Below are 60,948 nucleotides of genomic sequence, written 5' to 3' on the forward strand. Positions count from 1 at the left end.
ATGTGCAAGCTTCAATCCAAACTCTTAGCACATATGTAGGGGGAGCAATTGCTACCATTTGGGGTTCATGAAACTTGTCCATATCCTTTTACACATGGTAAATACGCTTGGGCAAGCAACATGGATCCAATTGAATTTTAATTCATATCTTTGTGAAAGGGTTATCATCAATTACCAAAAAGGGGGAGATTGAAAGCTCTAGTTTGGTTTTGGTGAATTGATGAAACCCTAAGTGCTAACCTAGTTTATCAAGTGATCATGAGATAGGTAGCACATTCCAAGTGATGAAGCAAATGAAGACCATGACATGATGATGGTGATGCCATGATGATCAAGCGCTTGGACTTGAAAAGAAGAAAGAGAAAAACAAAAGGCTCAAGGCAAAGGTATAAATAATAGGAGCTATTTTATTTTGGTGATCAAGACACTTAGAGAGTGTGATCATATTTAGGTTTGATAGCCATACTATTAAGAGACGTGAAACTCGTATCGAAATGCGGTTATCAAAGTGCCACTATGATGAGGACATGACACCATCGGATACGACCATTGTTTATAAGGTGAGCTCGTTTCTACATTTGCATAGTGATTTTTGGTACAATTCACTTGGTTCCACATGTACATGTCGTTATTTGAATGTAGGTACAAATATGTCTCAACGTGCAAGTTCATCAAAGTTGAATTTTTGGTTCATCGGCAGCTCGACAGTGCATCATTGGGAAGGCCATTACTCAGCCATCTGGAGTGCGATCGAGGTCAATGAGCACTTGATGGAAAGCTTGTTTGATAAGATTTCAAATGGATCTGGTCTCATCTCAATATCACATCAGCAAGGCCTCCAAACCATCAAGATATTTTGTCGTTGTTTCTGCTGGGAGTTACACTGTCGTTATGGGCTTGTTATTCATCCTTGGGACCCTGGCCCAAGTGAGAGCACACCCCAAGGACTTGGACAGCCCGCCAAGAAAGCCCTTGGACGTCCTCCTCCTTGGCCACCACCTTAGGAGGCCAGCAAGGATGTCCAAGTCAAGCCGGAGACCCAGTCCAACTTGAGTTCGAGTCCATCTCGGGCTCCAGGACCAGCGTGTAGTAAAACAGACGTCCAGGTCGCATATGAACTCTATTTTTTATGATCCACATATGGATGGAAAGATAATTTCATAAGGAAACCAATGGAAGTGGTCCCACATCAAAATTCCATCAGAATCAATGGAAATCGTCAAAACAAGTTGACGTCCAGAATCTGTCACGGCGCCACGTCGTCGTCTTTTGGGCCGTTGGGCCTTGTAACGTGTTGGGACACCTTTAGGACGTGAAGATGGATCCTTGGACGTCCCTTAGGCTATATAATCAGTAGCCACCACCTACATTAGGTTTTGGGGGGTTTTGTTTTAGATCAATCTATCATTGAACAGTCGCCGTTATCGGTTTGCAAGACCCCAACTTCGAGTGCTTAATCATTCATCTGCAATTGTCACTTTAATTGAGTTGCTTTTTATCTTGTTCTTGCCTGTGTTCTTCGATTCACAATAGGGATTAGCCTTCTTGGCGAGGTCAACCGGATTGTGACACGGTTGATAACCAGAGGAGACGTGGTGCTAAGGTTGCAGGGTTTTGGTCTTTGTGATCAGAAGCCGGATCGGTTTGTCGCTCTCTGAACAAATCGTTGTTTATCTTGAACTTGACGGAAGATCGGGATCCCTGTTCGCATTAAGTGGTAATCAGAGCTTCAGGTATACCGTCAAGTTCGCATCTTACCCTTAGTTCGAGTGTTTTTTCTTTTATCCCATAGTCCAATGCCATATTTGTTTCCTGTCCTATAACCATCCGCGCCACAGCCTTTGCATGATTCAGTTTCAGAGTCCACTTTATTGAGTTTATGTCCTAGGTCAAAGTCTTATTGCTGGTTTAGATTGTGTTCTTTTCTAGTTTGTGTTGATCCCTTCACCCGCCGCTATTCCGTATCACCATCGGTTTGCATCTTGTGTCCACTAAAACTCTGATTCGAGCAGCTTCCTTAAAATAGTCATAACTTTTGCATCTGAACTCGAAACGGGGAAAATTTTATATCTACGGAGAATGCCAGAAAATTTTAGATCTATTTCATCCCAGCAATGCTGGGTTTGCAAAAATTAGATTTGTGAAATTCGATTAGGAAAATTGAGTTTCTAAGCCCACAAGTTTTGGTATGCTTTTTAGAGCACAGTCCTAATTTTCTATAGGCCACATCTTTTATTCAATTGAGCTCAATTTTTTTTGGTTTATTCTTGTGTGCTCCTTGCTGAGAAAAAAATATCAAAAGAGCAAAAGCAAAAAAAAAGATTGGACAAAAAAATAAAAGAAAAAAATAGTAAAAGAGAATAGAAGATATCGAAAAGGAGCACATAAGGAACACTCAATAGCTCTATTGTTTGTGGTATCTTTTGCCTTATTCATATCCATTGCTACCTTTAATACTTGTTTCCTTTCATCCTTGTTTCCTCTCTTGTTTATCACAACTGGTGATAGAAACACGTATATGCTAGCAACTAGGACAAGTGCTCTGGATATTTATTCAATATTACTATCTGTCACTAACTTGTGTGCCACATATATATATATATATATATTTTTTTTTTTTGTGCCTCACAAGCTCCACATATACTTCAGATCGGTACAGAAAAAGACCCTTGCAATCTTGGTGTCACACCCTCACAGGTATCACGAACCAGCCACTGGTTGTACCGTCTACTGCTTTGCGTTGGTAAGAACCTTATAAGAACTTGGTAAGACGTGTGAGAGTGTGATTCCACTTACCCATAAATAGTTGATAGGGGATTTATATTAATTTCTAACAATATCAAACAACGATTTTCTGTTTAAGAGTGAATTGCAGGAAATCATGGACCAGAAGTTTGCAAGGATGAACCGAATAAAGAACAATGAGCCCTCACATATAGACTATAATCATCAAGGTATGAGAGGTAAATTGACCATACCATCCTTTTTGGGTCATTATGATGCTGAAGGATACCTTAATTGGGAGATAATGGTAGAACAAAAGTTTAGTGCCCACCTTGTACCTGAGCAATATAGAGTTCGACAAGCTACTAGTGAGTTTAAGGACTTTGCCATTATTTGGTGGTATGGGCTAGTTGTAGAGGATGTTTTACCTGGTACATGGGAAGAACTTAAGATAGCTATGCGTGATCGTTTTATTCCTCCTTCTTATAAACATGAATGGCATAACAAATTGCAGTGCTTAGAGCAGGGCAATATGTCTGTCCAAGAATATTATACACAGTTTCAAAAGTGTGCAATACGTTGTGGGATAGTAGAGGACATGGAAGATACCATTGTTTGTTTTTTTGGTGGTTTGAGGCATGAAATACAAGATATTGTTTTCCATATAGAATTTTATACTCTCAAACGTTTGTTCTAGCTTGCTATGCTTGCAGAAAAAGAATTGCAGGAATGTCAGCAAAAGAACCATACCAACATTGGTGACAACCTCAACCAGATTTTAGCAAGGGTGGAGCAACCATTTGCAAAGGTTGAGACTGCGATAAAAAGGCGAGTGGTTACTTTCGCCACTACAACAACATCTTCACCACCACCACCTCCCACACATACTTTGGAGTCTGGTAAAACTTTAAACCATGCTGAAAATGCACAAACTAATAGAGATAGAGCTGCTAATGAAAGGAAAGAATTGGATGTTAAATCTAAATTGCCTTTGTCAAAAAATAATTATTCTAATAATGCTAGTGATAAAGAAGAGCTGTGTGAAAATGCTTTTATTATACGTATGCCACAACTAGTGAATGAGTATGATGCTTTGGCTTTGGAACCAATTACTTATGCTGAACATAAAAATTTGCTTCCCATTGCTACCGAAAAAGATGAAAAGAAATTATTGTATTCTTCAAATACTTTGGGTTATATTGAGTTTGATACTTTATATGCTCTTAGTAGTTTAGAAGTGAAACTTAAATGTGTTGAATTGTCATGGTTGTCTACTTGTACATATCATTCTATTAGAAAATATAATTGTAAAGGAGAGTATATGGTGCATCGTGTTTATATTTGTTCAAATCTGAAATCTCCTTATATTGTGCAAAAGTATGATCAACCAAAGGATTGCAATTGCTATAATCTTGTCATGTCGAGTTCCCCTAGTTTTGTTATAAAGAAATATGTTAAATTTCAAGAAGGGGAGCAATGTTGGCTACTGCCAACAACGTTTTCTTCAGCTAATTCCAAACCGAGGATGGTTTATTGTCAAGAAGGGGAGGATGATGAGGACATGACACCATCGGATACGACCATTGTTTATAAGGTGAGCTCGTTCCTACATTTGCATAGTGATTTTTGGTACAATTCACTTGGTTCCACATGTGCATGTCGTTATTTGAATGTAGGTACAAATATGTCTCAACGTGCAAGTTCATCAAAGTTGAATTTTTGGTTCATCGGTAGCTCGACAGTGCATCATTGGGAAGGCCATAACTCAGCCATCTGGAGTGCGATCGAGGTCAATGAGCACTTGATGGAAAGCTTGTTTGATAAGATTTCAAATGGATCTGGTCTCATCTCACTATCACATCAGCAAGGCATCCAAACCATCAAGATATTCTGTCGTTGTTTCTGCTGGGAGCTACACTGTCGTTATGGGCTTATTATTCATCCTTAGGACCCTGGCCCAAGTGGGAGCACACCCCAAGGACTTGGAGAGCCCACCAAGAAAGCCCTTGGACGTCCTCCTCCTTGGCCACCACCTTAGGAGGCTAGCAAGGACGTCCAAGTCAAGCCGGAGACCCAGTCCAACTTGAGTTCGAGTCCATCTCGGGCTCCAGGACCAGCGTGTAGTAAAACGGACGTCCAGGTCACATACGAACTCTATTTTTTATGATCCATATATGGATGGAAAGATAATTTCATAAGGAAACCAATGGAAGTGGTCCCACATCAAAATTCCATCAGAATCAATGGGAATCGTCAAAACAAGTTGATGTCCAGAATCTATCACGGCGCTGCGTCGTCGTCTTTTGGGCCGTTGGGCCTTGTAACGTGTTGAGACACCTTTAGGACGTGAAGACGGATCCTTGGACGTCCCTTAGGCTATATAATCAGTAGCCACCACCTACATTAGGTTTTGGGGGGTTTTGTTTTAGATCAATCTATCATTGAATAGTCGTCGTTATCGGTTTACAAGACCCCAACTTCGAGTGCTTAATCATTCATCTGCAATTGTCACTTTAATTTAGTTGCTTTTTATCTTGTTCTTGCTTGTGTTCTTCGATTCGCAGCAGGGATTAGCCTTCTTGGCGAGGTCAACCGGATTGTGACATGGTTGATAACCAGAGGAGACGTGGTGCTAAGGTTGCAGGGTTTGGGTCTTTGTGATCTGAAGCCGGATCTGTTTGTCGCTCTCCGAACAAATCGTTGTTTATCTTGAACCTGACGGAAGATCGGGATCCCCGTTCACATTACACTAGATGATCTAACTCATTGCATATGCATTTAGGATCTAGTGGAGTGCTAACACCCTTGAAAATGTTTGTGAAAATATGCTAACACATATGCACAAGGTGATACACTTGGTGGTTGGCACATTTAAGAAGGGTGAAGAAGATAGAGGTGAAAAGGAGTTAGTCACTAGTCACGCAGTGACCGGACGCTGGGTCACAAACTGACCGGACGCTGGAAGGCTGTGTCCGGTCCTGCTGATGTGGCAACACACAATGTTGAGGGTGACTAACCAGACGCTGGCTAAGTTTGGTCAAGCATGACCGGATGCATTCGGTCGTGAAAAGTCGTCTTTGGATGCTTACTGGAAATGACCGGACGTTGGGGTTCAGCGTTCGGTCACTTTGCGCTGCTGCGTCCGGTCATCACTTGACTGTTGAGATTGGGCGATCAACATTTGAAGATAGGGGACACATGGCATGCATCGTGTGACCAGACGTTGAGGTCCAGCATCCGGTCAATATGACCAGAGCGTCCAGTCACCCCGTGTTGTGCCTAGTGAAGGGGTACAACGGCTCTATTTTGTGGGGACTTCTATTTAAGCCCCATGGCCGGCTCAACCTCGCTCTCTTTGGCCATTTGCATTGACATAGCAACCTTGTGAGCTCAGCCAAAGCCCTCCCACTCGTCTCCATCATTGATTCATCATCTTTGTGAGATTGGGAGAGAATCCAAGTGCATTTCTTGAGTGTTTGCATCTAGAGGCACTTGGTGTTCGTGTTTTGCTACGGGATTCGCTTGTTACTCTTGGTGGTTGCCGCCACCTAGACAACTTGGAGCAGCGAGGATCATTGAGCGGAGGTTGGTGATTGTCTCTGGCTCCAATCGTGGTGATTATGAGGGGTTCTTGACCTTTCCCCGGTGGAGAGCCAAAAGGTACTCTAGTGGATTGCTCGTGGCTTGCGTGATCCTCGTCTTGTGTTGGTTGTGTGGCACCCTATTGAGGGTTTGGCATGTGATGCCAATTAGCGCGTGAACCTCCAAGTGAGTGAATCGCCACAACGAGGAGTAGCTTGCCGGTAAGCAAGTGAACCTCGGTAAAAAATCATTGTGTTCATCATTTGATTCCGAGGTGATTGGTCTTCATTGATATTGATTCTTGTGATTGATTGGTTCATTCCTCGACACGGCGGTATAAACAAATTGCTCACTCTCTTTACATTACTACAAACTAGTTGTCAAGCTCTTTAGTGTAGCTAGTTGTGAGAGCTTGTTAGTTTGGTTAGTGTGGCTCTTTAGTTAGCTTTTGAGAGCACACTAACTTAGTGTAGTGTCATAGCTATTGTGTGGATAGAAACTATATAAACTAGAATTGTGGTAGGTGGCTTGCATTTTTAGTAGGCTAGCGCAACACTTGCTTCACCTCATAATTGTCTAACAGGTTTGTTAAGTGTTGTTATAGAAATTTTTAATAGGCTATTCACCCCCCTCTAGCCATTAGGACCTTTCACTAGCACAGAGACATTGCGGACATATTCTATCCCAGAGTCCCTGCTGATGGAGTTGGAGGTGGAGAGCGATCGGTGACAATGACGGGCGAGTCGATAGAGACGCCAGGAGCAACGGCGAGAGTGGGAGTGGGAGCTACCGACGATGTGCAGAATCAGGGGCTCGGAGGCTAGCAGCATTAGAGGAGCAAGCGGTGCGCCCTGAGATGCCGCAGGGCATGGTCGGTCGCTCTGTGCAGCCACCGAGCCCCAGGGAGCGCCACTAGCTGTGGAGGAAGAGGACGAGGTCGAGGAGATTGAGCATGAAGGATCACGATATCAAACCATCTGCATCTTCTGCAAGCAAGGGGAGGAAGTTGTGGTCGTGGAAGAGGAGGACACCACCAGGGAGGTGAAGAGGCTACGGTCCACCCTTTCCATAGCTATGAAGCAAATTGAGGTTAGTATTGTGTCAGTGGTGTCCGTCTTTGGCGTTGGAGACTATGGTCCTTTATAATCTTGGTGCTTTGTAGGGCATAGCGTGGACTACCGTACAACAGCAGTAGTTGATCAGGAGGATGGAGCCGCTTTCTGAGGAGAACGAGAAGCTGAAGGAGGTGATGAAACTAATGGAGAAGAACGTCCAGAGGGCCCAACACGAAAGGGATCTTGCTGAATCAAACACCAAGGACCTAGAGTACCAAAAGGGCATCTTATCCGAGTAGTTGAAGACCGTCTCCGGGCAGCTAGAGCACACCTCCGAGCAGCTAAAAAGCATCTCCAAACAGAAGAAAGGTACTACAGATTGGGGAATTTGTTCTGCATTGCCAAACAGTTTTGATGTTGCTGTCGACCGTTATGTTTGTAGAGCAAGATGCGAAGCTCGGCCGGTTGCGTCAAGTTGTCGGTCAACTCCAAGAGGAGAAGGAGAAAGCATCTAGGCGAGTGGAGAAACTGGCTAAGGATTTGGAAGGTGAGTAGTTCATGGTCGGAGATGTTGCTGATATGGTTCCTCTGTTTGACGAGTCCCTTTGGTGTCTACAGAATATCATCGAAGAACCAAGGCATAGTTCGACGTGCTGGAGCTAGAGGCAAAAATCCAGAGGGGAAAACTTGACGCCATGGTGGCCGGAGTCTAGCTGATGCTTGACTATATCGACATGGAGGTAGCTCCTTAGCCCGATGATAGGCCGCCCCATCCGGATGCCATCATTGACAGGTGCAAGGCCATGTGGAAGAACTTCAAAGGCTTCAACTAAGGCGCCGCTGTCTCCATCATGACATATGCCCTAGTTGTGGTCTGGTGTCACTACCCTACAATCAATCTTCGAGCGATAGGGGTCAGATTCGCTAGAGGGACGGGTGCGACGAAGGAGGAGCAGCTGAAAGATGAGGTGGAGGACGCGGCGAAGAGGCTAGGCAGCGATGTCGATTTGTTCGATGAGGTAGACGGTGAGGGCCAAGCTCAATAACCTAAGTGGAGAGGAACCTATATGGGACAACTGGAAAGGGGAGTTAAATGCACGAGGGCCTAAGCAAACATTTGTGTATTTGTATAAATGTTGTAAGTAGACGACATGTGCGTGTTCAAGCGGCTTGCTAGCGCTTCTGGTGAAAAAGAGACATGTTGTTAACCCTAACACATTTATACATGGTATAAGTAGCATTCAAGCAATTAGTTCGTTACTAGGCTCTTGGCCTTGGCTAGCCCATATTCCATAACGTCGAGCGCTAGAGCCCTTGCACATGTAGGAGGAACAGACGTGACTGAGGAACCATAGCCAACCACCCATAACACAGAGCGCTAGAGCCCGTAGCATGTGTAGGGAGAGATCGGAGATAGGGTTTTCTCCAAAGAACACAGAGCAGAACATGTGTTGCTCGATGGTTGGCAAAATATCTTAAAGATATTTTAGTATGGAGAAACGGGGCGGAGCATTTATGGAGATCATGTATAACTGTTAGAGTTTGTTAAGGAGTAGCTTGGAGCTAGTAATCGTAAATGGAGATTAAATAGGAGTGGAGAAATAATGAAAACAAATTATGGCGACAATAACTTCATTCATTATGGAGTGAAGAGTACATATCTAGAGCATTTCAAGGATAGAAATGTATAAGTTGCTCGATGTGCCACAAATTGGGGATATTGATTCCCTCCATGTCACATAACCGGTAAGACCCTGGTCGGGTAACCTCTTTGACCATGTACGGCCCTTCCCAGTGGGAGGAGAGCTTGTGCATCCCTTCAATTTTCTGCTTTCTACGGAGAACGAGGTCGCCGACCACAAATGAATGACCTTTGATATTGCGATTGTAGTATCTTCGTAGGCCTTCTAGGTATTTGGCTGTGCGGATGCAAGTGATAATGCATTCTTCTTTGGCTCTATCGACGTCCTCTGTTCGAATAGCTGTGGCTTGCTCTTCATTATAATGTTCCACCCTAGGTGCTCAGAAGGCAATGTCCGTAGGAAGTATGGCTTCTGAGCCATAGACCAAAAAATATGGAGATACACTAGTGTTGTGACTAGCTTGAGTGCGCAGTCCCCAGACCACAGCTGGGAGCTCTTTGAGCCATCTGCACGGATGCTTTTCTTCTTCTGGTATAGTCGCTTTTTGAGGGCATCGAGGATCATGACATTCGCCCATTTAACCTGGCCATTGGCTCTGGGATGGGTAATAGAGACATATTTGATGGAGATGCATCGGTCTTCGTAGAAGTCCCAAAAATGGTGACTAGTGAATGTAGTTCTGAGGTCAGTGATAATGCTATTCGGGAGACCGAATCTATGGAGGATATCTTCAAAGAGCCCGACTGCCTTCTTTGCAGTAGCCAAAACAAGTGGCTTGTATTTGATCCACTTGGAGAACTTGTCGATGGTGATGTATACGTACCGAAAAATGCCTAGCGTAGGCTTGAAAGGCCCGATCAAGTCAAGTCCCTAGCATACAAAAGGCCAAGAAGCTGGGATGGTCTGCAATTCCTGCGCCGGCACGTGTACTTGCTTGGCGAAAAACTAACACCCTTCACAATGTTGGATGAGGTCTTCCACGTCAGAGATGGCCGTGGGCCAGTAAAAGCTAGCTCAAAAAGCTTTGATGACCAGGTTTCTGGAGGCTGCATGATTGCCACAGGAACTAGAGTGAATTTCAAGGAGTAATTTTGCACCCTTTTCTCGGGTGATGTATTTCTGTAGTATTCCTTCCTTAGCACTTTTCCTCATCAACTTCCCGTCTACCAGCATGTAATGCTTGCTGCGATGGATAAGGCGTTCAGTTTTAGTCTTATCGGCGGGTACGTCGATGCTGGTTAGGTACTTGATAAACCATTCCCTCCAATCCACGGCCGGCGAAGGTAATACAAGTACTAGCTGCTCGGCGAGGGGGATTTCTTGAACTTCCTTCTCTTCCTTAATGGACGACGCAAAGAGGTCTTGAACCAATACCCCAGGTGAAATCATGACATGAGAAGAACCTATCTTAGATAGGTGGTCGGCAAGCTAATTTTGGTCTCGTACCACGTGGTGGTATTCGATACCGTAGAACTTTCCTTCGAGTTTTCTGATCTCGGCGTAGTATGCGTCCATCTTCTCACTAGAATAGGACCAATCTTTGTTGACTTGGTTGATGACCAGCATGGACTCTCCATATACCATGAGGCATTTGATGCCAAGCTCGATGGCTATACGAAGTCCATGGAGACATGCTTCGTACTCCATGGCGTTGTTGGAAACTGGAAAATGAATTCGGAGGATGTATCGGAGCTTGTCCTTAGTTGGAGTGATGAATAAAATGCTAGCACTAGCACCGTTGATGTTGAGGGCACTATTGAAATACATTATCCAGTGCTCGGGGCAAGTAGCGGAGATGGGCTCTTAGATCTTGGTCGACTCAGCGACGAAGTCAGCCAGCGCCTGTGACTTAATGGTCGGCCTACTTCTAAATTCTATGGAATAAGAGCTGAGCTCGACTACCCACTTGATGATGCAGCCATTGGCCTCTTTGTTATAGAGGATGTCCCCTAGAGGGAACTCGGTGACCATGATGATCTTGTAGTACTTGAAGTAATGGTGGAGCTTGCATGATGTGACTAGAATGGCATATAACAGCTTCTGAACCTGAGGGTAACAAGTTTTCGACTCATTAAGAACCTCACTGATGAAGTAGACCAGACGTTGCACCTTATAGGCGAGTCTAACCTCCTCGCGCTCAATGACGATAGCTATGCTGACGATGCGAGAGGTAGCGGCGATGTAGATCAATAGGGTTTCATCTGGTTGAGGCGCCTTCATGATCGGGGGATTCGTTAAAAACAACTTGAGCTGCTTGAAGGCTGTATCAGCCTCTTCTAACTAGGAGAAGCGCTTGGAGGCCTTGAGTTGTTTGAAGAATGGTAGTCCCTTTAAGCCAAGGCATGATATAAAGCAGCTGAGAGCAGCCATGCACCCTGTGAGCTTTTGTACATCCTTTATGTAGGTCGGCCATTTCATGTTGGTAATGGTGGAGATCTTGTCAGGGTTGGGTTCGATGCCTCAGGCACTAACGATGTAGCCTAGGAGTATGCCGGATGAAACTCCAAAGATGCACTTTGAAGGGTTCCACTTCCATCTGTATCTTTTCAGGTAGGCGAATGTTTCTTCGAGGTCGGCGATGAGATTGTCGGTGGTTTTAGATTTGACGACCACGTCGTCGATGTAAGCTTCGATGTTGCGGCCTATCTATTGGTCAAGGCACATCTGGATGGCCCTTTGGTAGGTCGCCCTAGTGTTTTTGAGTTTGAAAGACATGGTGGTATAGCAATATGCATTGAAAGGCGTGATGAATGATGTTTTGATCTGGTTATCCTCTTTGAGCGATATCTGGTGATAACCGGAGTAACAGTCGAGGAAGGAGAGGAGTTCATAGCTGGTGGTGGAGTCTACAACCTCATCTATCAAGGGTAGACCGAAGGGGTCTTTAGGGCAGTGTTTGTTGAGATCAGTGTAATCAACGCACATTCTTCATTCTTTATTCTTTTTTTGAACAAGAATTGGGTTTGCCAACCACTCAAGATGATACACTTCCTTAATAAATCTGGCTGCTTAGGAGCCATTTTATTTCTACCCTAATAGTCTCCTTCTTGTCTGGCATGAATCATCGGAGCTTCTGCTTGATCGGTTTGGCGGTCGGCGAGACATTCAAGGAGTGCTCGATCTTCTCCCGTGGTACCCCTGGCATGTCTGTAGGTTTCCAAGCAAACATGTCAGAGTTGGCACGTAGGAAGGAGAAGAGCGCGCTTTCCTATTTGGGGTAGAGATGAGCCCCAATCTTGATGGTCTTGGTAGGGTCATCGAGGCCGAGGCCGACCTCCTTTGTTTCCTTAGACTTGGTGGAGGCACAAGGAGGCTCCAGCGCTAGGATCTCCAAGTCGTTGACCATTCTGGCCATCTGGATGGAGAGGTCGGTGGCTTTGGTGAGGAAGAGACTCTCTATTTCATAGGCATAGGCGATGGAGAGGTTGGCCCACAGGGCCAGAACTCCTACAGGCGAGGGCATCTTCAATACCAGATAGGCATAGTGCGGTATGGCCATGAACTTGGACAGAGCTAGCTAGCCAAGTATGGCGTGGAAGGCGGTGTTGAAGTCAGCGACGTAGAAGTTGATGTGCTCGACACAGAAGTTGCTAGCCATGCCGAATTATACCGGGAGGGTGATCTCTCCAAGCGGTTTGGATGCCCTGCCAGGTACCACACCCTAGAAGGAGGAGTTGGAGGGAGTGAGGCCATCTACTCCAAGGCCTGGCTCCTTTAGGGCTCCAGCAAAGAAGAGGTTTAGGGCACTTCCACCGTCGATGAGTACTTTCCTAAAGAGTACTTTCTTGATGGTTGCATCGAGAACAAGGGGAAAATGCCCTGCGTAAGGGATGTCTACCCACTAGTTGACCCTGCTGAAGGTGATGGGGACTTCAGACCAGGGGCTGTAGCTAGGGTCGACGATAGCATCTTCTGTGTTGACGGAGAGCACCCGGCGGGCGATGAGTTTTTATCTCTTCTGCTCTCAGCGGCGGCGAGGCCCCTAAAGATAGTGGCGACCACTTTGTCATGATCCTAGAAGGTGTTATTGTTGTCCCTAGGTGGTCGGCGACCTCTAGCTCTATCAGCATTGTCATCGTCCTTCTTTTTGGCCTAGAACTCCTTAGCCAAGCCAAGGCAGTCCTTCATCTTGTGCTTGCTATTCTTGTGGAGGGGGCATGGGCCTTCGAGGATTTTCTTGTACTACTCATCATAGTTACGCTTGGTGCGAGGTTCGTCAATGGTGGTGACGATGTTGTCTGGCCGGCGACGGCGATATTGGCTAGCTTTAGAACCTTCCAGCCAATCATGGCCACTGTCATGATGGTGGCCGCGGTCGTCGTAGCGGCGGTCATTGTGGCATCGTTCATCGGGGTGATCGTCGCTGCGGCGAGTTGGGCGGTGAGTGCCCGCATCCTCGTTGAAGCGAACTTCAGCCTCTTCAACGTCGGCGTATTGATCGACGGGCGTGATCATCTCACCAATCCCCTTTGGTGGCTTATGATTGAATTTAGAGCTAAGGTCACGGTGATGGAGTCCTCTGACGAAGGCGGTGATGACTTCTAGTTTTGTGATGTTGGGAATAGAATTCCTCATCTTGAAAAATCATCTGATGTAACTACAGAGGAGCTCAGATGGCTTGTAATAAATGTGATTCAGATCATGCTTGGTGCCCGGCCTAGTACACATAGCCATGTAGTTATCGATGAAGACCTTCTTCAACTGTTCCCAAGATCTGATGGAATCCAGGGCGAGGCTCGTGAGCCAGTTCATTGCGATAGGCATGAGCATGATGGAAAGATAGTTCGCCATGACACTGGTATCTCCCCCAATGGCACACACGGTGGTGGCATAAGCTTGTAGCCACTGTGTGGGGTTCATCCATCCTTCATAGGGCTTGACCCCAATGATTTTGAAACCATGGGGCCACTAGAGTGTTTGGAGTGCTCTTGTGAATGCTTGGGGGCCTTCAAGATCATCACCATCAGGATCTGCAGCGTTGTCGGTGTTAAGTGGCTATAGGGCTGCATCTAGATTACCGAATTCTTGCTCGTATTCTTGAAGCCAGCATACTTCCTGTTCATGGCGAGAGAAACAACGCCCATTGATATGACATCGTGCATCCTGAAGATTATTGATGTGCACTCGGACATCTTGATCGACTTCTTGGTCGTATTGGCGAGGGTAGTTGATACGATTCCCCCTAGCTCCCCCTAGAAGGGTTGTCCATCATCATGATGTTGGTCGGTGAAACGGCTTCTACTGAGGTGGTGATTGGATCTTGGCATGGCAGATCAATGATTCGAGCTTGTCGAGTAGGAAGGTCCCTGATCCTGGCGGATCTCATTGACCTGGTAGTGCGCAGCTTTAAGCATTGCGACGACCTTGGTGACTTCTAGCATTTGCTTGAGCGGAGTGAGCTCATTAGCGGCCACGGCCAAGTTGGTGCTTGGGGTCTTGTAGACATCGTGGCCATCGACATGGACAAATTCGTCATCGAGGTTGCGGCGAAGTGGGCGTGGCCTCCCTTGCGAGTCAAGCAGTTCTCCATTGAGAGCAGCCTCGGCTAGCACAATGGTGGCCTCATTCGCTCGGCGCTGCGCACGGTTGGTGTTTCTGTTGACATGAGCTACGCGGTCCTTGTTAGTTTCCCCATCCTATGGAGGGCTGTTGATGCTGACATTAAAAATCCCACCTCCACGGAAGGGTAGGAAAGGAGGTTGGACGGTGGTGGTTTCGACGACGGTCTCCGTAGAGCCCTAGGACTCAGAGTCTAGATTTTTCTCTAGGATGGTGTGGAGGGATGCTTCGGGACATCGGCCGATTTGCAGCATATTGACACTTGGCGAGAGCTGGTCGGCGATCGGGTCGGCGAGAGGATAGATGTCTCCTACCTGGTCAGCAAATTTGCCCCTTAGGGCATCTTGATGGATGGCGGCCATAACCCCTGGAGTTTACTGATTAGCCTTTGATAGATCGGAATCGGAGGGTGGTCGGCACTGAACTAGAGTGGTCAGAGCCAATTCCACAAGGGAGAGGTAGTCGGCAAGCTTCTGGCTGACCTGATCGATGGATGCGATCAAATCATCGTTGTCGATATGCTTCCACGGATAGCGGGGGAGCCAGCAGTTGTTGGTGAAGATGACCTCGGAGGTGGTTCCGAGATTGGATCTGCTGTTGCAGGTGTTGGTGTGGTTGGCATAGAATCGATCTGCACTGGCTCAATGATCTCTCCGTCTCCATTAGCATTGATGACCTAGGAGATCGATCTGACCATAAAGATCCGGCCGGGCTTTAGAGAGGACGAAGAGCCTGCAAAACATACCATCTTGTTCATCATAGAAACAGCATGCACACCCCTACCTAGCGTGCCAACTTTTGATAGTTTATCATTGGTAGTCCTCCAAGGGGTATCCCACGAAGGTAGATTGATCGGCAGTGGTGCGTGTAATCAAGAATAAGAAAGCAACAGAGACACAAGAGTTAGACAAGTTTGGGTCGTCTACATGACGTAATACCCTACTCCTGTGGTCTGTTGGTTTGTATTGGCTATTGCAAGATATTGCATCTGTTTTGAGGGGGTCCCCTACCCACCTTATATAGCTGAGGGGTAGGGTTATAAGTTGGTTAGATCTAGGAGATAACTGGTAAGTAATAACAGATTATAGGAATCATGGGATTGAGCATATCCTAATAGATCTCATAGCATCTTTAGGATATCGCCCTTGATGTCCTACGGTACACGTCGAGCAGTATCGTGCACCGTAAGTCTTCGTCTTGTGGGTTGGACCGCCCCTAGTGGCACGGCCCATGTAGTCTACCATGGGTATCCGAGGTCGTACCCCCCATAGCGTGATAGATGCCTCTAGTGTCGAGTCGCCGCCCCTCCTTCGCTGGAGTCCTTCCACCCTCGAAGAAGCAGTCGCCCGGTGGACAACACCAAGCTCACTCGGAGGAAAGCGTCGCACTTCATCGCCATCGCCACCAAAGATGATGGATCTAAGGAAGAAGAGAGAAGACTGGAGGAAGGGATTAGAATCCTTGAGAGTAGATCTATGTACTAGAGTCATGTTATGACATGTGTTAGTAGAAGGTTTTGTTGTTTTTATTTGTCTATGTTAATTAGGGTTTTCTAAAAATAAATTCATATCTAAAGTTCTGTTGCTCCAATTGCTATGAAATTTTTATGGTAGGCTACTGATTCGATGTGTGTGCTTTGGTAAAAATTTCATGCTCATTGGAAGTAGTATGAGTGAGTTATTGATTTAACTTGTTTGGTGCTTGATAAATTATTTTGAACGGTTTATAAATAATTTATATATGCAAAAATATGAAATGTGGTTCCCTTGCCTTGGCATGGTGATATTGTGTCCTAAGAAACCCTAACATGGCTCTGTGTTTATGGAAAATGTTGATCTTTAGATTTATCCTGCCCTCACTTATTTTTCTTGCAATAACAATGTCTTTTTCATAGTAATTAATATATAAAACCTGAGCATATGAAATTTGTACAATAGCCATGTTTTGATAGAACCTACCACTCATAAAAATCTTAGCCCTAAACTAGTTTTTCTCATATATCACTAAAATAATATATATATATTTATTAGGAGAAAGGGTTAGTAGAAGCGTATTTATAGATAAAGCTAGTAAATGTATTTTGGTGATGCTTGAGTGCTGGGTGTTTCAATAAAGTGTTGTTAAGTATATTAGTGGTGGTAGAAGTTCTTTGAATGGCTCATGTGGGTATGCCCTTCGTTAGCAAAACCAGTGAAATCTCAAAGTGTTATATTCTGAAATGGCTGCATGTGCAATTTCTGTTGTGATGCTAACTTCGTGAATCAAATGATGTGAAGACATGGTAAATACCAAAGTTATAGATAATCTCCTTATCTTGCTTGTGTTAAAAATTTCTTGACCATAGGCCTAATAGTTTCGGAGCTACGCTCCTGACAAGCCCATTGTTAGATTTTGCTTATGCTCTGTACAGATTTGAATGATTGCTTTGGTTGACTTATTTAAACATGGAATCATGTATTGGTGATAATAGGAGAGTTGTAGTACTTTTCATAAGATTTCTAAAATGTCTAAGATCATTGCTTTTGGTGGTCTAGAACTCTAGTTATTGCTATTCAAAGTAGAATGACAGATTCTATCCAAATCTACACAGAGATGTCTTCTTTATGTTGTTGACCTTGTTGGCTGTGAAATCATCTTAATATGATAATAATAAAGTTATAGATAACTTAATAAGCTTTCTAGAAAGCTAAAGATTATGTTTGTTGGATGGATAGAACTCTAGATATGCATCACTAAAGTTACTGTCAGGTTTCGGTCCTTGTCTGTGTAGACTGGAAATATTGGCATGTTTGATCATGTTAACCTATGAATTAGCTTTTGGTATGAATAACAAAGTTGTATACAATTTTATTAGCTTTCTAGAAAGTTGAAGATCACATTTATTGAATGTTCGTAACTCTAGTTATGGTTAAAACAAGTGACTGTTGTGCTGTTGTCTAGATTTCTGTACATGTGTACTCTTGTTTGGCTAAACTTGTTAGTTCTTGATTGATAAATGCTTGCAATAGCTGAACTTAAGTTAATAGGTATATCATGCTCGATATGCTTGCCATATCCACCTGTTGTGCTTGAATAGTGTTTAGTTAAATCACTCTAGGTGCCTAGGTCGTGCATAATCTTGTGCTTGTCTTGAACGCTTTTATGTGATGCATTCGTATTACCATTCTTCGTATTCATGCACTTGTATTTTGTATCTCATCTAGGTATGCTAGATGCACCACGTGAAGGACATGATGTTGGAGCCTAACCCAAAGATGGTGTATGGTGGACCTATCTTGAAGATAGAAGGACTAAGCAAGTGCTAGGATCGGAGATGTCACTAAGACAGTGCGAGCTAACTGAACTAACTTGTGTCGGATCCCAGGCAAGCCCCGGAGCATTCTAAGTCTCCTACCCTCTCTTTTATAAATGCACATGAGTATAACTTTTATATGATGCATTAGGTGATAGGAGTTGGATCAAACCATTGGTGCATATTCCCTACCTTGTCCAATATACATCAATACATGTACTCTTACTAGATGAATAGGCCGATCTATGCTTAGCCATGCTTACACCGATAGAAGTCGGGTGATTTCCTGTCGCCTGTGAGATATAGGTGGATACTTGAGCACGGTGGGCTATAATTGCTATCATGAAAAATAACCATGTGATGATGAATAAATGGAGACCGGGCAGAATCTTATATGTTGGTGGTGTGATGACTTATAGTGATTCTATCTGTGTCGATTAAGGATCGGATCATTGAGGCCCTCTTGTCATGTTGAATGCATGCCTATCACTTAGCTGGCCGGATAAGTCGTTTCGACCACGAAGCTGAGTAGCGCAACTCAGGCCGGGAATCGTTCTATCAAAGTGCGCACACTAGAGGTAGTAAGGATGTGCGGAGAGCTGGTGTGAGGCCAAGGGTAGGTTAGAGTCCTGATCGACCTAGCATCTGATAGTGTCCCTGATTGTGCAGCGCTGATCGAACCCATGAATTGGACCTGAGTTGTACCAAAGGTGACCTAAGACTACCTTGGCGCAGGTATGTCTGAGTTTGTGTTAGGAATAAATTTTTAGCTGGTTGAAATTGATTCGAATCACCGTCTCTCCCGAATAGTGAGAACTTGACAGAGCTTCTTTCCTTGTAGTAATGGATGGAACATGATGGTTATGATAATGATATGATAAAGCAGATATGGTTACTATTGTGATGCTTATTAATTAAGTGATTGCTCTAGAATAGGTGCAAAGTTAGTCATGATAAGCTTCACTGAACTTGATGCTAAAACTTGAATAAAAGATTGAAAGTAAGGACTCATGATAATAATACTCTTTTTGCAAAGTTATGTTATCCAACCAGCTCCACTAAATAAGCCTTGCATATCCTTGAGAGTCTTTTTATTTCTCTCCTGTCGGGTAAGTCTTGTTGAGTACATTTGAGTACTCAGGGTTTATCCCACCATATTGCAGGTGAAGTTCTTGGCCTGCGGAGGAGGGTGGCTAACCACCGATGGGTTCAGTGACTCTATATTTATTTCTCATCTATATACTTTTTATCAGAGTATGCCACTTATGCTAGCAATGTATTTGAAACTTATATTAATGTAATCATTTGAAAGCTATGTTGTTTTCCTTAACCGGTTTTGAAATCCAAACTTGTACTATTATTTATGAACCCATTTATAATATTATTTCCGTTGTAACTCCGTGTATGTGATGTGTATTTGCTTAATCATGCGATCTTGATTGTGATGTTGATTTACCGAGGTCCTTCGTGACACTCGGCGGACTACCGGGTTTATATAAGTGAAAGTATGTGCGCGTCAACGTGTTAAACGGGGACAACCGTACTTGATCTTGTATAAATTGGATGGTTCTATCATAGATACGAGCTTTTGCTAGGCCTGGTCAAGATTTTCCGAGATGGGCAATGTAAAAGAACCACCTCGGTTAATGCCTATTAACCGAGGCGGTTGTATTAGGGCAACCGCCTCGGTTAATATATTAACGGAGGCGGTTGCGTTAGGTAACCACCTCGGTTAATAGGCATTAACCGAGGTGGTTCTCTTACATTGCCTGCCTCGGTTAAGCATTAACTGAGGCAGTTGCTGGGCCCTACCCTGCTATGAATAACCGAGGCCATTTTGAAAATGCATCGCAAAAGATTTTGTGTAGTAGTGATGTTTGTAATTCTGTAGACCTCCGAGGGCACTCGTCAGAAGCACGTTGTGTATCAAACTTTCTACCTTAATACAAAGATGCACAAATCTTTTACGTATTCAAGAAAAAAAAAGAAGCATATGTCTACACTCTCCACACAAAAATATACCCACTATTAGACGTAAGGGTTTTTTAGTTAAACCCGGGGTGGGGGTGGGGGGGACGAAGGCCCTGTTCACTTGTCTTATAATCCGTACTTTTTTGCTTATCTTTTTAGATGGAAGAGTGTTTTTCTCTCACAACAAATCAGTCAGAACAGTGTTTCAGTTTATTTTTTCAGCGAAGCGAACTGAGCCGAAAAGTACCCACCTGATCCATTTACCACAGATGCCGAGAAATCCAGGTGGGTGGACAGGGTTCTGGGAACCCAGAGTTTAAGGCCAAGAGGCCAGAGTTACATGATCAAAGCAATGAGAGGGGAGAGGGAGATTATATCAATTGGATAGAGCTCCAGAAATTATACAGGGAAGTAGACCTAGGAACTCTACACAGCCACAGCTGAACAGCGGCTTTGCAAGCTGCGATCAGGCGGTCGACGTTGGGCGCCATATGCCTAAAGACTACATCATGCGAATGCTTCCAAAGTTCCCAACAGAGGAGGAGGATGAGGCTTGGTTGCACGGTTGCACCTTTGGGGGTGTCTGGTGGTGCTCTAGACGTCCAAAGGTTCTCCACCTTAGCAATTTGGCTGCTATCCCACCCAATCTTTTTTTTGACCTCTCATCTTAAGTACAGCTATAGAATCTGTTCGGATACAGACACACACCACCACACATGCACACCTCACACACACACGGTATACGAACAAATCTACAACTATACCTAGACAACAAACGCAGCTATCCCACCCAATCTTGTCCCAGAAGCCTTTAGCGAAAGGGCATCCGGAAATGATATGATCTGCAACTTTAGTGCCGCTGTTGCATAGCTCACAAATGTCATCATCCAGGATATTCTTTTTCCTGAGGTTGGACTTGCACTGGATTCTGTTCTGAACCAACAACCACGTGAAAAACTTCACCCGATGAGGAGCGAAATTGTTCCAGACAAAAGAGAAGAAGGGAGATTTGTGTTATACTCTCTAGATTATCCAGCAGTAGATCTTAGGGTTTGTTTCTTTTGAATACGGGATGAACAGAGGGGGAGATAGGGGAGAGGTGTTGGTGTTGAACCTGAGCCCTCGGAGGGAGTCACGGATGAACTAGAGCTGGCCATCTCAGGTTCGGTGATGAAGGTCTGCGCACGGGCAGCAACGGGTGGAGTAGAGGTGGCACAGACGTCGATGCAGTGCAGACGGACGGTGTGGCAGTGATGACGGCGAAGTCAGTGGAGCTTCCCGTCGCTGGCTGCGCACCCTCTCAGATCGGTCTAGGGTTTGTCAGTGGGGTTTGCGGCTCACGGTGAACCTCGTACCTCGAGCCGCCGGCCCCCACCACTTTATATAGCGTAGTGCGATAGGGGCCCACCAACCATGTAGGGTTGGGCGCCCCCGATCAGGGCGCGTGACCAAGGCCCAATAGGCCGTTGGGCTTATTGGCTGAGAGATCAATCTAACATTCTCCCCCTTGATCTCACACTATTACTTTTATCTTTAAACTTTAAACTTCAATCCTTTTATCCTTACTCATTTCTTCACAGATGATGCATAGAGCATGTTTCATCGTCATGGTCAATCGTCGATAGATTTAACAGCTACAATGCACGTCTCTGATCTAAAATAGTTACTTTAACTTTTGGGCCCTTTATAGTCCAGGAATCATAGGCTTTCTCTTAAACCCATGCCGGCTACATGTTCTCTGAACATGTTGGGTGGTAAGCCTTTTGTAAGCGGATCCACGAGCATCTTTTTGGTACTTATATGCTCAAGACTTATCATTTGATCCTGAACTTTATCCTTCACAACATAATACTTTATGTCAATGTGTTTGGCAGCACCACTTGATCTATTGTTGTGAGCATACTGTACTGCTGGATTATTATCGTAGTATAACTTCAGTGGTCTATTGATGTCGTCAACCACCTTCAAACCGAGTATGAACTTCTTTAGCCATTTCATCTACCCCATTGCCTCATAACACGCTACAAACTCGGCATACATTGTGGACGATGTAGTGACGGTTTGCTTTGAGCTTTTCCATGAAATAGCTCCCCCTGCGAGAGTGAACACATATCCAGACGTGGATTTTCTATTATCTCCTGCATAATCAGAATCTGAATATCCCACTATATGGAGTGAATCAGATCTTCTATACGTCATCATGAGGCCTTTTGTTCCTTGCAAATAACGCAAGACTTTCTTTATCAATTTCTAGTGTTCTATTACAGGATTGCTCTAGAATCTGCCAATAACAAATGCCAAGTCAGGGCGCATACACACTTGAGCATATTGCAAGCTTCCGACAGCTGAAGCATATGGAACCACTTTCATTTGATCGATCTCATATTGGTTCCTAGGGCATTGAAAATCCCCATATTTGTCGCCCTTGACTATAGGAGCAGGTGAGGGACTACATTTGTGCATACTGAATTTCTTTAAGACTTTTTCTATGTATGCTTTTTGTGATAGTCCTAATACACCTTTACTTCTATCTCGGTGAATCTCGATCCCTAGAATGAACGAAGCTTCACCAAGATCTTTCATATCAAATTTTAAGGACAAAAACTTCTTTGTCTTCAGTGGTAGACTGACATCACTACTAGCAAGTAAGATATCATCCACATACAGGACAAGAAAGATATACTTCCCATTCTTAAACTTTGCGTAGACACAATTGTCCTCAACATTATCTTTAAACCCAAAATTCTTTATTGTCTGATCAAACTTCAAGTACCACTGTCTTGAAGCTTGTTTTAATTCATAAATGGATTTCTTTAGGCAGCATCCCAAACGTTCTTTTCCTTCCATGACAACCTTTCGGTTGTGCCATGTAAACATTTTCCTCTAAGTCTCCATTGAGAAATGTCGTCTTTACATCCATCTGATGTAATTCTAAATCGTAATGTGCCACTAATGCCATTATGATTCTGAAGGAATCCTTACATGAGACTGAAGAAAAGGTCTCATTGTAATCAATCCCTTCTCTTTGTGTAAAGCCTTTTGCCACAAGTCGTGCTTTATATCTCTCTATATTCCCTTGAGAGTCAAGTTTTGTTTTGTAGACCCATTTACAGCCTACTGTTTTGGCTCCTTTAGGAATTATCTCCAAATCCCAAACTTTATTTGCATTCATTGATCTCATTTCATCTTCCATGGCCTCAAGCCACTTTGATGAATGATCACTTTCATGGCTTCTTCAAATGAGGTGGGATCATCCTCCATTTGAAATTCTTCAGTGTTGTACACTTCATAATCAGCAGGAATAGCTGATTTTCTAACTCTTTGAGACCTTCTAGGGGCCTCCTCATTTGGCACATTTTCTGTTTGAGACTATTGTTGCTCCCCCTCATGTGTGGCAATAGGTTCTATAGGATCCTGAGGCACAGGTTCCTCATCATCATTCATTGTTGCCACAGGTGGGATAACAACAGGTGCTGGCACCACAGTGTCTTGTACTGTCGGTGCAGCAACAGCAGGTAGTGAGAAAAATGGCTCATGAATGATCGGAGTGGGTGCATACACCCGCTTCTCTTCAAGGTCAATTTCTCGAGCTACCATGCTCCCCCTAATCATTTCATCCTCTAGGAAGACAGCGTGTCTCGTTTCCACAAACTTTGTATGTCTGTTAGGATAGTAGAAACGAAAACCTTTTGACTTTTCTGGGTAGCCAATGAAATGGCAACTCACTGTTTTGGAATCTAGCTTCCCAATGTTTGGGTTAAAAACTTTAGCCTCAGCAGGGCTCCCCCACACACGCAAGTGGTTAAGTGAGGGTACTCTTCCTGTCCACAACTCATACGGTGTTTTGGGCACCGACTTACTTGGTACTCTATTGAGAATATGAATGGCGGTTTTTAACGCCTCCATCCATAGACTCATCGGTAAAGTGGAGTAACTTATCATACTATGCACCATATCCATCAGGGTACGGTTACGTCTTTCAGCTACTCCATTCTGCTGAGGTTCGCCCGGTGTTGAATACTGGGCGACTATACCATTCTCCTGTAAGAACCTTGCAAAAAGGTCCAGGAACTTGTCCATATGGGGTATGCCGACCATAGTACTCTCCCCCATGGTCAGACCTGACTATCTTAATCTTTAAATCATGCTGATTTTCAACTTCTGTTTTAAATATTTTGAATTTATCCAACGCTTCTGTTCTTTCTTTAATTGGATAAATATAGCCAAAACGAGAGTAATCGTCTGTGAATGTTATGAATGAATCATAACCATCCACACTTTTCATAGGAAAAGGACCACATATGTCTGTGTGAATAATCTGTAGAATTCCTGCGCTTCGTTTGGCATCTTTCTTAATTTTCTTTACATACTTTCCTTTTATGCAATCTCTATATTGTTCTAAATCTGAGAGCTCTAATAGAGGAAGAATATCATTCTTAACTAGTCTTTCTATTCTCCCCCTCGAAATATGGCCTAAACGACAGTGCCATAATTTCGACAACGCATCGTGAGCTCTCTTTCATTTTCTGTTTGCATTGTTCGATGAGGATACATTCTCATTCACATCACATATGGAATTCACATTTTCACGAAGTGATAACAAATAAAGCTCGTCTTGTCGGAAGGCAAGACCAATACATCTATTATTAAACAATATCTAACATTTGCCATTTCCAAAATGGCAATCATAACCATCATGGTCCAACTTTGATACACTAATCAAGTTTCTTTACAAACAAGGTACATAAAGAACATCTCTAAGAAAAAGTATGAAGCCATCAACAAGCTCTAGCGGAAGATCGCCAATGGCCTCAACATCTGCTTGTACTCCATTTGCGACTTTAATGAAACTTTCGCTTCTTTGCAAAGTTCTCATCGAACGGAATTCCTGTAATGAATTAGCAACATGAATAGTTGCACCTGAATCAATCCACCAAGTAGATTTTGAAAACTTTACATACAAGGATTCATTTACGAACGTAATAATGTTCTCACCTTTATTTTTCATAATCATCTTTAAGAAATCGGGACAATTCTTCTTATAATGTCCCGTCTTCTTACAGTAGAGACACTGGTCTTTATCCACTGGGAATTGCTTGTTCTGAGACTGTTGCATGGGACCCTTTCCAGATGACTTGGAGGAAGAGCTGTTATTATAGTTCTTTTTCTTATCTTTTAGGTAGTTGACAGTACCACCCTGTGAAACTTTTATTCTTTCCTCCTCCTGCACATACATGGCTATGAGCTTTTCTAAATCCCATTTTTCAGGCTGTATGTTGTAATTAACAACAAAGGTGTCAAATTCTTTGGGCAAAGAAGCAAAAATCAAATGAATAAGAAACTCATCCTTGAGTGTCAAATCCATTGGTTTGAGCTTAGATGCCAAATTGCTCATTCTCAGTATGTGCTCTCTAATGCCACTGCCACCACCAGAGTACCTTTCTGTGACCAGCTGCTTGATCAGCTGGGTTGCATATGTCTTTGAAGAGCCAGTAAACTGACTCTTTATTCTTTCTAGGTACTCTGTGACCGTGTCACAGTCTGGAATTGAGCCCACTATAGCAGGCTCAATTGTATTCTTTATCACAGCCAAACATTTCTTATTGGTTGTGACCCACTTTCTATATTCAAGGTCAAAAGATATCTTTACGGGAGCAAAGTCCCGCTCTCTGTTCTGCTATGCAGCATCAGTCTCATCTGTCTCCCTCACCGGTGCCACATGTTCTTTAGGACACGGTGTGGTGACTACCCAGTCCACCTCAGCCAATATGAAGGCCAAGTCGATCTTTTTCTTCCATTCAATGTAGTTATCCCCTTTTAGAGTAGGGATCTCTTTGATACAACTCATTAAGTTGTATCCGCCTGAAAACATAATTCAAATAGTGTGAGAACACAAATAATAACGACAACAATTGCATGCCTTAGTTCAACGTTGGTCAAAATTAAAACATACAATTATTTTATACATTAAATCTACATCACCGTTGGGTAGAAATAGAAATAATGCATAACAAAAAAAACCATAATAACATCAATATTATAATATTGCTATTAATCAACGTTGGTCAGAATAATAACAACATTATAATAACCGTAAAAATTATCTATGTTTCAAAATTAAATTCTCCCGTTGGTTCGAATTTAATAATGAAAGCAACAATTTTTTAAGTATGCAGCGGAAACTTTAATAAATCTTTTAATTCTATTTTCCAGAAACTGTTACAACACTTTACTATTCTCTGAACAAAATTGACGTTGGATCAAAATTGTACAGATTTCAACATCAAAATTCAATTCGAATTTATCAAATATGAATCAAATCAGTTTCTGGAAAAAAAATTATACTGTGCATTTGGCCCGGTCCAGCAGCATTGCTTGCGGCCCAGCGCCAAAAGCCCGTTCGCGCAGACGCGCGCGGCGCCTCCCCCGCGCCCAGGCCGCAACCTGGGCCTGGGCCAGGAATCCGGCCGAGCAGCATCGCCCGTCTGGGCCAAAAGAGGCCCGAGCCGCGGCGCGGTGAATCTTGATCGTCCAACGTGATCGGACGGTCGGCCTTCAATTTCGCTGGATCAAAACAAGCATACGCCGTCGCTCCCTGAACCCTAACCCTCATTTCTTTCTCTTTCTCTTCGCCTCACCCGAGTGACTGAGCACCAGCGTCAGCCGTCCATGGCGGCCGGAGAAAAGAGAGTATGGCGCCGCCGCGGGCCCCCTCGCCGGTGCGCGCGCTCCCCTTTGGGTGAGCGCGCCGCCGTCGAGCGGCCTCGCGTTGGTGCCCTGAGCGCGTCCGCCGGCGACCGTGCGCTGAGTAGCGGCTCGTCTTCTTCCTGCGTGCCAGCGTAGAGGCAGCGCGGTCCCCTTCCCGCACCATGGCGGTGACGACGGCGGGGAGAGGACCCGGGTAGGATCCCTTCCCCTCCATCCTTTCTCTGTTCATGCTAGGGTTAGGGTTTCGATTTTGGGATGGCCACTGTTGTCTTTTCCCGAATTGATTTCTTGACGGGTTTGATGTTCGGTTTTCGGATGAAACCATGTAATCATCTCTGTCCCAAAACCTGATCTAGGGTTTGGTTGTATCTTTTCTTTTCTTTTCCCGAACCCGATCTAGAGTTAGGGTTAGGTTTTCTTTCAACCTTTCTCAGATCCGAAGGGTCAAGGTTAGGGTTCAACCGAACCCTTTGTCGGCCGAAGCCCCTTTCTACATTCTAGATCCGCACTGGATTTCTATTTCTTAAGCCAGATCTATACCTAAACCGTGGCTCTGGTACCAATGTTATACTCTCTAGATTGTCCAGCAGTAGATCTTAGGGTTTGTTTCTTTTGAATACGGGATGAACAGAGGGGGAGATAGGAGAGAGGTGTTGGTGTTGAACCTGAGCCCTCGGAGGGAGTCGCGGATGAACTGGAGCCGGCCATCTCAGGTTCGGTGATGAAGGTCTGCGCACGGGCAGCGACGGGTGGAGTAGAGGTGGCACAGACGTCGATGCGGTGCAGACGGACGGTGTGGTAGTGACGACGGCGAAGTCAGTGGAGCTTTCCGTCGCTGGCTGCGCGCCCTCTCAGATCGGTCTAGGGTTTGTCAGTGGGGTTTGTGGCTCACGGTGAACCTCGTACCTCGAGCCGCCGGCCCCCACCACTTTATATAGCGCAGTGCGACGGGGGCCCACCAACCATGTAGGGTTGGGCGCCCCCGATCAGGACGCGTGACCAAGGCCCAATAGACCGTTGGGCTTATTAGCTGAGAGATCAATCTAACAATTTGTGGTCCCCTTGCACCGACGCCTTGTAGATGAGCCTTGTGAAGAGTTTGTGGTCACTGTTTTCGGCCCTGTTTGCTTGATCTATTTTTCAGTCCTAGAATGGTGTTTTTCTCTCACAACGTTCCAGCATAAACATCAGCATAAATCAAATTTTAGCATAAGCTAACAGGACCTTCTATCCCACACGTTCTCTCATCAGGGAGCACTGTCAGAGTGATGGACTGCAGCATATGCGACAGCTCTTGGAGTTCAGCAGCAGCCCGGGAAGTAAGCCGAGCTTGCAGCAAGTTGTCGAGGCCTGCCGCCATCACCTTCTGGACCGATTCCTGCCGACCGGCGAAGTGGCTGAACAAGGCCGGGAACCTGACGTATAGAGGCGATTCTGTCATCCAGTAATCCTGCCAGAAGGAGGCGGATGCCCCATCTCCAACCGGGCCTGTTTGGAACATAGGAATGTAAAACGTAGGAATCGGAGAAAACACAGTAATAGGAAAGAAATAGAGGTGTAAAACAGAGGATTGAAAAATACAAGATTTTTATAGGAATTGGTGTTTGGAACATAGGAATACTAATAACATAGGAATCTATTGGTTTGCAGTAAGAATAGTTGTTTAACATTGATCTCTCTTAAATATACTACAGTTTAGGCATCCACCATGGCACAAACGTGATAAGCTTGCGACCAACCTCAGATTCATCTCGTACTTGGTGAAGGAAACACAAACAAGAGGTTGTAGTGGATTTTTGTTTTCCTCCAAAACGTACAGGTGCAGGAAACTTTCCTACGGAAAGGAACGAAGCAATCCTGTGTTCCAAACACTTCTACAGGACTCAGAAGTATAGGAAAGCTGATTTCTTTGATATTCCTTTGAAAATCCTATGATCCAAACACAGCCTGAAAATGCTACGGTATGCAGGCAGGAGACCCCTCAGCGCCTCCCAGCGAGGCCCGTCCACATTAGACCTGAGCATTTTATGGGCTGGCCTAAAAAAAGGCTAGTTATTTTGGGCAAAAAAAGTCCCGCCCACGACCATCCCACTGGGCAGGTCGGGCCTAATTTTTTGGGCTGGGCTTTAACCGGACCCGGGCTTGGGCGAGCCATTCACATATTTTATAGTGTAAAATAGAAAAAAAACAGTATTTCAGGCCGAGCTTGGGCCAAGAAAATGTTTTCTAGGCATCGAGATCTCTGGCCATGCCCTGTCCAGTAAGGTTTGTGGGTGGGCTAAAACCCATCAGGCTCGGGCCGGGCTCATTTGCTCAGGTATAGACGTATAGTCCACATCGCCTTGCAGGTCGGACAGCCTGATGTGCTGACGCGCCCAGGACGCCCATGACAAGTCAGCCGGATGATGCAGTCTGTGGATCAGTTTCAAGAGCAGACAAGCGTTCTGGGTATCTAATCTTTTTATGCCAAGACCACCATCTTCCTTCATTGCACACACCTTCTCCCATGCCACAAAGACATTGTGCACCGGAGGCCTTGTCCGCTCCATTCCAGAGAAACGAGCGTCGCCTGGCATCTAGGGCTTCCTTGACGCCAACTGGGAGCATGAGGGCGCCCATGGCGTAGGTGGGGAGTCCATCGAGTACGGAGTTGATGAGCACCACCCTGCCTTCCAGGCTTAGCAGGGTAGCCTTCCAACCAGCGAGGTACTTGTCAACCTTGGCAATCATGGGGGCGAATGCTGACAATCTTAGTTTGGAATTGGACAGCGGGGGCCCCAGGTACGCGTCTGTGGGAATGTGTCCCGCTTGCATTGCAAGATGGTGACCAAGCTAGCAACAACATTCTCTGGAACGTGCATCGGAACCATGGTGCTCTTATGGAAGTTGATCTTCAATCCCGTCGCATCCGCAAACCGGTCAAGGCACAGCTTCAAGTGACCAACGTCATCTTCAGTTGCCCTCAGCAGGATCAGCGTGTCATCTGCATACTGCAGGACGGGGCACGCGCTGTCACTCAACGGGTGTCGTTATATATCATGGCCCCGGCATTCGTGATCATGGGTTGCAATACATCCGCTACGAGCAAGAACAGGTACGGCGACAGGGGGTCGCCTTGCCGCAGGCCACGCTTACAAGAAATCCAGGGCCCCGGGCAACCATTAACCAGCACAGCCGAGCGCGGTGACTGTAGCAGCTAATGCATCCAGTCTCGCCAGTTGCGAATCCTCTGACTTCCATCACCGACATCAGACCCACCCAATCAACGGAATCAAAGGCTTTTGCAAAATCCAGTTTGAGAACCACCGTCGGCGCTTTCCTCTTGTAGCAGCACTGCACTAATTCTGTAGTATACACAAAAAGTCATGTTCGCTCCTAAAATTCATGTTACATCAAATATTTAGACACATATATGGAGTATTAAATATATATTAATTATGAAACTAATTACACAACTTACGATTAATTTACGAGACGAATCTTTTAAGCCTAATTAGTTCATGATTTGACAACGTGGTGCTACAGTAAACATGTGCTAGATTAATTAGACTTAAAAATCGTCTCGTAAATTAGCCTCTATCTATGTAATTGGTTTTGTAATTAATTTATATTTAATGCTCTTTATTAGTATCTAAATATTTGATTTGACGTAAATTCTAGGAACGACCGAAGAACCAAACATCCCCGTATCTTGCAATGATGAAACAGTGGATGGGCTCGTCTTTTGAGACTGTAGCTATAAATAGCCCGAGAAGGCCATTACTGATGACTTTGGTGTAGAGGAAACGCCGAAACGGACGTATTTCAGCAGTATGACTTGTTATTCGAGTTCTTTTTTCCTTTTATTAGAATGTCGAGAGTCGAGTCCATGAATCTGCACAGCGTTGTGTACGGCTGTAAAGTGCAGGTATTCTGAACCGATCCATTGTACTTGTACATCTCCAAAAGCGCCGGCCGCGGAGTTTCAGTTTGTCCTTTCAAGAGCCGGAAGTCGAAGTCCCAAGTTTAGCAGGCCCGACTCCAGGAGAGGGAGGAGAGCTGCTATTTTTGGCGAACCCCCGCTTTTAAGCTTCACCGCAGCCTTACCAGTGAATCACCAGAGAGCGCGCGGTGCCGGTGCGGCAGTGGTGAACCCAGCCATCCGTCCAATCCAAGCACTACCAAGTCCCGAGCCCAAGCACAGCAGCCAGCACTGGGCGGCGGGCGGGCGGGCGGGCGGGCGACCCCGGGAAACCAGGGCGCACGGCGCAGGCAGCATCCCGGCCGGGTTGAGTTCAAAACAGGCGGGCGATTTGTCTCGGCGCCCACAGGGAATCCCGATGCCGCGCGGAGGCTGAAACGCATGCATGCCAGCCCGCGCCTCCCACCCGGCGCTTGCCACCTCGCGCCCGCCCGGTTGGCCGCGCCTGCGCGCCCTCGGCCTCGCCCCGACGGGGGGTCGTTTGCCTCCCCCGCCCGCCACTTGTCACCGCGCGCCCCCGCCTCCGCGTCTCCGCCCGCCCGCCCCATCCGGCTATAAAAGCCTCGCCCGCCCCAACCCTAGACGCCGTCGTCGCCGCCGCCGCCGCTGCCGCTACCTCCTCCTTCCTTCTCCGCCACCGGCATGGCCGGCATTAACAAGCGCCGCACCTCCCCGGTCTCCACCTCCTCTTCCTCCGCCGGTGACGTCCTGCCGCAGCGGGTCACCCGGAAGCGTAGGTCCGTCCGCTGCGGGCCTCGGAGCGCCGCCCGGAGGCCATCGGCGGCGCCACGACCTGTGAGTGCCTCGGAATTCACGGTCTCCTGCTGCTGTTGCGGTTTATATGTGCGATGGTGGGCCGTCGTGGTGCGTAGGTGCGGTGGGCTGGGGGCCCAGGGGGAGGCGATTGGCGACCCCCCTAGTCCCTTGTTGCCGGATTTTAAAATTTCCGTGCGGGATTTGGGACTCTGGTCCGTACGATCGCTGATTGATTAGTGGAATCGTTGTTTACTAGCAGTTGCTTGCAGGTTTAGTCTGGATTCCAGGATAAATTTGGGCGATCTAGTGTACTGGTGTGTGTTTGATTACCATGGTATAGGCGTGATCAATTGGACATGTAAGTGGTAGATACTGGCATTAACGGTAGGTTGCTTATTTGTTGATTTCGTAGTAGTGATGATATCTCACCCTGAGTGTGGCTTGGGTGGTAGTAAATGTGCAATCACCCAGGTTTTCGGATCAATTGGACTTTGGTTTTGCAGTTCGTCGATCGTGTGCATCACAGGTGGCACGTTCAAAACAGGCGGGCGATTTGTCTCGGCGGCTCGGCGCCCACAGGGAATCCCGATGCCGCGCGGAGGCTGAAACGCATGCATGCCAGCCCGCGCCTCCCACCCGGCGCTTGCCACCTCGCGCCCGCCCGGTTGGCCGCGCCTGCGCGCCCTCGGCCTCGCCCCGACGGGGGGTCGTTTGCCTCCCCCGCCCGCCACTTGTCACCGCGCGCCCCCGCCTCCGCGTCTCCGCCCGCCCGCCCCATCCGGCTATAAAATCCTCGCCCGCCCCAACCCTAGACGCCGTCGTCGCCGCCGCCGCCGCTGCCGCTACCTCCTCCTTCCTTCTCCGCCACCGGCATGGCCGGCATTAACAAGCGCCGCACCTCCCCGGTCTCCACCTCCTCTTCCTCCGCCGGTGAAGTCCTGCCGCAGCGGGTCACCCGGAAGCGTAGGTCCGTCCGCCGCGGGCCTCGGAGCGCCGCCCGGAGGCCATCGGCGGCGCCACGACCTGTGAGTGCCTCGGAATTCACGGTCTCCTGCTGCTGTTGCGGTTTATATGCGCGATGGTGGGCCGTCGTGGTGCGTAGGTGCGGTGGGCTGGGGGCCCAGGGGGAGGCGATTGGCGACCCCCCTAGTCCCTTGTTGCCGGATTTTAAAATTTCCGTGCGGGATTTGGGACTCTGGTCCGTACGATCACTGGTTGATTAGTGGAATCGTTGTTTACTAGCAGTTGCTTGCAGGTTTAGTCTGGATTCCAGGATAAATTTGGGCGATCTAGTGTACTGGTGTGTGTTTGATTACCATGGTATAGGCGTGATCAATTGGACATGTAAGTGGTAGATACTGGCATTAACGGTAGGTTGCTTAGTTTGGTTGCTTATTTGTTGATTTCGTAGTAGTGATGATATCTCACCCTGAGTGTGGTTTGGGTGGTAGTAAATGTGCAATCACCCAGGTTTTCGGATCAATTGGACTTTGGTTTTGCAGTTTGTCGATCGTGTGCATCACAGGTGGCACAATAAGCCTGTTCGTTTCGGCTTATACGATCGTGGATTATAAACTGGAACAATATTTTTCTCTCACACCAAACCAGCCAACAGTACTTCTGGCTTATAATCCACGATCGTTTCAGCCGAAACGAACAGGCTGAATGTTACAAGTTGTCACCATGTAGGCCTTGTATTGCCATTTCCGGGCGATAACTGAGTAATTGCAGGAGCATAATTTGGTAGCTAATGTGTGATTGTTTTGGTCTTCCCATTCTCGCTTGTTGTTAGCAGACATTTAAAAAAAAACAGAGTGACATTATTGGTTCGAGTTGTCAGTGTACATGTGTGTGTTCTCATCCCATAATTATATTGGTTGGAATTGGCTGTACCAGCGTGAATTATTGATAACAACACTGACACTAATTTGCGAGGAACTCCAAAAGTGACCGTACTGTTTGTACCATACTACCTGTATCATACAAGTTAACTGATATATTATATGTCATGGGCCAGTATTTTGATGGGCTGCACTTGGCCTGGCCACCATCTGGTACTGATGAGGGCTCATTGAACTTGGTGTTCTTGGCCCATAAGCAAAAGACAGTAGGTCTACTGATAGAACGCTCTACTTCTCCATGTTTTTTTTAGACCAAAGGACACTTTGGCCCAGCTTATTATATTGAAAACCAGAGTTTGATGCTGGGGAAACCAGCTTACACTGAGCGCGCTTGTCACAAGCTTAAACCAACATCCAGGAAATAAACCTCACCACCTCTCCTATCTTACAAATCCAGACTTTAATAGAAAAACATCAGCACTCCCAGGCAACTAAGATAACAGACTAAACTTGGAACAGCAAAAAAACAGAATAGCCTAGAGACGCCCGAGCTTTCCAGCAGCTTCATATCACCACGCCCTCAAGCCTTCCTGCAGCTTCAGGATGATATCCTCCATCAGGGGCTTGTCCTTTTCCTTCTGCATCTTCGTCCACTGTGTTAGAAATCCAACAACTTTGTAAGCAATTTTTGTTTGAAGGAAACTTTGTAAGCAATTGATTTGGGGGACTTGATCAGAACATTATTAAACACCCAATCATTCCTGTATTTCCACAGGCTCCAAACTACTGCAGCTAAGATCACAAGAGCAAGAGATTTCTCCTGGATCACCTCTCTTATCCCCATCATGTCCTGAAAACTAGTAATCTAAATAGGTCTCACACTCCACCTCAAACTAATCCTGACCCAAACCCAAATGACTTGTGCAATGTTACAGTTAAAAAATAGATGATTTCTGGTTTCTAAAGCACCGCAATACTTGCATTTCTCTCCTTTACCCTTCCTCTTACTCAACTGTTCCCCTGTTTGCACTCTATCATGCCAAAGCATCCACAAGAAGATCTTGATCTTGAGTGGTAGTTTCTGTTCCCAGACTTGTTTCATCCTCAGATCAATTTCACCACTGTTAGTCATCAGCCTATATAATGATCTGATAGAAAATTTCCTGAGCTTTCCAGCACCCAAACTAAGAAGTCATCCCTCTCAGAAATCTGAACCACCTCTAACTCATGCAGAAGTGTATTCCATTCTGCCAACTCGTCTGGGCCAAGTCTTCTTCTTAGGTCCAGCTGCCACTCCACCTCATGCATATCAGCTACAGAAGCCTCCTGTCGTCTGCAAATTCTGTACAGTCTAGGGAAGCTAATCCTCAGATCAATTTGTTTCATATAAACAAATTGATACTGTGAGATCTCTTTCATGAAGAAGATGGGAGTTTTCTGCTGTGTTCTTGAAAAGGATCAGAAGATGTGGGAGCCATGAGCAAATTAGCAGAAATTATGTTTTTGGCAGTACCATTTCTATTACTGCTGATGAGTGACACAAGTATCAGTGTATTTTGGCATGAACAGTAGAAACCAGTAGAATGATTGTCTGCTTTGTAATCATGTGGACAAGTTATTAATCTGATTATATATGCTAGAAGGCAAATTAGTGAAATTGGTTGCAAATACAGAGAGTATTGCAAATAGCTTCCTTCCAATGTGAAAACTGTTGGTTTTTTGCTCTTCTTCCAGACTAGTCCATAAAATTATACATGTGCCATATGCTTGGTCTCTGAATGCATTTATCTTCTGATGCAGATAAATGAACTGGACTTGAATACAGCTGCTCTTGATCTGGATGTAAGGTTATGCAGAAAACTAGAGTAATTATTACTTTTTAGAAAACAAAGAGTTATCAGAATATAGTCCGTTCTTCTGGGTTAAGAGATTCTGCAATGTTTGTGTAGCATTATGCTACAGGATTGAGAGTTCTTCTTCAGAAGGAGCTCCGAAATAGCGATGTAAGCCAGCTTGGGAGAATTGTTCTCCCAAAGGTCAGTTACCAATGAAATTAAAATTTTATTTTCAAAAGTTCCTCTGCAAAATAATTGATGCCTGTTAATGTTGAATGGATTGGCTGGTTGGTGGTGATGTTGTGTTTTGTGTTTGTCGTTTTGTATTTCTCCTTCTTTATTAATACAAAGACTGGCAGTTATCCTGCCAGATTCTCTTCAAAAAATAATGTGGGATGGATTCTGCAGAAGGAGGCGGAGTCTTACCTCCCTATTCTGATGGCAAAGGATGGAAAGAGTTTATGTATGCATGACTTGCTAAATGCACGACTGTGGACCTTCAAGTATAGGTGCGAGCTTGTGAATTATTTGGCTTTAATGCTTGGTACATTGAGTACACCAAATCATTATATTTGCTAAACTTACTTAGGAAGAATACAATGTTATGCTGCCAGGAAGATTAAAGAAGTATCTGTGGATATTAGATTAATTAAAAAAGCAACACACATTAATCATTTTCATGCTTTATTGTTAATGTTATCTTAGCTTGAGTTAAATGCTATCAAAATTAAGATATCCAGAAGATGCAAACTGCAGACAAGATTGTGGCCTTCTTCTCTGATATTGTGCCCTGAGTAACAAGGAATAGTTAATTAGATCAGATTAGGTCTGTTTTTTACTTAGACGAGAAATCATTAGACCTACATCCTATTGATATGGATCCTTTTGGATATGTTACCAGTTATGAGTAACGGAGTTTTATTTTAATGTGGTTCTTCATGTGAATAAGAAGAAATTCAGTTATTCTGCATTATTTTTAGTAAGGTCTTGTTTATCCACTAGAATGACAGATTGCATAATGTCTAATGCAGATATTGGTTCAACAACAAAAGCAGGATGTATGTACTTGAAAATACTGGTGAGTAATTTTCACTTCCGTAAGGCACATTTTGATTTGAAATTGCCAAACTGAAACAAGTTTTTTGTTATCAACAGTTAATAAAATTATATTCATGTTTAGTGTATAAAAGTCGTACTGTTTAGATTCATGCTTCAAAGTGCTTTTAATATGATGCTGAATTTGCAGCAATTGCCAATATGTTATATCATAAAATAAATTAAATGCCAAAACCTTCTCTTACCAAAATACACCTTACATTAATGAACGAAGGGAGCAGTATTTTAGGCCAGTTCTCTTATGTTTTTCTGAACCTCTTTAAACATTTCAGGAGATTATGTAAAAGCTCATGACCTTCATCAAGGAGACTTCATTGTGATATACAAAGACGACGAGAACCACCGCTTTGTACTCACTCAGTTTCCTCATTAGCATTTAACAAAGCTGCACATTTTTTTTGTCATGCTGCAGTAGGTGCTTATTACTGTGTACTGTGTATTTGATGAAGGTCATAGGAGCAAAGAAGGCAGGAGATGAACAGACTGCCACTGTGCCCCAAGTCCATGAACATATGCACATCTCTGCCGCACTGCCAGCTCCACAAGCATTCCATGACTTTGCAGGCCCCGTTGCTGCAGAAGCTGATATGCTCGCGATCGTGCCACAAGCTGATGAGATATTCGACTGGCATACTGAACTCCCTGCCAGAGATACCAGTAGCGAACGTGAGGTACTCCGACTTCTTCGACCCGTTCGGTGACTCCATGGACATGGCAAACTCCCTGAGCTCCAATAACCCCTCGGTCAACCTGGCCACACATTTCCATGACGAGAAGATTGGGAGCTGTTCGTTCCCCTACCCAAAATCTGGGCCTCTGATGTGAGATCCAGGCAGAAAAATAAACTGCTGGGTCAAACCATCCCCCTGCATGGAACTCAGAGATCCCCTCGTTGACGCCATTGCTGTACATCCAAATAATTGGCGTCCTCATTTTGTATGTTTAGCTCAAACGGTTAGGTGACCCGGCGGCACTTCTCAGGTCCTCAGTTCGACTCCCCGTGGGAGTGAATTTCAGGCTAAAGTTAAAAAAATTCCCTTGTCCGTCCCCATAACTAAAGCGCTGGGGGGCACCAGCCCAATTCTCACTTGGGCGATGGAAAGCCACCGTGTAAGGGTGGGGCGGGGGTTTTCTCGGCTAGGGTGAGAAGGTCCTTCTTATTTGTAATGCTGCGGGGCAGTCTTAACCTCCCTGGTCGAGTTTTTTTTTTATGTTTACTAGTATATGATTGGGTAAGCGTGCTGTTTATGTGTAAAATGGTAACTCTGCAAAACTGAACTGAACATTACATCAGATGCAACGCTGGGACGAGGCTCTGGTGTTTCTCGCACCTCGTGAATTTGCAGGTATATACACGAAAGACATCCTGTGCATTACCTTCTTGTTGTGGTATGAGACTAACTTCCACGCACGTGGTTGGGGGGGCTCGTCTCAAGTGAGCGTGATAGATGCCGACCCTTGAGCCCCCTTGGCCCTTGTTGCGTTTCAGTTTCAGCAACTCATCTCCACGACAACGACGGTTACGGGACTGGTGTAGTTCATTGGCTTGAAACACGTCTCCGATGTGATACGCCAGGTCAGGTTTCTTCGAAAGCTCAATGGATTGATCCATGGATTGCAGAGTCTGCTGCGGTCTTCTTGGTTTCTGACTAACGTCCATGTGGTTTTCCCTTATTTAGATTCAGATTTTATATAGGCGAACCCTTTTCTCCGTTTCAGTAACTTCTCTCGGATGCACCCGTCACCATCACACAGTCACACACTCACACTCCAGCTGGAGCTTGTTTCTTGGCTTGCTACAACACTTGATTGTTCGGTTTTACGGGCCTTTGTGCACAGCGGTTTACGAAAGCATAGATGCATCATGCATGCATGCACAGCTGTTAAGCGGTCTGTTGGCGGAACTGCTCTTAGCACTCCATGAATATCATCGATTGCGCGTGTTACTTTCCCCAATTGCATGAAACGTTATACCGGCTGGTTAGTGTCCTTATCGCTCTCATTATTGCAGTTCGGCATCTGGTTAGTGTCCTTATCTCTTTAACTTTTTTCCACTTACCGTGCTTTCTTCCTGGGATCTCTTTAACTCTTTTAAGGCCTTCTCGTTGCAGTTTGGCATCGAAATATATCTCGGACACTGGACGCTTCGGTGTACCGTCACCCAAAAGACAAATGCTGCAAGGAGTCTGTAGTCGAAGAAATTTGTTCCGTTTACCTTCTTCGTACTATTTTAAAGTGGAAAAGCTGCTCGCTCCATATGTGTATTAGTTAGTCAATAAAAATTGCTGGAGTGGGACGTGGCCAGGGATGAAATGTTTCTCACCGCAGACATAGCTTGCGAAGCAAAACGAAATTAAGGCAACAAGGGCACTCATTTTGTTCGCAATATGGAGCATCTAGAATAAAAGACATTTAAGAGTGTTCACACAATTGGGCGCTGCACTGAATGGAATCCTGAGGAAGTGTAAGTGATGAGAATCTTTAGCATGGAGACGGACCTCATCAGTTTAGAGCGGAAAAAGGAGAACCCTGACTGATGTGTTTTTGCATTTCGTAGTCACAATCTTTAGGGAATATGGGTTAACCTTAAGGTGCGTTTGGTTTAGGAGCGATGAAGAATGTGATGATTCTATTCCATATTTCAAGAATGTGTGCAAAAGTGTGGTATAACAAACAAAAATCCCGTATAAAATAAACTCATTAATGTTCCATTACAAAAATACCTAAAAATATGTGCATTATAACAAATTAATTTGTCTTTCACCCATAGAAACAATGCGGACATATATTTTCTAATAGAGTAAAATGCACATTGGGTCCCCAAACTTTTAGAGCATTTTCATCTGGGTCATGAAACTAACGAAACCGACCATCTGAGCCTCTAATCTACTGTCGTTGCACACCAATAGGTCCAAGTCTGCCACTGCCAGCAACAACATCTGACGTGGCCATGCCACATAGGCAGCTGGATGCAGGGACCATGACAACTTCTCATAAATAAATAATTTGTCTTTTTAATATATAAACTAAAATATCTTCTAGGTCGGTGACGAGACTCGAACATAGGGATATATTAAGTCCCGGGGTGAGAGTTTCCCGATCGAAGGACCCTAACCGATCCCCAAGAATCGTTCAGGGGCTATACCCCTCAGGTACGCTCGCGCGAACCTTCTGGCCAAGGATCGGGCGAAACCTCAGCACACCAGCCCTCGACCTCTGCTCGAGATTCAAGGGCTCACCCGAGCTCCAGGCTCTCGATCGACGGCCGCCAGACCTGATCCTCGGCTCCGCCTCCAGTCCGATCCAAGGGCCGGGCTGGAACCCAGCGCCCCGAGCGTCCAGGGCTCAGAGGCTCCTTAGCGCTGCCCCAGCCAACGAGTGCGGCACTGTCGCCCACTCCTCTGACAAAGTCACGCACGCAGCATGACACAAAGTACAAATACCTCCACCTGGCTCTAGGCCCACTCGTTGGCCCCTCAAAGCTAGACGCCTTCGCCAGCAAGGAAGCCTCTCGAAGACTCACTAGATAGAGGCCGGTCCAAGCCGACAAGCACTGACGGTCAGAGCGTCAGAACAGAGCAGCCAGACGATGTCCAAGGCTCCTCCGACTTCACGACAACGCCTGAGGTCCATCCACGCCGCAGCAGTGCCCTCCTAAACTCCGATGCATGTAGGACCATAGACTAAGCCCCCAAACCGCCTTATACTCGACCTACCTCAGTTTATAAGGAGAGGTCGGATCCTATAGAGGTGGAGGACGAAATTAGACGAAAACAAGAGGAGAATAGAGTCCTCAAGCAACAACACCGAGCTATGCACTGAGAGCAGAGCCACCCAGAGAGGAGCACCGAGAGCTCCTCCCCCACCATATTCTTCTCCATCGCCGAGGAAGAAACCTCACCGCCGACGAGCCTAGGATAGCACCGAACGATCCTCTTCCAAATCCCCCCCCCCCACCCCCAATTGGGTGCTCTCGAATACAAAGAACTACTACTACTGGACGTAAGGCCCTGATAGCCGAAAATAAGATATATCGCCATGTCTTCTGTGTGTTCTTGAGCAGAGACCAACAATTAGTGGCACCCGACGAACAACAATGGTCGCTGCGATTTCTACCCGCGACAGTTAGTCACTTGTAGCCGGGTCATCATTCCTTCACGCCTAATCTTTCAGCCGTTATCTGTGTTCGTGCAACATCACAAAAAAAGCGGTACGCAGGGCACTGTGCGGCGTTTTTCTCTCTGTATATATACTGTACCAAAGCTACAATGTCCTGGACCCGAGACCGAGGTCCATCCAGTTCGACGAGCGCCCGCGCCCACCCCACCTGCACCAGGGTCCCTGGCGGCTTTTCCCTCTCTCGGTCTGTCGCACTCGCACGTCTTGTTTGGTCCATTTTTCCTCCTAAGTCCTGGCTACGCGGGCGGGAGCGGGAGCGGTCTTTGTCTCGTTGGAGCAGTTCGGCTTCGGCAGGGCCGTTACGTTTTGCGATGGCGACGGCTTGCGCCGGCGACGCCGGGGCCGCGCGCCCGGTGGGACGCTCCGGTGGGGCCGAGCCTGACGGTAGTGCCCGCGCCGCCGCCGGGATGGGCAGCAAGCGGAGGAGCGTGTACCTCAGCGAGTGCGTGCCGTTGTGGGGTTGCGCCACTACGCGCGGCCACCGCAAAGCGATGGAGGACGCGTGCGCCGCCGTGCCGCCCTTCGCCGATGTGCCGGTGCGGATGCTTGCGAGCGCGCGCAAGCTGGACGCGCTCGGGCGGGTCGGCGTCGACGCCTCCGCCGCCATGCACCTGTTCGGCGTGTACGACGGGCACGGCGGTTCCGAGGTCCGGCCTGCATGCTGCTCAAGCATGTTTGCATTCATGCCAATATCACTCCACTCAGTCATCAATCGCCATTAATTAATTCTCCGGTGACCGGTGGTGCTGCGTTGTTTGTTTGTCTACTACTCCTATATAGGTGGCCAACTACTGCCGGGACAGGATCCACGTCGTGCTGAGGGAGGCGCTGAGCAGAGCCGCGGCCGCGAGGGGGCTATCGGGATCGGGGGAGCTGGGGGGCATCCAGGAGCTCTGGGAGAAGGCCTTTTGCGAGTGTTTCCAGAGGGTGGACGACGAGGTGTCGGGGGAGGCAAGCAGGTTTATGTTCGCCGACGGCGTCAGCGAGGCCCGACGCGAACCAGTTGCCGCTGACAACGTCGGCTCCACCGCCGTTGTCGCGCTTGTCTGCTCTTCTCATGTCATAGTTGCCAACTGCGGAGATTCACGCGTGGTGCTCTGCCGCGGGAAGGAGCCCATGGCTCTGTCCGTCGATCACAAAGTACGTAGACAATCCACTGCTCGCTAATTGCCCTTAATTAATTTTACGTACTAATAATTCAGTTTAAGTCGTTATGCAGCGTTTCAGTGACGGTGAAACTGTGTGTCTTATAGTAGTATGCTTTTTGCTGGTTCAGCCCGACAGGGAAGATGAGCGTGCAAGGATTGAGGCCGCAGGAGGGCACATCGTCAACTGGCATGGTCATCGAGTCGCTGGCGTACTTGCTATGTCACGGTCAATCGGTAAGTAGTAGTACAGGCCCTTGTTTAGTTACTCCAAAATGCAAACTTTGACACTATGCAAAAAGAAGATTCCCCGTCACATCAAACTTGCGGTACATGTATGGAGTACTAAATGTTGACGAAATGAAAAATTAATTGTACAGTTTGGTTGTACTTTGCGAGACGAACATTTTGAGCCTAATTAGTCAACGATTGGACAATTATTACCAAATACAAACAAAAAGCTACAGTGCGCTACAGTGTCTGGGAATTTCAGCCGCCGCCGAATTGGCCGGCAACTAAACGGGGCCCAGAATTGTTTCACGTACACCCAAGCCGCGATTATAGGGATTGGTTGGGTGGCTAAGACGGTCTCCAACGACGTTACCCAGACTCAAAATGAGGCGTACACAGTATTTTGGGTAGCAAGAACCACGGTCCAACGGAGCACCCAAACAGCGTACGCATTTTGCATTCCACCCGATACGCAACGCAAATAAGCGTCTCCCACGGAGACGATGCAAATGTCTGACACGCCGTGGTTGGACCTTGGCAAGGCGCGGCCGGCTCGGCGAGGCGAGCCCGCGGCGGGGAGACGCCAGCGCTTCCAGATGGGTCCACGGCGGGGCGTGGCCGGCGGGGCAAGGCAGGGAGCGGGGTGAGGCGGGTCCACGGCGGGCGCGGCCTGCGCGGCCAGGCGGGACCGCAGCAGGGAGCCGCCGGCGCAGAGAGGAGCGGCCGCGGCGAGGAGCAGCCGCGCGGCCCAGATCCGGCTCCCAGCGGTCCGAGGAGGGAACCCAGGAACTCGGCGCGCTCCCGCATGACATCGACGGTGACCGGGAGCTCGAGGCCCGCGAGTTCGCCCGGGTCGACGCCGAGGGAGGCGAGGAAGGCGTCAACGTCGGCGCGGCGGGTGGCGCGCTCGCGCTCCATGTTGAGGAGGCTGGGGCGCGCGTAGAGGGAGGAGGATGGGCGGCGCGACGGCGCCGGCCGGGGGGGAGTGGTGGTCGGTGTCGACGAAATATGGTCGGCAGTCTACCTAGGGGTATGCCCAAGGTAGTAGATTGTCGGCAGACAGATGCGCAAGCCACAAACAAGACGGTGACGCAAGACAGACACGAGGTTTTATCCAGGTTCGGCCGCCAAGAAGGCGTAATACCTACGTCCTGCGTCTGATTGTATTGTTGTATGTCAATGAGAGATGTTTTTTAGAGGGGCCCCCTGTCCGCCTTATATAGTCCGGGGGCAGGGTTACAGATCTGGAAACTAATCCTAGCCAGTTACAATTGCCATATGTGGCCGGATAAGGATTACTATTCTAACTGACCAGGATCTTGCTTGATCGCCAAATCTGCCTTGACTCCTTGTGCGGGACTCCAAATAGGTTGGCCGGGCCGTGCGTCGTCTTGCGATGGACCGGACCCTCAGATCTGGGCCGGCCCCAAGCCTAGCCGTAAGGGTATAGGGGTTAATACCCCCACAGCTAGTCCCCGAGCACCATGTATTATGCTGCGACACGCCATTTTAACCTCCTCCGACAAGTAAGGCTTGAGTCCTTGACATCTCTGACCACCGTTGTCGCCGGAGAAGTAGGTTGTCCGAAGAATGTATGGTGCTCTTAAGAAAAAAGAAAAAGATTTCCATCCTGTGAAGTGTGCCCACTTGTATTTCTGAAAAGAAATGTAAGTGAATCTTGAAGCGTAGCATCCTTGATCATCAGAGGCGTAGGGGTCGAAAAACAAACACATTCACCGCAAGGTGAAGTGTGCCCACTTAGTCCCCGAGCCTAGTAGTAGGTGACGTAGGCACGTGGTGCCAGGGTCTAAAAAGAATTCTCAGTTAAGTTGAGAACCCAATCGTCGTACAGGCAATACGAGATGCACCGACAGGTGCATCGTACCGATGTAGTCCCCGGGCTTGCTGGAAGGCGAAGTATGAGCCTTGTAGCAAGGTCTAAATAAATGTCTGTCAACTGTATGTGAGTACAAATCACATGTAGCCGAGGAGAACGATCTTCGAGCAGTGGTCAGGATAGTTCTCAAGCACGATAGTAACCCTTACAAGTAGTCAAAGCATAGGGATCGATTAAATAAACACATTCACCGCAAGGTGAAGTGTGCCCACTTAGTCCCCGAGCCTGGTAGTAGGTGACGTAGGCACGTGGTGCCAGGGTCTAAAAAGAGTTTCCACTGGAGTTAAGAATACAATCGTCGTACAGGCGATACGAGATGCACCGGCAGGTGCATCGTACCGATGTAGTCCCCGAGCTTGCTGGAAGGTGAAGTATGAGCCTTGTAGCAAGGTCTAAATAAATGTCTCTCAACTGTATGTGAGTACAAATCACATGTAGCCGAAGAGAACGATCTCCGAGCAGTGGTCGGGACAGTCCCCGAGCACCTTAGTGGTCGAAGCAGTCCCCGAGCACGGCAGTGGTCTGGGTAGTCCCCGAGCACCTTAATGGTCGGAGCAGTCCCCGAGCACGGCAGTGGTCTGGGCAGTTCCCGAGCACGGCAGTGGTCTGGGCAATCCTTGAGCACAAGACATGCAGCGAAGAAACGAACGCCGCTTGTGCTATTATTTGGTGTACTTATTTATCTTCTTATTCTGTCAAGTCCAATCTAACACGTCTGGTCAAAAAAGCAGACAGGTATAGCATGTCATACTGTCTTCTTGCCCTGTCTAGCAAACAATCACTTGGCACCTGTAAGGAGGTGCGTCAGTGTGGGCCCTCTCACACTAGCAACGAAGAGGCGCGTACACTGGTAACGAAGGGGCGCGTTTATTGACGTAGATCTCGAGGTTGTGAAAACAACCGTCTACGGCGCGTGCGCACGTCTCCCAAGAATCTCGGGCGGACGAAACGACGGAGCTCTTGGTTATTTATAATATAGAACTGGTAAGTTACTTTTTACCGATCCCCATTATCATTCGCCGCCGTAGCCTTCTTCCTCTTGCCAAACCCTATACCTCCGAAATCATCACCAATCACCCCTCCACCGCATCCACCCCTTTAGCAAGGATGGATTAATGGCAAAGAGAGATGCCCAGAAGAAAGCCAAAGTCATGGCAAAGGAGTGGTGGAAGTCAAGGAGCAACGAGCAGACCATCGAAGACCTCGTCACCATGGGAGTGCTCCACAACAAGGCACTCGCGGGATGGCACGCGTCGGAAGGAGAAAACTACCCTGATCCACAACCAGGTGAGATTGTGGTTTTTGAGGATTTCTTCAAGCGGGGTTTTGGGGTTCCAGTGCACCCTTTCTTTCAGGGGCTCTGTTTGTATTACGAGATTGGGATTTGCAATCTGCATCCCAACTCGATTCTTCTTGTCTCCACCTTCATCCATCTTTGCGAAGCCTATGGTGGCTTCCAGCCCCATTTTGACCTGTTTCGCCATCTGTTCTGTCTGCGGAAGAAAGGGAGCGGCGGCTCGAAGATAGCCAGAGGCGTATACCTCAATCTGCGTGACGGGATGAAGGCCCAGTACCTGCATTGCCCTTGGAACACATCACTGGACGAATGGTACAAGAAGTGGTTCTACATCCGTGAAGAGCCGAACACGATAACCCTGTGCGACGTGGGGTTCATTCCGGAGAAGAAGAACAGCTGGTCGGAGAAGCCCGAGCACTTGGAACAGATCGGAGAACTGCTCGGGATGATCCCGTGGGGGAAACTGGATGGTCCAAGCGTGGTCGGGAACTTCATCAACCGAAGGATCCAGCCCTGCCAGAGGAGGGTACATCCTGGCTACTAATACTAGGGGAGCGCAGATCCAACGAGGACCAGAAAAGAGGCGCTTGACAAGATCGAAGTCAAGGCCAGGATTGGGGAGCTATTCAACTTAGCCAATCCCAATTATGTCAGGTTAAGCGACATCGAGCACGCCTTCAAGCTGGCCCGACCTCCCCCAAAGGTAAATTATGCTTCCTTGTACCTGTAGAGTTATGTTGTAACAAAAATTGACTGTGTTGTCGCTGTTATGTTTCCTAGAGTAATGGTCATGACAGGGCAGCAGTGTTCGTGTCTCCACCCCCTGGTGTGGATTGGCCGCAAGTTGCCGGCCCAACCGCCCAGACCAGTGCCAGGGCCGAAGACGCCGACTAGGCCGTACTCGGGGTTGGGGAGGAGGCAACGGCCAGGGCTGCTGGCAAGCGGCCAGCGGCCAACAAACGTCGTCAGACCATCTTCCCACTGTCAGATGATGAAACAGATGATGCAGACATCTTCCGACTCGTCCCTCAAAAGAGGAGGAGACAACTGGAGTCGACGGAGCAGGGTGGCTCCTCTATGCTAGCAGGGATCACATCACCGACCACTGTAACACAGAGGACAAGCGGCAAAGGGGTCGAGCACCAAGCCCCAGCGCCGGTACTAGTCATGGAAAAAGACCCAGTGGAACCCGCCGAGCACATGGAGCAAGCACGGTCGAAGAGACGCTCCTTCGCCACGTCATTCCGTGCTTCCAAGCTATAAGCATTTGTAACCTTGATGTAAGCTTACAATTTGTATTGAATACTATTGTCTTCTGAACTGATCTCTGATATATTAGGTCGGCGTCCACCGAAAATCCTGACCAGCTAGCCGGGTGCGGCATGGCTTCGCTAGCAATGGTGGAAAGAACTGCCCAGCAGCCGACTGTGGAGGAACCTGTAGAAGAAAATCCACCGGAACCTCAGCAGACGAGCGGCCAGACGACAGTCCCCGAGCAGCTGGTCGAGAAGAGGGCCGAGCCAAGTACAAGTGCTCCGAGCACTAACCCTACTGAGGGGGATACTTCGGCGCCAAGTGGACCAGACCAAGCCGAGGAGCAGCAGCCGGAGGTGGCACAGAGCTCGCTTGCCGATGCTACGGCTCATGGGAAAGCCATAGTGGTCGTAGAGACTACAAACTCCAGACCAGCGCCGCCTCCTGAACAAGAGGCCAAAGAGGACGAAGTAGAAGAGGTCCTGGGCCGTCCCCAAGACAAACGACAACATGTATATGTGTCACGCTGGCGGAACGACGAGTGGGTTATGCATGAGGAAATCCTAGAGGTCGAAGAGACCCTAAAAGTTGAACGAGCGGCAAAATGTCTGGTGACAGAAGTCTAGGTATGTTTGGCTTGACCACTTGATCCTGCTATTTAGTCGAACTGTCTGACTTAGCTTGTTTATATGCAGGACTTGATGAAGACCGCCAAGTACCAAAAAAGGTGCTTCGACCAGATTGAGGGAATTATGGCAAACAATAGAGAACTGGCGGCCGAGGTGGAACGCTTGCGCCACCAACTTGAAGCCGCCAACCAGGAGAGGACGGAGCAAGAGGCACAAAACCAGAACCTAGTCGTCCTGCTCAGTATCAAAGAGCAGGAAAAAACAAGTAAGTTGTCATTCTATCACAGCAAGTGCATGACACGTGTTGTTGCATTGTTGGTAGTGACAGCTGTAGTGCAGGCTTAGATGCCAAAGTAACCTGCCTCCAAGAGGAGAATAGCCGTGTGACCGCAGAGTGTGGTCGCCTGAAGGAGGACAACGAGAAACTGGCACGCGACCAGTCTCAACTCCGGGACCGCACAACCAAGATGAAGGAGGAACTGAAAAGTTAGTGTTCTAGACCACCTTGCTCATTCTGTTGCCCGCCTTATCTTGTCGTGCCGTTACATTTTGATGTCTTGTACGGTTTGCAGTTTTAAAAGTTAATGCCAAGAAACATCTAGAAGCCGTGATGAAAGATCGTGACGGCTGGAAGGCGCGATGCCTAGAGACCACCGAGGATCGGGACACATGGAAGAACCGGTGCCAGGAAGTGGCAACTGGCATTTTGCCCATCCTCGACCTTATCGATCCGGCGCTTACAGAGGAAGCGCCAAGGACGCTGTAGCTCAGACTGGTCGAGAGATGCCGAAAGGCATGGGGTTGGTTCCAAGAGTTCATGAAGGAGGTGGGTGAGTACACAGGTGCGCGTGTGCTAAGCATGGTGCGTGCCCACTACCCCCTGATCGATCTCAAGCGCCTGGAGGCTGGGTACCCGAAGGAGGTAGACCCAGATAAGGCTGAGGAGCTTCGGATGACCCAGCTGGACCTGTCGTCAAAGATTATTGGCGACATTAACCTATGTGGAGGTGGGACAACACCTGTACAAGGTACGCCATCGACAAGTCAGCTGGAAACGCCATCAGTTGCAAGCCAACCGACGAAGCCTACGGTCTCGACCAGCCAGGCATCGGTGGGGCCATCCTCTTCAGCTCGACCAGCACAAGAGTCCCCGAGACTCGAGTAGGATATCAGAAGCAGCGAGCAGTAGGTGCCGCGCGCCCCGACCAGCCAATGGAATAGGCTTAGAGCTGTAGAAGAAGGACATAGTTGTGTTATTGTAAACTTGGGCCTCTCCAGGCAAGCTTGTAATAACGTAACTGTATATCATCATAAGCTTGTTTGCTTTGTATAAAACGTATTTAAGCTTGAAACTCATGTTGGTGTAACTAAGTGAGAACATGTTAACGTTCTGTTTAGTAGTACCATTTTACTCGACACGTCATCCCGAAAAGTTTGTGCGGCCCTAGTTTGCCATGTGGTCGGAGTGTGAGGTGCGTGACCTGTGCACACGTAGACGTGGACAAGTCAAACCAGGGGGGACCTACCGATCACCCGTAACGTAGAGAGCGGATCTTGTGCATGCATTGGGAGGAACCGGAGACAAGGCCTGCTCCGAAATCCCGATAAGGAATGGTGGTTGGCTTCGTCTGGCTAAGTTAAAATAACCGTAAAATTCGAAGTGACACATCAGAGTGGTCAGAGAAATCATAATAGCTTTATTGAATGAAATCGAAAGTACAAGAGGAGTACATATCTTAGTAGTTAAGCATAGAAACGCCTAAGCTTGTCGATGTGCCATGAATTGGGTACGTCTGTGCCATCCAGGTGAGCTAACCTATAAGACGTTGGTCGTGTGACTTCCTTGATCATGAAGGGCCCCTCCCAAGGAGTTGCGAGTTTATGGACACCAGCCTGGTTTGTCTTCCACTTCAGGACCAGGTCCCCAACCACGAAGAACCGCTCTTTAACGTTCTTGTTGTAGTACCTGCGCAAAACAGCAAGGTATTTTGCTGTACGTATGCAAGAATCAAGCCGCTTCTCTTCTGCACTATTCACTTCTAGCTCCCGCACTTCGTTGACCCTGCCTTCGTCAAAGTTCTCTACCCGTGCTGATCTGAAAGCTATATCTACTGGGAGGACTGCCTCAGCGCCGTAAACCATAAAGTATGGTGAGATGTCGGTGTTACGACTGGGCTGAGTTCTGAGGCCCCAGACCACGGCTGGTAACTCTTTGAGCCATCGTCCGGGAGCTTTGTCATTTTCTCTGTACATCCTCTTCTTCAATGCGTCCAAGATCATGCCATTTGCCCGCTCGACTTGTCCATTAGCTCTAGGGTACGCCACCGAGACGCATTTTACTACTATGCTCCTTTCATCGCAGAAGTCCCAAAAAGCGTTCCCGGTGAACTAAGTACCCAGATCAGTGATGATGCTGTTGGGTATGCCGAAACAGTGGATGACCTGGTCGAGGAACGTGATAGCCTTTTCTAAAGATGCCTGTACTAGAGGCATGTATTCTGTCCACTTAGAAAATTTGTCGATCAGCACAAAGACGCATGTAAATTTCCCAGGAGCCGGTTTGAAGGGCCCAATCATATCCAGTCCCTAGCATGCGAAGGGCCAAGAGGCTGGTATTGTCTGGATCTCATGTGCTGGTATGTGGATTCTCTTGGCGAAGAACTGACAACCCTCACAGTGGCGGACTAACTTCTCTGCATCGGCTACTGCTGACGGCCAATAGAACCCTGCTCGGAAAGCCTTACCGACCAGCGTTCTTGAGGCCGCGTGGTTGCCGCTGGAGCCAGAGTGGATTTGGTCCAGGAGATGTTCGCCATCCTCCTTGGTTATACACTTCATCAAGATTTCCTCCTTTGCGTTCTTGCGCCATAACTTGCCATCGACGAGCAGGTACTACTTACTGCGACGCATCAGGCGCTCGTTTTCTGTCCGATCAGTGTAACCGCTACCATCTGTTAGGTACTTGATGAAAGGTATTCTCCAGTCGGGCTCATGAGTGGTCGGAGGTGGCTCGGTGGTGCTCGACGTCGGAACCGTAGCCACCAATTGATGGTCTGGAGGCTTGTCTACCGTGGAATCTTCCTCTTCGATGGAAGGTGTGAGCAGGTCTTGGACGAATACGCCATGTGGGACTTTGGCTCGGGATGATCCTAACTTTGACAGCGCATCCGCTGCTTGATTCTTGTCCCGGACCACATGTATGTACTCAATGCCATAGAACCTGCCTTCTAGCTTTCTGATCGATTTGCAGTATGCATCCATCTTTTCGCTGGTCATGTCCTAGTCCTTGTTGAGTTGGTTGATGACCAGAGCTGAGTCTCCGTAGACATAGAGACGTTTAACGCCAAGCTCAACCGCAATACGCAAGCCATGTAGGCATGCTTCGTACTCGGCGGCATTATTAGATGCTGGGAAATAAATCCTGAGGATGTACCGGAGCTGCTCCTTGGATGGTGACACAAAAAGGACTCCTGCTCCCGCACCGTCAATGTTGAGGGAGCCATCGAAGTACATCGTCTAATACTCATCGGATCTCGGAGAGGCAGGTGTGCTTAAATCTGTCCACTCGACGATGAAATCGACGAGTGCCTAATACTTGATTGTAGCACGGCTTGCAAATTCCAAGGAGAAGGGGCATAGCTCCATTGCCCATTTGACAATGCGCCCGTTCGCATCCTTGTTGCTAATGATGTCTCGCAGAGGATACTCAGTCATGACCACCACACGATATCCGTCGAAGTAATGTTTCAACTTTCGAGATGTTATCAGTATGGCATAGATCAACTTCTGAATCTGTGGGTACCTGGTCTTGGACTCATTGAGTACCTCACTGATGAAATAGATTGGTCGTTGTACCTTGTAGGCGTGGCTGGGCTCGTCGCGCTCGACCACCATGGCCGTGGAGACCACTCGATTAGTAGCCGCAATGTAAAGCAGGAGTGTTTCATCTTCTCTGGGAGCGGTGAGGACCGGAGGTGACGTAAGGTATTGTTTCAGCTGTGTGAAGGCGGCGTCTGCTTCCTCCGACCACTCAAACTTTTCGGATGCTTTGAGCAGTTTAAAGAACGGTAATCCTTTTTCGCCTAATCTTGATATGAAACGGCTGAGGGCGGCCATGCATCCGGTAAGCTTCTGAACATCCTTCACCTTTTTGGGTGGCTTCATGTCCAAGACAGCTTTGACTTTCTCCGGGTTAGGGCGTATGCCGTCGTGACTGATGATGTTGCCAAGTAGTATGCCAGAAGGAACACCAAAGATGCACTTTTTTGGGTTTAATTTCCACTGGAATGTGTTAAGGGCTGCAAAGGTGCGTTCCAGGTTGTCAACAAGGGTATGTGCTTCCTTGGTTTTGACAACTATATCATCAACGTAAGCCTCGACGAGGTCATCTTTTATCTCGTCTTTGAGGCAGGCCTGTATGGCGCGTTGGTAGGTAGCCCCAGCGTTCTTGAGCCCAAACGACATGGTCGTGTAGCAGTAGGCGCCGAAAGGTGTGATAAAAGATGTCTTGATCTGGTCGTCCTTTTTGAGAGCGATCTGGTGATAACCAGAGTAGCAATCAAGAAAGGAAAGCAGCTCGCAACCGGCGGTTGAATCTACGACCTCGTCTATGTGAGGTAAGCCGAAGGGGTCCTTAGGGCAGTGTTTGTTGAGATCAGTGTAATCAACGCACATTCTCCATTCATTATTCTTTTTGCGTACAAGAACCGGGTTGGCTAACCACTCCGGATGATACACTTCTTTGATAAATCCGGCTGCCAAAAGTCGTGTAACTTCTACCCTAATCGCCTCCTTTTTATCGCGAGCGAACCGTCGTAGCTTCTGCTTGATAGGTTTGGCCTTGCCGTTGACATTCAAGGAGTGCTCGATCAAGTTCCGAGGTACACCGGGCATGTCAGCAGGTTTCCATGCGAACACATCCACATTGCTCCTCAAGAACCTGACGAGCGCGTCTTCCTATTTGGGATCCAGGTTGGCCCCGATAAGGGCCGTTTTGCTGGGATCACCGTCGACCAGCTAGATCACCTTGTGCTCCTTGGACTTGATGTTCTTGCGTGGAGCCTCGAGCTCCGGGGTCTCCAGGTGGTTGGTCGAGGTCTTCGTGGCATCGAGCATGGTCTCGGCCATGCGAATAGAGAGGTCGTGAGCCTCTGCTATTTTGAAACTATCGTCTTCATAGGTATAAGCTGCATACACGTTGCCTTGGAGGGTTAGAACTCCTTTCTCGGTAGGCATCTTGAGCACCAGATACATGTAATGAGGTATGGCCATGAACTTGGTGAGCGACGGTCGACCAAGAATAGCATGGTAGGTGCCGTCGAAGTCAGCGACCACGAAGTTGACGTAGTCAGTGCGGAAGTGGTCCAGAGTCCCAAATTGCACAGGTAACGTGATCTACCCGAGAGGTGTAGAGCTCTGTCCGGGGAGAACACCCCAGAACTGTGCCTCGTATGGCTTGAGGTCCGCCTGGGCTATTTTCAGGGTGGGCAGACTGTTCTTGAACAGTATATCGATGGAGCTACCGCTGTCGATCAGTACTCTGTCGAACTGAACCTTGTTGATATAAGGATCGAGGACCAGGGGAAAATGTCTTGGCTCAGGTATTGCGGCCCATTGGTCCTTTCTGTTGAAGGAGATTTCGCGGTGAGACCATGGAGGGAGCCGCGGATCGGTGAGGAGGTTGTCTATGTTGGCCACGTTCAAGCAAGCGCGGGCGAGCAGCTTGCGTTCTCGTTTGGTCTCGATAGATACTTTGCCTCTGATGATGGTGTGCATGCGATCGGTTGGCTTGACGTACTTGTGACGAGGATCTGCGTCTTCATCGTCATTGTCCTCGTTGCGCTGTTCCCCTGCGTCGTTAGGCTTGTCGGACGTATCCGGAGCCTATTGACGCGTGTAGATAGACTTGAGAACGCGGCAATTCTCCATGGTGTGGTTTGACTTAGGATGGAGCTGGCAGGGCCCCTTCAATGCTTTGGTGTAGTCATCTTCATAGTTACGACGTCCGCCACCTTTTTTAACGGTGTTGACCTCGCCATCGTCTTCCCGAGCACGCTTACCCCTGTAATCGTCGCGGCGGTTACGCCACTGATTACGTTGGTCGCGGTGGTCGCGGGAGTCGTTGCTTTGGTTGCGGCAGTCAAAATTGTCATTCTGACCACGGTTGCCGCGGTAGTCATCGCGGTGTGGGGGGTGGTCGGAGCGTGGAACCCTTGCTGCTTCTTTAATAATTATCTTTTTAGCGTCGTCGGCGTCCGCATATTTCTTAGCGGTGGCCAGGAGCGCTGTGATCGATTCAGGTCTCTTGCGGAGGAGCTTGTCCCTTAGGGCGTCGTGGAAGCGGAGGCCAGTGATGAAAGCCTCGATTGCCTCGTTGTCGGAGATTGATGGGACCTTGATGCACATCTCCGAGAAACGCTGGACGTACTCGCGCAGTGGCTCATCTTTTCGATCTCGAATCCATTGCAGATCATATTTGTTGCCGGGTTGTTCGCAAGTAGCAATGAAGTTGTCGATGAAGGCTTGCTTCAGCTCTTGCCAAGAATCAAAGTAGTTTGCCGACAAGCTGACCAGCCATTGGTGACCTGCATGGCCAACAACAACTGGGAAGTAGTTAGACATGACGTGCTCGTCAGCCATGGCTGATCTGCACGCAGTTTCATAGAGCATGACCCATAATTCAGGGTTTTCCTTGCCGTCGTACTTCTGAAGTTTCTCGAGCTTGAAGTTCTTAGGCCATATGACTTGGCGAAGGTGTGGAGTAAACTGCTTCAAACCCGGCGGGCCATGGGCAGTGTCATATTCCATATGGCAATAACTTTCGTGGGATGCTCGATCGTTGGCTCTTTGGTTGATGCGATCACGCAGATCGCGTTCCCCGAGGTAGCAGCGGAGATCGTTATTGCCATCACGGCGATCCCGGTTGCCATCCTGATTAACCCTATGACCGTGGTGACCGCGGCGATTATCGCGGTTATCTCGGCGGTTATCATCCCGAACATCGCGGCGGTTGTCCTCCTGACGGCGGTTGTCGTCCCGACCACCATCATGACCACCGTTTCCGCCTTGACGGTTGTCTGATGGGTCGTTGTTGTGCGAGCCACATTGGTTGGGTGGCTGTGAGCGACTTGAGTATTGGCGGCTGTGGCTTGATTCGACTAAAACAGATGGAGCCCGGGCTTGATTCACCATCTCTGCGGTCTAAGCCATAGCAGCCGTCAGATAAGCTTGTATATCATCGTGAACTGCCTAGGTTTCCGGGGTGTTGGGTAGCCGTTGCATTATCGCCATGGTGACAGCTACATTGGCGCTTGGAGTCCTGAAGACCTGTTTGTCCCCCACCCTATCGAAAGCATTGTTGAGGTCGCGTGGTTGGACCCTTATGCGTCGTGCCTCCTCTTCTGCTTCAGCTTCGATTTGCCGGCGATTAAATCGGTCAATATTGCGTGCCTCGCGTGCAATCCTTTCTTGTTCTGTCTCGCCAACTGCTGGTGGTTCGTCATTGCTGACGACATTGATCAACTCCCCTCGTCTTGGTGGGAAAGATGGGAATTGTGGGAACCCCAGGGCGTGGCCTGGTATATCCAGATCGTATTTGATGCCTTCATTGTCGTGATGCTGGAGCTCGGTGTGGATGGAAGCATTAGATGCGGTGCTAGACGAGGAGCTGGAGTCACCCTCTTGGACCGTGTGGACGGATCCTTCGTGGTAATCTTCAATCCGGATCATGTTGACGAAGTGGCGTGGCTTTGGCCGAGGTCGATGTACCAGACAGAGATCTGAGCAGCACTGTATATTATACGCATAGTTGGAGGCAGCGTTTCGTAGGCCATAGGGCTGGGCCTAGTAGTTCTCCGTCGAGGCTTCGCACTCAGAGAGCCGGAGTCCCATCGCAGAGGCTGGCCGGCAACGAGCGGAGCGCCCTTCAGGAGTAGATATGACCACGAGATCTGTACCAAGTCATGCAGGACGACTGGCCCGAGCGGGTCGGGTAGATCTGTTGTGGGGGGGCGGTTACCTGCTCATTAGGTCAACTTTGAATTGCACTTACCAGAGCTAGGGTTTCGGCAAGTTTGGTGCCGACCCGATCGATGGAGTCGAGCAGGTCGGTGTTGTCGATCTGCTTCCCTTCGTAGCGGGGAAGCGGATGACGAGTGGTCGGCGTGGCTGAGGATGATGCAGGCGTGGTTGGAGCCAGATGTACTGTGGTTGGAGCCAGATCCATCGTGGTCGGAGCCGTATCCACCGTGGTAGGAGCCGTATCCACCGTGGTCGGAGCCGTATCCACCGTGGTCGGAGCCGTAGCCGATGCAGGTGAAGCAGTTGTCGTTGGAGAAGTAGGTTGTCCGAAGAATGTATGGTGCTCTTAAGAAGAAAGAAAAAGATTTCCATCCTGGGAAGTGTGCCCACTTGTATTTCTGAAAAAAATGTAAGTGCGTCTTGAAGCATAGCATCTTTGATCATCAGAGGCATAGGGGTCGAAAAACAAACACATTCACCGCAAGGTGAAGTGTGCCCACTTAGTCCCCGAGCCTGGTAGTAGGTGACATAGGCACGTGGTGCCAGGGTCTAAAAAGAATTCCCAGTTAAGTTGAGAATCCAATCGTCGTACAGGCGATACGAGATGCACCGACAGATGCATCGTACCGATGTAGTCCCCGAGCTTGCTGGAAGGCGAGGTATGAGCCTTGTAGCAAGGTCTAAACGAGAAAGAATATCCCAACTGTATGCGAGTTGCCAATCGCATGTAGTCGAGATGCAAAGTCCCCGAGCCATGGTCGGAGAGTGATCGAGGCAGTCCCCGAGCACAGGACGAGGAGCGAGCGACGGAGTCCCTGAGCTGTGGTTGGAGAGTGATCGAGGCAGTCCCCGAGCGTAGGTCGAGGAGCGAGCGACGAAATCCCCGAGCCGTGGTCGGAGAGTGATCGAGGCAGTCCCCGAGCGTAGGTCGAGGAGCGAGCGACGAAGTCCCCGAGCCGTGGTCGGAGAGTGATCGAGGCAGTCCCTGAGCGTAGGTCGAGAAGCGAGCGACGAAGTCCCCGAGCATAGCTCGAAATTCCTGCAATATAAATATGTAGAATGGTAGTACATGATGTATAAAATAATAAATTATGGAGAAAAAATCAGCGGTGAAGAAAATAGCGTATGATGCTCAGCAGTCATCTACAAATGAGCATTATGTGATAAAGCAGTTGGTGCTTTGTAAACATCAGTGTTAATGTGAAGTTTGTGTTTATACTCAATATAAATTGCCCGACCAGTTAGTATGTAGCTGAGTCTCCAGCCCTAGCTAGCCCGTTAACCATAACGCGGGGCGCGGAGCCTGTGCACGTGTAGGAAGAACAAAGCGTCGCTAAGGAGCCGCTGCCGACCACCCATAACGTAGAGGGCAGACGCTCGTGCACATGTAGGGAGGAGCCAGAGACAGGGCTGTCTCTAGAGACATCGAGCGTCAACATGACTGGTCGAGGATTTGCATTAAGTATAGCTGTATGTTATCTTTAAAATTGTATACACGGACAAACGTTATTTGAAGAATAATCATGACAAGGACGTTGTGGAGAAACGTCGTAATGAAAATTATATTAAATATAAATATTAGAAGTGTACTCATCTTTGATAGAAATCTGGTCGGTGGCGATGAAGTTGTCCGATCCTCGAGCTTTTCGGCCTGTTGTGATGGTGGTCGCTGTTGTCATAGCGCCGTTCTTCGTGGCGATCATCATTGCGACTTGGTCTGGTGGTCTGGTGGTCGGAGATCAGTGGAGCCGCTTGGGACGTGGTCTGGTGGTCTGGTGGTCGGAGCTCGGCGGAGCCGCTCGGGACGTGGTCTGGTGGTCGGAGCTCGGTGGAGCCTATCGGGACGTGGTCTGGTGGTCGAAGCTCGACAGAGCCGCTCGGGACGTGGTCTGGTGGTCGGAGCTCGGTGGAGCCGCTCGGGACGTGGTCTGGTGGTCGGAGCTCGGCGGAGCCGCTCGGGATGTGGTCTGGTGGCCTGGTGGTCGGAGCTCAGCGGAGCTGCTCGGGACGTGGTCTGGTGGTCTGTGGTCGACGTGGCTGCTCGAGCAGTTCGGTGGTCGGCGATGGTGTAGGAGCAGTAGGAGTAGCCTTTGCCGCTGCTGGAGTACTCGTCGTCGTCGTTGGCTTGTGTGTTGATCAAGCTTGGCTCTTGGAAATTGACGAAGAGCTACATGGCACGCGTATATGCATGAATACTTGGCCTTGCTTGCTTGCGTCGGCTTCATGGTGATGTTGTCGTACGTCCTTGCCTGCTTTGCCTCGTGTTGATCTGATGCCGTAGTTCATGGGCACGAGAGGTTGCCGAGCATCGCCACGAGTGAGCAAGAGGCGCGGCCGAATATGCAACGTATATGCATGAACATGAATACGTGTAGCTCCTGATTGCTTGCATGGCCATGACGTTTGCATGCATATACCCATATACGATGCATGCATATATCCATATATGCCTTGTCCCTGCTTGCTTCCTGTTTGCTCGTAATAAGGGAATAACGCCTTGAACGTGAAAACCTTGACTTGGAAATTCCTGTGGTGCTGTATCGGAGACGGAGGCGACATTGCAGATTGGAGACCGACTTGTGCTCTGATTTTGCTTCTTGGCTTTAGATCAGATTTGGTGTGAAGGATAACTGCCGTGGCGGCGCTGTTGGCGGCTGCCCTTCGTGTCGTGCCCGGAAATCAGCTAACGCTTGTCAATTCGGATTTGGCATCTGTTGGGACGCTGCAAGATATCACCGTGGAATCACGTCGCGCGGCGCAGCGAGAAAAGCCGATGCTCTGGTTGCCGAAGCTTGTCGCTGTGATCTGCCGAGTTCCCACGAACGACGTAGATCTTGAGGTACGCCATCTGGTTCACCATGGATCAGCGCGCACACCCCCTACCTGGCGCGCCACTGTCGACGAAATATGGTCGGCAGTCTACCTAAGGGTATGCCCAAGGTAGTAGATTGTCGGCAGACAGATGCGCAAGCCACAAACAAGACGGTTACGCAAGACAGACACGAGGTTTTATCCAGGTTCGGCCGCCAAGAAGGCGTAATACCTACGTCCTGCGTCTGATTGTATTGATGTATGTCAATGAGAGATGTTTTTTAGAGGGGCCCCCTGCCCGCCTTATATAGTCCGGGGGACAGGGTTACAGATCTGGAAACTAATCCTAGCCAGTTACAATTGCCATATGTGGCCAGATAAGGATTCCTATTCTAACCGACCAAGATCTTGCTTGATCGCCAAATCTGCCTTGACTCCTTGCGCGGGACTCCAAATAGGTTGGCCGGGCCGCGCGTCGTCTTGCGATGGACCGGACCCTCAGATCTGGGCCGGCCCAAGCCTAGCCGTAAGGGTATAGGGGTTAATACCCCCACAGTCGGCTTTGGGCGGCGCGGATCTGGAGCTGCCGCATGGGGGAGAGAAGAGAGGGAGAGATCGAGCGGAGAGAGGAGAGGGAGCAGGGGAGGACTTGCCTAGGCCGTTGGAGAGGATATTTTCTGCGTCCGTGACTCATTGACTGTGCATAACCTAAATTCTGGTTTGGGTCTGCGGTTTGGGTCTCTATAGTTGGAGATAGCCTAACCCCAACCAGGCTCCGGAAAAGCTAACTTTTAACTGTTTGCTTGTCTGTAAATAGCCTGAAGCCAGGCTCAAGTAAGTCACTTTAGAGGTGCTGGTCTGTCCCTAGAAAAATAATATGGGGATCTGTTGCCAGCGCTCTGGCTCCCGTCACATCACCTCTTGGGGCTAGCCAGGCCTAGAAAGCACAGACAACCAAACAATCAGAGATTGACTTTGTGGAAGCAGGCTAAGGTTGTTCAGGCTTCGATTCTAGCCATGCCAGAAGTTAGCCACCCAACCAAACAGACCAGAAGTTAGCCACCCAACCAAACAGGACATGTCGATCCACCTTTATTTTGTTATAAAAAAGTTACAGAATGAGATGGAAACCTAAACTTAATTCCTATAGTTTATTATGCTTATAGTTTATTTAAAACACACGTTGCCAATTTGTGGAATATTTGGTGCAGTATTTGTGCATGAGACCGTTTCTGCTGAACATCAGCCTATTTGCTTGGTCGTATTTGGCTTATAAGCCATGGCTTATCAGTCAACGAACAATATTTTTCTCTTACACCAAACCAGTCAACAGTACTTTCAGTCATGGCTTATAAGCCAAACTAGCCCAAACGAACAGGACGCATAGCTTAAGCTCGCCAATTAACCAGCTTTTATGGTACATGATCTCAAATTAATTATTCATTTCGAGGATGTTGGATCTGATATTTACCAACTGAGATAAAATAAAGAGATACTTCATTTGACAAAAAAGAAGCATAGGGGTTGTTTGGTTCTATGCCATAATTTGCATAATTATAGCCTTGGACAAGTGTGGCAAGAAAATTTGAAACCATACTTTGCCATCGCTATACCATGTACCAAATGAGTAGAGTCCCTAAAAATAACTCCAAACCATATTAGGGGCTGAGACAGGAAAAAAAAATCATCCTTGCCCAACCTCCCTTCCCACAAGTGAAACCCAGAGGCCAGAGCCGCGTCCAATAGTTGGGCAGTTGAGCCGCGCGCGCATGTCGACTCTGTTCTCGGCCGGCAGCAGTACCTCTGCCTCTTGGACCGCCCCAACATGCTCCACTCTGATTTTAAGACTTATAATCTCATGTATTTAATAATCTCATGTATTTATACTGAAACAATCCCCAAATTCATTTTGTGAAAGCATTATTCAGACGAAGTTTGCGGATGTGGTTAAGAAGATACAAGCAGAAACGTCTTTCCGTTTCCAAGGAACAAAGGTAGCAGCACTATGTACGCTTATGGTGTGATTTGAGCAATTGGCTCTGGATGTTTCGACAATGGCTAATACTACTACTGGATATTAGTTTTGTTTGTCGACGCATCTGGGCATGTGGCTCCACCCACCGAAAACACTACCATTAATATAAATTGGGACAGTTTCACTTCAGTTCAACCATGGAAATGAAATTGTGCCTTTCGGTTCAACAAATTTCTCTGTGCACTGGATGTCATTTAATTGTCTCAAGGTACACAAACCATCCGTTGCTAACATCAACTGGAAATTTCGATTGCCATGCAGGGGACAGATACATAAAACCATTTATCATTCCAAAGCCAGAAGTCGCACAAATGGCGACGACTGCCTGATTCTAGCGAGCGATGGGCTGTGGGATGTCATCTCAAATGAGGACGCATGCAGAGCTGCTCGCTTACATATCCTTCGGTGGCACAAGAAAAATGACGGCACGTGTTTCGGTGAAGGTGGTAAACCGACAATAAGCGAGAGCGACCCTGCTTCACAAGCAGCCGCGGAATGTCTTGTGAGGCTAGCTCTGTCGAGAGGGAGCGAGGACAGTATGGCTCTGTTTGGCAGGGCTTTTCCACCGGCTTCGAGAGCCGTTTGGAGTCGTTTTCTACTAAACGGGGTAAAGTAAAATAGCTTCACTTGTGAAGCCTCTAAAAACATGCTCTCACAGTGATTTTGGGTGGGATAGAGTAAAAAAAAGTGGCTTCTTCCGGCTCCTCCTTCAGGCCCCTAAAAACATGCTCTCACAGGGAAGCTATTTTGTCAAACGGTTTACCAAAACCGCTTCAGCTCCACCGGTGAAACTGTTCGTGGAGCTGAAGCCAAAAAAAAATAGCTTCACTAGTAAAGTGAAGCCCTGCTAAACGGGGCCTATCACTGTCATTGTGATCGACCTGAAACGACGGAAGATGCGTGGTCAAAGATAAAACCACGGAAGATGGTCAAAGATACTCGTCCGTATTCTGAGCATGAAAAAGACAAACGAAATAGATTTTGACTATTAATTTCTCTTACTATATACATATTTATTGGTACAAGGGTTGTATGTACTAAACTTGTATATAAAATTTATAAACATTATTTTTTTTCCTATTTGAAACGGATGAGTAAATCTTGATCGAGCTTGGATTTTGTCTGAACTAGAAACTAGGCGCGGCATTGCCGTGCGCCATTGTTGGATCCAGCCCGTGCACATCCATTGGAGCAAACCAATCCACATTTCTCTTGTGCTTGGACTAGTTTAGTCTGAACTCGAGAAAAGCATAAAGAGTAACCGGACGAGAAAGAGTTTCATTGAAGTACTTATGGATATATCTTAAAACTGAGGAAGCAATGACAGGAGGATTGTGGCGTTGGTTTATGTCAATATTTTGATAGTTAATGGTTCATCAATTTAATAGCCTATGTAATTCAGATAGTT

General features: G+C 47.6%; 2 pseudogenes; both read left to right on the top strand.

Moving 5' to 3' along the window:
- The first annotated feature begins 31,834 nt into the window (after positions 1-31,834).
- LOC136452779 (B3 domain-containing protein LFL1-like) lies at positions 31,835-37,190 on the top strand (annotated as a pseudogene).
- Positions 37,191-40,533: 3,343 nt separating this feature from the next.
- On the top strand, positions 40,534-60,454 carry LOC136455017 (protein phosphatase 2C 50-like; annotated as a pseudogene).
- The last annotated feature ends 494 nt before the right edge of the window (positions 60,455-60,948 follow it).

The sequence above is a fragment of the Miscanthus floridulus genome, chromosome 5 (assembly GCF_019320115.1).
Source record: "Miscanthus floridulus cultivar M001 chromosome 5, ASM1932011v1, whole genome shotgun sequence".
Taxonomy (NCBI): domain Eukaryota; kingdom Viridiplantae; phylum Streptophyta; class Magnoliopsida; order Poales; family Poaceae; genus Miscanthus; species Miscanthus floridulus.